Genomic DNA, 68,938 nt, shown 5'->3' on the forward strand with positions numbered 1-68,938 from the left:
ACCCTTGCCCCTCATGGCACCAAGCATCTGCCCACCGCCGGGAGGTTTAGCCTGGTGTGGGAGGAATGGGAGGCCCCTCTTCACCCAGCAGGACAGGCTGCCTACAGGGGAGATGTTTGGGGTCACAGTCACAGGTGCTGGGTGGGAGGGGGACCCAGGCCTTGCTGCAGAGCCAGACAGACGTCTCCCCCATCCCTGGGTGGGGCACTGGGTGGGGCCCTCTGAGCTCCCTTGACCACCCCAGCTGGAGCTGGGAAGCTGTGGACCACTGGGAGGCAAGGGCCGCAGCCCGTCTGCCGGCCACATCTGTGCTGTGGGCACCTGCATCTGGCCTCCAGCACCCTCCCCGCCCCCGCATGCTGCAGGAGTTTTTTTGGGGGGGGCTGCAGCAACCTCCAAAGGATGGCGGGGTCAAGGGTCAAGAGGTGGTGAGCCAGCTGTTCCCAAATGTGGGCCTTTCCGGTTTCTGGAGGAATGACAGGCCTCCCGCAGAGGAGGAGCGGGTGGTGGTGACCGGAGGAGCGGAAAGGGAGGGGTTCTCCACGGGTTCTGCTGATTTGTTTAATCCCACGCTATTCGGAGGCTTTCACGGATGGCGGACAGGAGGGAGGCGGAGGGGTGGGGGTCTCCGACAGAGTTCCCTCCCCTCCTCCTCCCGCTCCCGCCCCCGCCGGAGCCACCTGACCCGTAGCGAAGTTGCCGGCCTTTGTGCGCACCGCGGCGGCGGCCGGGAACCGGGAGCCCGAGCTGGCTCGGCAGCGCCGCCGCCCCCACCCTCGCGCCCCTTTCCCCTCCCCCACTGTCCCCGGAGCTGGCGAATAAACAAATCCACTAACAAATTCTCCGTGTGCTCGGGAGAGGCGGCGGCGTGGGCGGTGGCGGAGAGGAGGCGCGGGCAAGGCGAGGCTGGGGCCCCGCGGAGCGGGGTGGAGTACAGACCCCAGCCCAGGCCCAGCAACAGTAAGTTGACTATGAAACCTACGAAGCTTGCGGGGCCACCGAAAAGGTCCCCACGGAGCGGACGCAGCGGGGCGGGTGGGGCAGAGGCTGCAGGTGGCCTCCCCTTCCTGCGAGGCTCCTACCGGCCGGCTCCACCCCCAAGCCCGGGACGGTCCTTCCCCCAGCCTCTGGGCTCGGGCCGCTGCACACCGGGGGTGGAAGTAGGGAGCCAGGGACCCCGATGGCTACTCAGGACTCCTAGAGGGGCCGGGTTCTCCTAGGGATGTACAAAAATCTGGGCTGACCCAAGCGAAGGGGGCGACCCCCAGCCTCCCTCCTTCCCCACCCTGGCATGCCAGAGAGACCTCCGCCAAAGGTGAGGTGCGCAGAAGGAAGGCGCTCCCCAGGTAAGGGGGCACGGCTGCGAAGGGCGCGACCCTCCCTGCCGCACTGTCCTGCAAGGAAAAAGAGACCCAGAGAAAGATTTGGGGTCCCTGGAGCCAAGGCACAGATGGGGGGTGCTAAGGAGTCTCCCCTTAGAATGGGAACAAGCTCCAGGGAGCTGGAATCCGGAGACGTCCTGGACCGGTCCAGGAAGCTAAGGGTGGGGGACGGGAGGGGAGGATGCTGAAGCCGGCCCTGCTGGCCCCACCCCTTGGTGAGAAGAGGGCTGGGGGTAAAGTCCGAAAGCGAGTTGGATGTTTCAGGGTTCCGTTTCAACACCATGGACAGCGGATGCCTCAGCCTGGGAGCCTAGGACCGCCCTGAAGACTGCCCCAGTCCCATCAGGGTGAGGGTCCGATCCCGACCACCGGAGGCCAGGGGTCTCCAATGAACTGGGACGGCTGCAGCCTCCGCAGCCCTCCAGCCCCTCCAGCGTCCAGCCTGCACCTGCTGCGGCTGCCGGCACCCGCGGGCTTGGGGCAGCTTCCAGAGCTTTGCGCTTGGTACAGAAGGCTCCCTTGGGTTGTGGAGGAGTAGAGGGCTTGTGCGCGACCTGAGAGAGAGAAAGGCTGTCCCGACACCTGCAAAGGGCGAGGAATTGCGGCTGGGAAGGGTCAGGTTGAAGCCGCACCAAAAGGGGAGGGGCGTCCTGACAGTCGAGGACGGCGGAGGCGGTGGGCACAGAACCAGCCCGAGTTCCTGCCCCTTCCTAACCCACTGTCCGTGGGCCGGGCAGTGCTGGACAGGGTGGAAAAGGAAGAAGCGGGGCCCGCGCCCAGGGAGGCCCAGGCTCTGCTCTGAGGGCAGAGGGCGCAGGGGCTGGGTCGGCCCTGGAAGGAAGGAGAGGGGCAGAGGCCTGCCGGCCGCGCGGGGCCTACACTCCTAGCAGTCTAAACAAAGGCCCGCGGGGGAGGCTCTGCGCAGGGAGGCTTGGGGAAGCCGCCGATCCCTTGCCCTAGAGCGCCAGATGGGGGGCGCCCCAAGGACCCTATGGAGCGGGCCCTGACTGCAGTCGGACGTGGAGTGTCGCCTGTGCTTCTGTGGTCCCTACGGGCAAGAGCTCCCGTCCCAGTCAGACAGTGGGAACCGCAGGCTCCGATGGGGGCGGGGAAGGACGACCTCTAGCCCCCTCCTCCAGTGCGGAGCCCAGCAGGGCCATCTGCAGGAGGTCGGCGGGACCCTGGCCTTTCTCAGGAGTCAGAAGCCTGGAGGGCCGCTGTATGAGCTGCGCGGCGGAGTGCGTTCTGCGCGTGCGAGACAGGAGACGCGAACTCGCGGCCCGGGCCGAGTGCGGGTGCATGTCTGCCGGTGCCGCTGGGCTGCGTGCCGGCGGGGCGTGCGCGTGGCGGGGTGTGGCTAGGGTGTCGGTGTGCGGCTGGAGGGGCTCGCGCGTGGGCGCGGGAGGGCCAGGTGAGGGGCACAAGTGAGACAGGCGTTTCCTTGGGCCTCCGTGTGGCCGCGGGGCGCAGGGCACGGTCGAGGGCGCTCGAGGGCTGCGTCCGTGAGAGCCGCCGAGGAGCGCGCGGGGCGGGACGCTGCGTGAATGCGCGGGAGGCTCGAGGCGCGCGGTGCGTGTGTGCGCGGCGCGCGTGCCCCGCAGTTCTCAAGGACACCTCGGGGAGGCGGCGGCGGGGCCGGTGTCCGGGTGACGTCACCGCGCGCCCCAGTGATAATCGCCCGGTGCCGGAGCGGAGCGCGGATACGCGCGGAGGCAGCGGCGGCGGCGGCGGCGGCGGCGGCGGGCGCGGGGACGGTCGCCTTGGGGGCCAGGCCGGATGAACAGGACCCCGCGGACACTCGGCTCCCAGCCGGCCCGCGGCGCTCGGGGACTTGCCTGGCTACCTTTTGGGGGTTCCTGCGCCCCTCTCCGCCCAGGGCAGCAGCGTGCGGGGGCCCCCGGGAGCCGAAGAGCGGGGAGCCAAGGCGGCGGCGGCCCGGGAGCGGCAGGCGGCGGCGGCAGCTCCCGCCTGGACTGGTAATTGCGCTCGGGGCCGGGCTGGGGCGAGCCGGGCAATCGGCCTGTCTGGGTCCCCCCGTCTTTCTCCACGAACAGCTCGAGCGCCTTCTCGCTGGCCCGCTGCACGCGGAGAGGGCGAGCTCGCTGGGTTGTAAAAAGAGACGAGTTTACATCTTTGAGCATCGAGATTCTTTCTTTTAATCGCATTCGGTGCGCGCTCCTGGGTCGGCACGGGCCGCGGCACGGCCCGTAAAGGCAGCCGCGAAGGAGCTCGCGCCGCCCAGTCGGAGCGGTCTCTGCGCCCCTCGCAGCCCCGCGGGGGGCGGCCTGGTGCGCACGCGCTCACCGCCCCCACCCCCGGAATCCGTCTCCGCGATCCCCGGGCGCCCTGGCTCCAGGAACGCCCGGAGGGACGCACCCGGGGCCCCACTCTCTGCCGCGGAGAAGGGAGAAGCGTGGGCTCCTCCGAGTCGGGGGCGGACCGGGACCCCACAGTCGGCCGAGCGCAGCGCCCCCGCCCTGCCCACCACGCGGCGAAGACGCCTGAGCGTTCGCGCCCCTCGGGCGAGGACCCCGCGAAAGCCCGAGCCCGTCCCGACCCCGGCCCAGACGCCCGCCGCCCGCACAGCCCTGAGGGCCCCTCTGCGTGTTCACAGCGGACCTTGATTTAATGTCTATACAATTAAGGCACGCGGTGAATGCCAAGAGAGGCGCCTCCGCCGCTCCTTTCTCATGGAAATGGCCCGCGAGCCGGTCCGGCCCGGCGCCCCTCCCGCGGGAGGAAGGCGAGCCCGGCCCCCGGCGGCCATTCGCGCCGCGGACAAATCCGGCGAACAATGCGCCCGCCCAGAGGGCGGCCCAGCTGCCGGGCCGGGGATCTGGCCGCGGGACACAAAGGGGCCCGTGCGTCTCCGGCGTCGCGGGGCGGGCGGGGGTGGCCGAGGGGGGAGCCTGCGGCCCGGGCCAGGCTGCGGCCAGCCGGCCCCCGGCCACGTGTGTCCGCAGCGCGGAGCGCCCAGGCGCCCGCTGAGGGCGGCGGGGGCCGGGAGACAAAGGGAGGGTCCGCGGGGAGCGGCGGGCGGGTGCGCCGGGTGGCGGGCTGGGGTCCGGGGGGCGGGGGTGCTGCGGTCCGGCCCCCGCCGGCGGTCGCGGCGCTGTCCACGGTGCTGGCGGCGGGGCGGCCCCCGCGGGACCGGAGTGCGGCCAAGTGCGGCCCTCGCCCCCACCGCGGGCGCCCTGGACAGTTACCACGGCAACGTGGGAGGAGGTGAGGCAGGGTCTGAGGTCACCGCGGAGTCTGCCCTTCCTCAGGCCGCTGCGCCGCGGGGCGGGACGGGGGCGGCGCTCCGGGGTCCCCGGAGCAGCTCCCGCAGCCCCCGCAGCCCAGGACCAGGCTCGCGGGGGCGGGGGTCAGCGTCCGCGTCCAGGGTCCAAACCAGGGCGATGGACACGCGGGACCACATCCCGCCCACAAAGCCCTCTCTGAGCTGTGCAGGACCAGGCACGTGAGACTCCGCAGCCCAGGGAGAAAATGACAAATCCCTCCCCCGCCGCCATCTGCAGCCGCAGTGACACCCACTCGGGTTTGCTGCAGGGTTTTTTTTCTGTCCCCGGAAGCCAGCGCCACCTGCTGACGCCCGGCACCGCCTCTGCGCCGCTCCCCGGTGCCCATCCCAGGCCCTGCTGCCAGGCCCCATGACGGTGAGAGGACGAACCCCCTCCCCAAGCGCCCCCTTCCCCTGTAGGGAGTGCCAGACCTGGCTTTGCCGCTTCACCCGCTTCCTCTTAACCAGGTAGAGGCTGAGCCTCTCCAGTCTGAGTCTCCTGAGGTTCTCCCAGCCCCAGGCCCAGGGCAGGGAGCAGAAAATCGGGATAAAAGGAACCATGTGAGTTTCAGGCAGTGGCATCTCCACCCGGACCTCTGCCACTGCAGGGCCACAGAGGAAACCGGCCCCGGCAGCTCTACTCAGCTCAGACCTCCAGCCCCTCCACCAAGTCACCTGCTGCAGACACAGGCAGGAACCACTGGTGCCTCCATCGTCCTAGCCCCACCCCAGCCAGAGTCGGGGCAGGCTTCCCCTGGAGGGTGCAGAAGTGGCCCAGGCAGCCCCAGCAAGCCCCGGCCTGACCACAGCACCCACCCAGGGCTTCTTCCTTCGTCCTGCTGTGAGGGCTCAGGCAGCACCCCCTAAGGGTCACCTCTGGTCCCAGAGAAGGGGTAGGGGCCCCAGGGTCATTCCAGGACAGTACTGAAGGGACTGGTGGGAGTGGAGTGTTCCTTCGGGGTGCAGGATATGGCCCCAGCCTATCCGGAGCTTTGTCTTGGATCTCTGACCTCCCCTAGCTGCCCCCTCCTCTGGGGCCAGGGATGGCGGCTGGGCTTTGGTCTTGCACTTTCCTTCCTGGCCAGGATGGACCCCCCATGTCAGTATCCTGGGGAGGGGATGCTTGAGAGCCGGTGGGAGCGCATGGGCAAACTGTCCTTGGCACTGTCCCCGGGCGGTCCGCCTCTGTGGGGTCTTTTAGGAAGAGCTTCCCGGACTCTGCCACGGTCAGGGAGCTGCCTCTCCCGACGCCCACCCCAGCTGCAGGGCAGCACTGTGCTTTCTGGGCTCCAGCTCATGGGGACAGGGCTGGCTTCCAGGGCTGCCCAGGAGCTGCAGGGTGCACAGTAGAACCTCACTATGCAGGACCTGCAGGGTTGCGTGTGCGCCTCCTTGGGCCAGGTCTTGCTATGCTGTAGCACCGTCTGCCGCAGTGCGGCGGTGGCGGGAGGGGGGCATGTGCCACAGCCTCCACTTGGACCTGCAGCGGCTGAGCTGCTGGCCTCAGTGAGAGGCCCTTGGGGCAGGGGCCATCACCACGTGCTCTGCAGCCCACACGGACTACCCTGTGTGTCCAGCTCAGCCTCTCCCCCTCCTGCTCATACCGGCAGCCACAGTCACAGACGTGCTCACACAGCCACACCTCCCACGAACACACAGACGTTGCCCGCCTCCACTCAGGAAGAGCTGGGCACATGCCCTGAACTGACTGCTAAGCACCCAGCCTGTTCAGCACCCAGCCCGCATTGGGTTAGCTGCGGGCAGTGGTCCTGGAGGACAGCACACTGGAGCTGGGGGCCTGGGACACCCTCTGACCAGACCGTGGCACCCAGAAAGGCCAGCTCAGGCTGTCTAGCAGGGCCCTTCCCAGTGTGAGACCAGAGGAAGGTACCCCTTCCCTGGCTGAAAGATTTTTGTTCTGAATAAAACCTAATAAAGCTGCTGAGCCTGAAGCCACAGGCCCATAGTCCCCTCGGAAATTCCTCCAAATCCGCGCTGTCCGCAGCCTGTGGGCTCCACCCTGATCTCACCTCCAGCCAGGGCTCCCTGTGCGGCCATTGGCCAGGAGTCCCCACCCTCCTTCCCTTCGAGTCCAAGCCCCCAGGCAGGTCTCTGGCCAGGGCAGAGATTGGGAGCTGGCTCTCAGCCTCCCCTCCCCTGACCGCCTCCTGGCCGTGCCCATAAGCCACTGGCAGCGATGACCCCAGAGCTCAGACCCTCACACAAGCAAGCCCTTGCCCCTGGTGCCTGCTGTTTCTGGGCTGTGGATACCAGGAGCACTTGGCAGTTAGGTGGGGTGGGGCGCAGGGGATAATGTTTGGGAATGAATTTAAAACCCAAAAATGGAAATGATACAGGATGACTCCCTCCAACTTGTCGAAGGGATGGAAAGACCTTGCCTGATGGCGAGGGCCCAGGGCAGAGGAGGAGTCTGCCTCTGCTTGGTGACCCTGTCACGGAGGTGCCAAGAAGGTGCAGGGTCTTCTCAAGTCACCCTTAGCCAGGGACATGGGCCACAGGCAGCCCCGGAGTCCAGCAGGCCTGGCATTGGTGCTGGAGCACCCAGGACAGCCGCGAGCACACACGTACGCCCTGGAGCCTCCTATCCTGCAGCCCCCAGAGCTGTCACAGAGCCAGAAATCAGGACCCTCCCTCACATGTGTGGCAGTAGCCACACTCCTTCACCCTGGACTCTGGCCTGGCCTGTCAGAGGCTGCTGGTCACTCATCAGAGGGAGGCCCAGCGTCCCCGCCCAGCATCAACTTCCCTGTGGGTGGCTTTTCTCCTCGGTCAAGGGGAAGAATAGGGCCGCTGTGTCTCCCAGGGCTGCCTGGGGGTAACCATGGGTGAGATCGAGAAGAGGCTTTCCAGGGCACACCAAGGTCAGGTGGGCCCCAGCCCAGGGCTGGGGATGTGTTTCAGGGGGAGCACGGCCGAGCACCTCCCTGCTCACCATCCTCATCCCTGCAGGGCTGAGACACACAGGCCCATCCAGCTCCGTTTCTGGAACTCAGTGAGCATCAGCCAACCCGTGACCATCGCCAGAGATGGCCACACCCCTCCCCTTCTCAGCAAAGTAGTTCCCACCCTGGCCAGCTAGGCCTGATCCCAGAGGGCAGCCCTCACCACCCAGAAAGCTTACAGCAGGAATACAGGGGCAGACACAGGCCATGGTGCTGGGGAACAGGGAGCCAGGCGTGGTTCAGGGGAGACACTCCCACCACAGGCCATATCCACAGATGCTCTGATGGGGCGATGAGGTTGGGGGCAGCTGAACCCCCTCCTCAGGGCCACGGGTGGTAAAACTGAGCAGGATGGAGACTCACAGCCCCTGCGACAGAGGGTCCCCAGCCTACCTCACCAGACCCTGTCGGGTGGCCCCTGAGACACTGTGGCCCCTGCAGCTCCTTTGTTCCCTGGCTCCCCGCCTGAGTCACCACCAGCTGGAAACATGGGCCACAGGCAGCCCCAGAATCCAGTGGGCTGGGCATTCCAGCCTGGCCCGGGGGCCGCTCTGCCACACGCGTTTATGCCACCAGCTCTGAACCAAAAGGCACGTGGGCTGAGCTGGGGCACGGCCACTCTGGACCCTCCTGCTGAGAGCCCCAGCCGGACACAGACCCTTGGCCAACCCTAGGGGAGTGCCGCCCTGTGAGCAGGGTCTGAGCCCCACGTGAACGAACGAGACCAAGCTTGGGACCAGCCTCCCAGCCCCAGGCGGTGCCCCGTGCACGCAGCACATAGGGTCAGTGCTCCAGCTGGGCACGTCTCTGTGGGGACCGGATGGAGGTGTCCATGCGGCAGACAGACCAAGCTGAGGGGAGGTCTCCAGGCACACCCCTTGGCTGCCTCGGGGGTGTGGCCAGGCCCTCCTGCAGCTGCCCATGCCTACCACGTGAGGGCACCCTGGAGCTGCCACAGGATCCTCGACAGGGACACGGGGAGGGACACGAAGGTCATCTGCACGAGCCACGGGCGGAGGCGGCCCCTCCCCACCGGGAGACGGCCCTTGGCCCCACGCCCAGGCCGGGGGAGGAGGGACACCAGCAGCCCTTGCACACCCGGACGCTCTTCGTTGATTCGTTCATTCAGAAAACATTTCCGAGCCCCTCGTGGGAATGAAGCCACAAGGCCCACCAAAGTCGGAGTGAGGCTTCAGGGGACAGGGCTTCCGTGGGTAGAGAGGGTGATCTGGGCGCTGCCTGGAGCCCACCCGGAACAGAGGAACAGGGCAGGAGCATCCTGGTCATGGTGGCCAGGACGGAGGGTCCCCTCAGCCATGGGTACAGGGACCTGGGCCTGTCTCCGACGCCCGGAGTCACCGCTGCCCCACTCCGTGCTCCGGTTTCCTCATCTGCAGCTGGAGGGTGAGCTCAGACACGTTCGTTCAGTAACTGTGAGCAGTCATCATCGCCACGATCACCGCCACCATCTTTGCCATCACACCGTCAACACTGTCGTCAGCAGTAACAGCGGCAGCAGGAGCACGGTCACCCTGGACCTTGCAGCGTGGGGCCACTGAAACTCCCTCTGGCTGCTCCTGTTTTCAGTTCTTTGAAGCAGTGGGGATGAGGGAGAGACGCAGACCCACCAGAACTGTGACCACCCAGAGGTCACTCAGTAGATCCGTGTACTTCTAGGAGGGTGGCTGCATGCTGAGGACACAGGAGGGCCTCCGTGACAGATCGGCCTGGTGACACTCAGGTCCCCAACTCCACGAGGACAGCTCTCCCCTTGCCACGGAGGCCGTGGTCTCACTACCCAGCTACCCTGGACAGTCTGTAATATCCTTACCCCACAAGTCTTCCCAAATGTCCAGAGAAGGCCCCTGTTTTGGCCCCAAAAGGCATTTCCCAATGACTTCACACCCCAAGAAGTGCAGAATCTGCTGGGGGCAGGCAGTCCTGCTTAGCAGACACGGTGGCTAACCTGGGCAGGGTGGCACCCCTTTACAGAGCCCACCTACTGAAAGGCTGGAGACATCCCAAGCAGTGCACAGAAAGGCTCGTAGGCATGCAGTGAGACATGCGATCACACGCCTTCTCATGGGCACACACACGTATGAGCGCCACACAGCCCACACAAAGGCCCATTTCCAGTTAAATCCCACCTTTCCTCATGTCCAGACCCCCAAGAACTATAGACCTGAAGAGGTGCTGTGGGTTGTACCCAGACAGAGCAAAAGGCGGATTCTTCCCAGGGAGCTCCTTTTATCTGGAGCCAATATCATCTTTACATCAGTTTTTACAAGGCCCACGTGTGTGCACCTGTGTATTCCTATATACTTGTGTGTCCATGCATTTGTTCATTCAACAAACATTTCTGAGCCCCTCGCAGGAATGAAGCCAAAGTGCCACCAAAGTCTGAGTTTTGGTGTGTGGATGCATGCCTGGGCTGCCTGTGGACACAGGATCACGCATGTCAGCACGTGTCCACGTTAGGACATAGCACACGTGTCTCGGTGCGTGCCCACGTTAAGACACATGATCACATGTGTCTCAGTGAGTGCCCACGTTAGGACACATGATCACATGTGTCTCGGTGAGTGCCCACGTTAGGACACACGATCACACGTGTCTTGGTGTGTGCCCACGTTAGGACACATGATCACATGTGTCTCGGTGTGTGCCCACGTTGGGACATAACAAACGTGTCTCAGTGTGTGCCCATGTTAGGACATATGATCACATGGGTCTCCGTGTGTGCCCACGTTAGGACATATGATCACATGTGTCTCAGTGCATGCCCATGTTAGGACACGTGATGACACGTCAGTGTGTGCCCATGGTAGCCATGTGTGTTGTGTGCATGTTTGTGTTGTGTTCTCTGTACGTGTGTTGTGTGTTCTCTGTACATGTGTACATGCATGCGCCTGTGTGCGCCCAGATGCTCACGCATCTATGTGAGCTTGTGCATGCACCTGTGCATTTCTGGGAGGCGTTGCTGAGGTAGGGAGGGCAGCTCCAGGGTAGGAAACAACCACCCATTCCCTGGGCCCTCCGGACTCCCAGAATGCCCAGGCCCTCCTGCCTGGCAGCCTTCGCCCATGCTGACGTTCCGGCCGGAAGCTTCTTCTCACATTCTCGCTCCCACACCCCTTTCCCAACTCATCCTTCAGGTCCCAACTAGGTCTGTCTCCGAGAGGGTTCCCTGGTCACACCATGTACAGACGCCGAAGTTCCGGCATTCCGGGGACATGGGTTCCCCCCTCTGAAGTCCCTCGCCGGCCCCCGGGGGTGACTGGTGAGGAGAGGCCGGATCGGGATTGGTCGCCAGGTGCTGCCGGCCCACCTCCTTCTCCGACCAGGCTCCACCCTCCCAGGCCCGGTGGGGCCTCCTCCACCCCATTCTGACATCTGCTTGGTGGCATCCCGCCCCAGATAGCAGCCCGAGAACCTGTGGAGGACACAGGAGCAGAGCAGGCTCTACACTGCCTCATGCAGGGACCCCAAGCTGAGTGCAGCCCAGAGTGGTCAGCCTCCAACACCAACTGCTCCCCACACAGCCCTGAGGCCGAGACACTCTCAGGGGTGTCTTCCATTCCAGGAGGGCCAGGTGGGACGATCTCCCTTCCTGCAACGCTCACATTCCCGCCTCCCAGAGCCCCATGTACTCGGCCTCCACCATGTAGCACAAGCACGTGTCGCCGGAACCCTGTGGCCAGGCCCCTGAGTGTCAGGAAGTCCCCCAGAAGACTGGGCTACCTGCCCCTGGCTCACAGACATGTGGGGTGCAGATGGGGGTCTGCTTGGAGCAGGGCTATGGCAGAGGGAAGGACCAGCCCCAAGGGGCTGCTGGGGCTTGGCAGGGATGGCACGTCCACTCCAGGTCTCTCGGGGGCTGACGGGAGATGGCCCCACCCCAGCCCCTGGCCTCCTCAATGCGACACGTAACCAAGACCCCTCAGATCACAACCCATGCCCTTGCCTGCTCCTGACCCTCAGACACAGGTGCCAGTGCTGTCCCTGCCTCTGCACCCCAAAGTCCCCTCACCTCCGGCCCTGCCCTGGTGTGGGCTCACATCCCAGCGTCTGCACTCTGGGCCTGCCATCACCCAGCCACCTGCCTCCCCACCTGTTGGACGAGCAACTGTGCTTGTTGGGGAAAGAGCAGACTTCAGGCCCCACCCCAGGGCTCAGCAGCCCCCCGGCCTGGCCCTCAGGCACCCCCACCTCCTTGAGGAGGCGCCGGGACACACACGGACCACACCAGCCGCCTCCTTCTCTGAGCGCCTGTTGCAGCCAACCCTCCTTGGCCTCGGATTACGTTCTGACAGTCCCAGTCCCCTGGCCCCACTCCCTTGAAGGCAGCCACTGACCATATCCCGTGACCAGACCCCCAGAAGGTTCAGCTGCAGGTTCCAAGTGAATGCGGGGATGGGAGACTGCGGGAAGGCCCTGCTGGAGCGCTAAAGGCACTTTCAGTGAGCGGGGGGCCTCCATGCTGGGCACAGACCTCCCTGCCCTTTATGCAGCCCGGGGTCCCACATTCTTCACCCTGTCCTAGGGGAGAAAAGAAACCCAGACCTCACTGCTGGGGAGGTGGAAGGACCCCAAAAGGGGCTGAGCCCCAGGCGCTAGCCACTCACTGACCCACCGGGAACAGGGCTGGAGCTAAGCTCCGGCAGAGGCCCCGCCCTAAGCGGCCCCTCCCTCTGCAGCAGGTGCCGGGCGTGGAGAAGCCAGTCTCCCGGGGGTGGAGTGGGGGTGCAGACGGCTGCCGCTCAGAAGGGCCTCCCACTCGGGATGGTGAGTCTCACAGACCACCCTAGGCTCACACACACCCCAGGGGGCAGGGCCCCTTGGTGCCTCTTAGGAAGGCAGAAGGGGCGGTGGTCCTGGCCCGTCCCGGGACTCCTGCCTCCGCCTGCGGGCCCTCCCTGTTCTCTGTGCTCTCGAAGAGAAGGAAGAAACCCACCACCAGCTCCACAGACTCGACTGCTCAGGGCTTCCCCAGCCACAAAGGGGAGCTCGTGCCTGGACCAGCAACCACCCCCTGGATAGAAAAGCCCCCTCGCGGGTCTCCTCCAGGACCCACTGTCCTCTGTGGGACTGTTCCTCAGGTGCTACTCTACCAGGGTGCAAATCCTAGCACCCGTGGCCACACCCACACCCCAAGGCTCTCGGCCTGTCTTCAGGCCTGCGCTCCATTGCACCCCACTCCCACAGCACCCCACTCCCACAGCACCCCATTCCCATAGCACCCCAATCCCACGGCACCCCACTCCCACAGCACCCCACTCCCACAGCACCCCGCTCCCACAGCACCCCGTTCCCAAGGCACCCCACTCCCACAGCACCCCACTCCCACAGCACCCCATTCCCATAGCACCCCAATCCCACGGCACCCCACTCCCACAGCACCCCACTCCCACAGCACCCCGCTCCCACAGCACCCCGTTCCCAAGGCACCCCACTCCCACAGCACCCCACTCCCACAGCACCCCATTCCTGCAGCACCCCACTCCCACGGCACCCCACTCCCACAGCACCCCGCTCCCACAGCACCCCGTTCCCAAGGCACCCCGCTCCCACAGCACCCCACTCCCACAGCACCCCGTTCCCAAGGCACCCTGCTTCCACAGCACCCTGCTCCCACAGCACCCCGTTCCCAAGGCACCCCGCTCCCACAGCACCCCGCTCCCACAGCACCCTGTTCCCACAGCACCCCGCTCCCACAGCACCCTGTTCCCAAGGCACCCCGCTCCCACAGCACCCCGTTCCCAAGGCACCCCGCTCCCACAGCACCCCGCTCCCACAGCACCCTGTTCCCAAGGCACCCCGCTCCCACAGCACCCCGCTCCCACAGCACCCTGTTCCCAAGGCACCCCGCTCCCATAGCACCCCACTCCCACAGCACCCCGTTCCCAAGGCACCCCGCTCCCACAGCACCCCGCTCCCACAGCATCCTGTTCCCAAGGCACCCCGCTCCCACAGCACCCCGTTCCCAAGGCACCCCGCTCCCACAGCACCCCGCTCCCACAGCACCCTGTTCCCAAGGCACCCCGCTCCCACAGCACCCTGCTCCCACAGAACCCTGTTCCCAAGGCACCCCGCTCCCACAGCACCCCGCTCCCACAGCACCCTGTTCCCAAGGCACCCCACTCCCACAGCACCCCGTTCCCAAGGCACCCCGCTCCCACAGCACCCTGCTCCCACAGCACCCTGTTCCCAAGGCACCCCGCTCCCACAGCACCCCGCTCCCACAGCACCCTGTTCCCACGGCACCCCGCTCCCACAGCACCCCGCTCCCACAGTGGGGTCCACTTCCCTGCTCCCCCAGGCTGCTCCACACAGCCCCAGCACTCCTGCCCACGCCCCTCAATGTGTGCAGGTGGAAGCCCCCCAGCCTTCACCCAAGCACACTCCCTGCCCAGTCCGCCTGCAAAACCAAACCCTGCGGGACCCGTCACTTCCCTGACCAGCCTTTCCTCTCCATGAACGACCCCCCCAAGTTGGGGACTGCTCTCCTCGGTGATGACAAGGGTCTCACATTGGTGTGGCCCCTCCAGACCTTGCCATGACCTCAGTGACCCCCACCTCCATTGTCTCCTCATCCTGCAAGTTGGGATGTCAAGGCTTTTTAGTTGTCAAACTAGGACAACTTGAGCTGGGGACCTCGGCAGGGGGGCCAGGTGACAGGAGGACGGATGGGCAGAGGGCCCAGAGCTCAGAGGACGTGGCTGAGGGACCAGCGCCAGGGACCCAGCAGGAAGGGGCCAGGTCACTTCTGAGGCTCCCACTGAACCCAGACCCCACCAGGCTGAGGGGCTCGCACCTGCGGAGGAGGTAGGGGAGAGGGGTGGAGAGCAGAGGCTTTGCATCCTCCTGTTCTTGGCCAGGGCTCCCAAACCAAATGCCACCCCTGCACACACACCACACAGGCACACACGTGCATATCACAGACACACCACACGGGCACACACACATACAAACACAATCACATACATTCTCAGGCACACAGGCATATATACTTCATGCGCCTATCTACCCAGATACACACATGCACAGAGGCATCATGCTACACACACACACAATACACATGCACACACATGCACAGAGGCATCACGCTACACACACGAACACACAATACACATGCACACATGCACAGAGGCATCACGCTACATACACAAACACACAATACACATGCACACACATGCACAGAGGCATCACGCTACATACACGAACACACAATACACATGCACACACATGCACAGAGGCATCACGCTACATACACAAACACAATACACATGCACACACATGCACAGAGGCATCACACTACATACACGAACACACAATACACATGCACACATGCACAGAGGCATCACGCTACATACACGAACACACAATACACATGCACACACATGCACAGAGGCATCACGCTACATACACGAACACACAATACACATGCACACACATGCACAGAGGCATCACGCTATATACACGAACACACAATACACATGCACACATGCACAGAGGCATCACGCTACATACACGAACACACAATACACATGCACACACATGCACAGAGGCATCACGCTACATACACAAACACAATACACATGCACACACATGCACAGAGGCATCACGCTACATACACAAACACAATACACATGCACACACATGCACAGAGGCATCATGCTACATAAACATTACACATGGACACACATGCACAGAGGCATCACTACATACACAAACACAATACACATGCACACACATGCACAGAGGCATCATGCTACATACACAAACACACATTACACATGCACACACATGCACAGAGGCATTACACTACATACACAAACACATAATACACATGAACACAGATGCAGAGGCATCACACTACATACACAAACATTACACATGCACACAGATGCAGAGGCATCACGCTACATACACAAACATGCAATACACATGCACACACATGCACAGAGGCATCACACAACATACACAAACACAATACACATGCACACACATGCAGAGGCATCACACGACATACACAAACACACATTACACATGCACACACATGCACAGAGGCATCACACTACATAAACATTACACATGCACACACATGCACAGAGGCATCACACTACATAATACACATGCACACACATGCACAGAGGCATCACACTACATAATACACATGCACACACATGCACAGAGGCATCACACGACACACACACACATTACACATGCACACACATGCACAGAGGCATCACACTACATACACACTCAATACACATGCACACACATGCAGAGGCATCACACGACATACATGAACATGCAATACACATGCACACACATACACAGCAACCAAATGATCAAGGAAAGGGATCAAATGTTAACAATAAGTGAACCTGGAAAGAGTGTTCTCTGTCCTATGCTTACTCTTGCAACTTTTTTGTATATTTATTTCCAAAGTAAGTTTTTAAAAAAGGAATGCCCTCGCCTTGCCAGCCACCACCCTGTACCACCCCCTCAAATACACCTCGAGCAGATGTTGGGACCAGGGTCCCTCTCTTGGCGCTCCTCTGCAGGGCTGTGGTGCACCCGGCTAGTGAAGACAGACACCTGTGCCCCAGCCCGCCCCAACCTTCTGCTTGTCCCTGCACCCCAGGTGTGTATGCCCAGCTCGAGGGTGTAGCAAGCTTCCCAAAATATAAGGGGAGGGGGAAGGGAGGCCATTCCATCCCTGAGGCCTGGCAGAGCAGGTTAACCTAGGGACCTGGTGTTCTGGGGCCCCATCAAGACCACCCTCCTGCGCACCTGTACCCACACTGAGGAATGACCTCACCTGCCACACCCGCCACCATCTCTGGGGATGGCTGTGACATTAGCTGAGCTCAGCCCAGCCCAAGCATTAAACTGCACCTCAGGGTCTCCTCGTATGGTGAGAAGGTCACAGCAGAAGCCGGCACTGGGGAGGCAGGGCATCACGATGCCAGTCTGGACATCCCCTCCTGTCTGGGCTGGACACCCGCCCCAGGCACCTCTCACCCTGAAGCACACCATTGCCCACCCCGGTGCCCTGGACCCTCCACAGGGCCACGTGGGGGATGCTGTGCCAGAGAAGCAGCTGCCACCCACCCACAGAAAGTCTCCTCTTCCAGCCTGACGGTTCCACAGGACTGAGGTGACAAGTCTGGCAGGACTGGCCTCACAAGTGGTGGCCGAAGCCCAAAGCCCCCGAGGGCCTCATCACCTGTGCACCCCCTCCTCTCCTCTCCTAGTCCCTCGGAAGTTGCCCGGGGGCTGCGCAGCCTGCAGGGGCCCAGCCCTGTCCACGGGAGCACGTCAAGGCTGCCCTCGGGCCCGAAGGAGACCATTCCTGCCCCACAGCTGCTCCCGGCACCAAGCGGTCATGCTGTGGTGTCCTGGCTCCCCCGTCCGTCTGCAGGAGCCCTGCCATCTCCCAGCCTCACCCCCCGCAGGACACCAGGGAGCATCAGCCTGCTGTTGTGGCACATGCAGGGCTGTGGCTTCTCACGGCTGAGGCCCCGACCTTGGGCAGCTTGCCCTGTCCTCGGGAGGCCGCAGAGTTTGGATGAGTGCCGAAGACACGTCTGTCCAGAGTACACTGGATGCCCCTGCACCCCAGCTCTGCCCAGATGCTAGCAGTTGCTGGTCCTCCTTTGACTCTGGGTGGCCAGGACACGTGGGGGACGGAGGGTCCTGGCCCCAAACAACCCCACCGGTCACGTGGACTTCCCAAAAGCAAAGGGGCCTCGTGGCAGATCTGTCCTGAGATCTGACCCTCAGCCCTGGGCCATAGCAGGAAGCACAGCAGGTCCAGTGGGCACCCCTGGAACTCACTGGAGTCGTTCCAGCACCTGGAGCCTGATCAGCTCTGGCATGAGCCAAGCGACCCAGCAGGACGAGGCCTCGCCCGTGCCCAACGCCGACGCTTCCACCTGGTCCAGCTGTGAGACACCTAGGCCTGCGCCCGGCCGCCAGGACAGGAGGGAACCGACTGCCATCCAGTCTGAATACACCACCTGCAAGCAGCCCACTCCCTCTCACTCCACCAGGGTCCCCTCCTTGGTAATCCTCAGTAACGAGGGGCTCTGAGAAGCCTTCCAGGGAGGGGCCTGGAGGCTGGAGGAGCCTCTGAATGGGGCTGCTTTTTTCTTATTGCCATGCAAGCCCTATGAAGGCGCAAGCGGGGCTTCTTTTAAATCCAGATGTGTGCACCCAACACTTAGCCATCCTCCCGATGCTGAGGGAGCCAGGAGTCATGGCTGTGCCTGAAGCCACACAGCAACAGGACTGCTCCAAGCTGGGAGCCCAGGTGCAGATTCATTTCTCATGGATGTGGGCTCACCGCCGGCATCTGGCCAGAGAGGGCATTTCCGTCCTAACAAAGACTTCAATTCTGGACAGTGAGGAGCCTGGGAGGGCCAGGATTCAGCCCAAAGCACCACAGGCCCTGGCTGTTTAACGCCCAATGCAGGAGAGCCACCTGCAAAGCCATCCTGTAACCCACCAGAAGCCCAGGACACTGGCTTCCAACTGAGCTACACCCATACCCTCCAAGGAACCTTCCAGAGCCAGAGGCACCTCAAAACAGTACATCCAGCTGAAGGCTGTTCCAGTAGCTTAGACACTTAAGAATTCTAGCAGGGGCTGGGCATAGTGGCTCATGCCTGTAATCCCAGCACTTTGGGAGGCCAAGGTGGGAGGATCACTTGAGGTCAGGAGTTTGAGAACAGCCTGGCCAACACGGCGAAACCCCTTCTCTACTAAAAATACAAAAATCAGCCACGGTGGGGCGGGGGCGGGGGGGTGGTGGTGAGTGCCTGTAATCCCAGCTACTCCGGAGGCTAAGGCAGGAGCATCGCTTGAACCCGGGAGGCGGAGGTTGCACTGAGCCGAGATTGTGCCACTGCACTCCAGCAAGAGCAAAACACTGTTCTAGCATGGCGTGCTTTGGGGAGGAGCAGAAGGAACAGGGAACAGGGCTCACGGGGCTGGCTGTGAGGGAGGGCGGGGTGGGAAATACTAACAGCTTATGGCTTTTCATAAAGCAAAATGAGATGAAGTCCATCCCCCTCCACCAGCCTATGCCTTCCAATTCTCCCTTCCCCTGGTGGGCCTGGCTCCTGGCCTGGCACCACACTGGGCACCAGGAATGCAGGCAGGAGGCCCCTGACACCAGACGCAGCATCAGTTCTACAAGTTGACAGAGGGAGAAGCCACTGACTCCTTCTGTCTTTGGAGCCCCTGGGGTAGGTGTTGCCTAGACCTTGCTGGCCGGTATCCACTCACAAGCCAGTCAGCAGCCACCGCTCACCACCACCTCCCACTCTGTGGGGACAAGAGCACCCTCTTCTTCCACAGCCACCAAACCAACCAAAGAGCAGGCACGGCACCCTGCGGCCACGCCCGCCACCTCTCAGCACCTAAACGCCAGGAGCTCACCTTCCTCTAAAGGAGCCCAGGACTTGAATACATGCCAGAAAATGGCATAAAATAGGAACTAGCCACTCGAGGCTGAAATGCAGCTGCAGGTGGGAGCGCACAGCCTGCCTCTCAAGGGCCGCCTCAACTGACGTTTCCCTAAAGCAACTACTAACTTCCGGCAGAGGCGGTGACAGCTGGGAAAGGGACACACGGCTTTCTGGGCTGATGTGAAAACCATAACTTTACCACATACTTGTCGACTTCTGCAGATGTATACCATGTGCATTTCGCTGCTTGTAAATTTTACCTCAAAAGGCAAACAAACTAAACAACTATCAAATTCTCACCGCTCAAAAAAGTAAGAGGCACTGGTGGATGAACGGGGGGAGGAGACGGCGAGGAGCCCCATCGGAGGAGGGAGCGGCGCCCAGGTACTGCGCGCGTCGCTGTGTCTGCGCATGTGTGCTGGGGCACAGGTCAGGGTGCCATGCAGTCTGTCTTAAAGAAATTAACAGCTCCCTCCTCCAAAGCTAGAGGACAAGAACCCCACAGCCTGAGCAACACGGGGCTTTGCAGTGACTCCCCAAATGGCTCTGCAGCTTAAAAAACTCCGAAACATAAACTCATCAAGTAGGGTGAAGAATGAGATGACGCCCGGCTTGCTAAATAGTGCTGTTTATTAAGGCTTGTCTTCTCCCAGAGCAGAGTCGTGTCGTCCGGGACTCCACTCAGAGAGAGAAGTGACACGCTCTAAATACAAGTCTAATGACACAGCTGAACGTTAACTCAGAGGGTCTTTTGGAGCAAGGAGTTCTCGCAAAGCGTCTGCTCTCTAGACAGTAAGGGTCCTCTACAAACAAGGGCACGTGCAGATTCGGGCGCTGGAGCGTCAGGCATGAGCACCATTTTCATGCTTAAACTCGAACTCCAGCTGGTGGCGAGTTCAACGGTCCCTCATTCCACAAAACATGACAGCAAATTCATTTTCTAAAAAAGTTTTGTTTTTATCCATTCAACAGGAAAAAAAATTAGACGCACATGGTGAAATTTACAGCCAGCAGCATCATCCATCACACTGTCCGTACCATCAGGTCCCACACTTAAAGCTCAGCAGTACTGGTATAAAGACTTAAGAGCGTCCGGATTCTTACGGAAAGGGTACAAGTTAAAAAGATCTGCAGACAACCAACGAACGCCTGAACCTGAACCAGACCTCCACACACCACGCCCTGGCCCGACCGGGCAGCAGGGCAGTGGCGGGGAACAGGCGGCTGCTCAGTGGGCCGCAGATCTGGAAGGAAAGACTTTCCAAAAAAAGAAAACATGTCTGCCACATGTGAAAAATTAAAAGTTATCTTTCTGTCTAGTAGAAAAATCAAGTGGGTAAATTAGCACTTTAGACTGATAAAAGATAATAAAATGATGAATCAGAATGAACAAGATAATCATTGACCTTTTCAGTATTTTCAGGAGATTTTATCAGAAGACTCTCAGTGACAAAGTGACTCACGGTTTTTATGTTTGCTATGAAGCAGTAATGGGATGAGAAATATGAGGTCTCATAGAGCAGTATCAAATGGCTGTGAATTTAAGAACATAATTTCTGCCAAAATAGATGCTTCATGTGTTTTTAAGAATACTTGTATTTCACATTAGATTGCTCTCATTGATAAGCTGACAAAAAAAATACTCCTTTATTAGTGGCTTCTACAAGATTAGAATACATAGAAAAGTACAAATAAATGCCAGTTCATTTGGGCAAAAATAAACGACAGGAAAGGCAAAGATGCAACACTCAACCCCGCACGGACGACACGCTGGAGCTGACCAAGCACACACATTTTAAACGGTTTTCCGAGTCACATGTTAGAACACGTAGGAAACTGGTTCTCCTTATTGTTTGCTTCGATTCTGCCGTTCCTGCAAAAAGACAAGACCAGAGTTGAACACACTGAGTAACCAAGCCACACGGCTGAATCCCTCCCAAAAGTGAGGTCCGAGGCTGCCCGGCGGCTGCTCCTGCACATCTGGAGGCGGGACCCTGCTTGGCGCCCGAGCCGCACCGGCACGCAACTCTGAGCTGCGCTGGGGCCGGGTCCCACAGACGGGGGCTGTGTGGTGGCCACCCACACTAGGTATGGCAAGCTCCCCCCCCCTCTACTAGGAGAAGAGCACCAACCACCAGTCACATGGGCCACCGTCTGCTGGGAGACCTCACTTCCCACAGCTGTCTTTCCCTCATGTGCCACTCATTCCACATGGAGAGACACTTAGCAATGTGAAATCCTCTGCACTCGGGGCGAGGGGCAGGCATGCACCAGGCTCTCAAGCAGGCCAGTGAGACGGAAGCTGCTGCTTCTGTATTTTATCTCATTTAAACTTCGCAGTGGCTCAAAGGACACCAATATCCTTCCAACTGACTATCAAGGTGCTGTGTCACATGGCAGGAGCCGCCATGTGGGCCTGTCGAGTTCAGGCCCTTCCCACTCCCCAGCACACTCCCCACAGCAAGGAGAAGACCATCTGCCCCCAACCCCACGACTAGGCTGGCTCAAGGCCGAGCTCCCCTGGCCAGGTTTGCTGCCCACTCCCAGAAGAGAACCATCTTTTCCAGAGCATGCGTGACGCACAAGCTCGAGACTTACACCCAAATCTTTCGCAGCCTTTGCCTTCCTGATGGGAAGGGTCTAAAAGCCCCCTCCCTCAGTCTCCTTACAAGGCAGCATCTGAAGATGAGAATGTGTAATCCAAGGAGCACATGCTGTACCAACTGGCTAGAGAGGCGTCCCGGGCCCAGTGTGGTGGTGTGCACCTGTAACCCCAGCTACTTGGGAGGCTGAGGCGAAAGGATCACTTGAGCCCATGTTTTGGCTAGAGTAAGCTATTATCTGCCCTGCACTCCAGCCTGGGTGACAGAGAGAGAGAGAGAGAGACCCTATCTCAAAATAAAAATAAAAAGATAGATCCGAGGCACATTCAACTTTATCTGGCCCCCTTATCTATCAAAATGCAAACCAATAAAGAAAACCAGTGGACAGGGGACCCATTTAATCCTCTTTTGCTAAAAATGGACTGAATGTGTCTTCAGGTTAATAACAAACTTTGCTGGGCACTGGAATGAACATCAGCCTCCTCCACTGTGGCTGCTCTCAAAAGCGGCTCTGGTGCTCTCTGTCCCGAGAAGGCGCCGAAGCACTTGGATTCAGCAGCTGGGCGGGCACCGGTCCTGAGAATCAGCACCTCCTTCCTCCTCTCAAACGTAAAACTGGAGAAAATTAAGAACTCTGTATTTTGCATTCTTTAAAAAATTCTGTTAAAAAAAATAAATCTCTTCACAAGCTGGGCATGGTGGCTCACACTTGTAATCCTAGCACTCTGGGAGGCCAACGCGGGGGGATTGCCTGAGCTCAGGAGTTCGAGACCAACCTGGGCAACACGGTAAAACCCCACCTCCACTAAGAATACAAAAAAATTAGCCAGGCATGGCGGTGGGCACCTGCAACCCCAGCCACTCTGAAGGCTGAGGCAAAAGAATTGCTTGAACCTGGGAGGCAGAGGTTGCAGTGCGCTGAGATTGTGCCACTTCACTCCAGCCTGGGGGACAGAGCAAACCCGTCTCCAAAAAATATACTTAACAAGAGGTATGTATTGCTGTTCCCAAAAAACAAAATGCCTATCTCTTGAATTCAAATAGTGATGTTAAAGCCATTTACAGGGAAACTCCCCAGTTCCCTGCCTCCCTTCAGCCCTTACAGACAAGTTCACTGTGTGCTCTTTAAAATACTATTCCTCATGAAATTTCTCAAAGAAAGAAAAACTGACAAGTCCAGCTTGTTCTTTCGAGGAATGCTCAACAAGCATCCAGGAAATGCTCATTCCCAAGATTCTCTCTGCTCTCCACGTAGTTTCCAAAGTCACGGAGCTCCTCTACTGAGCCAGCCAGAGCTCATGCAGCGACGACCCGAGGTCGACGTGGGGTCGGGTCACAGGCACCTGCAGCCAGGTCCAGGACAGTCAGTCTGAGGAACTAGGCGATGCTCACAGTGTGGGACACTCATCACTCTCACTGTTTGAAGCCAGGAAGTGGCCGTTTATACATTTTTTTTTTTTAAACCAAAAACCGTATCAACCCAGGACTCGGTCTGACACGGCTGCCACAGAAACCGACCTGAGAAATCAGCGTGTGTCCAAATTTACAGCTGGACAGCGATCCTGCAAAACGCCAACTATACACTTTCTCAACACTCTGTTTATGTGTGAGCTTTAACGCAATGGGGCCAAACTCTAAATGATAAACAAAAGGTGGGTCTGTTCTCAGAAGTCCTGAGAGAACCCTGCGGAAACTACCCTGGGTCCACCAGCACTCGTAGTTTGATGACTGAGACTCTTCAGTACCCTCTGCTCTTCACACTGCACCACTCTTCATGGGAAACCCACGGGGGAGAAAGCATTAGACACCCAGAGTCTCAGCCCCAGGACACCGAAGACTCCAATCCTGGATGAGCCACTAGCCCAGCCCGTTAAGCATGGCATCTAGAGCACCCTGGAAGGCAGGGAGAGCCAGCACCCACGTCCAGTCTGGGGAGCTCCTCAAGAACCACGTCCGTTTCCCTACACTGCCCAATAAGCTTAAAAACCATCTGATGCCGGGCACAGTGGCTCATGCCTATAATCCCAGCACTTTGGGAAGCTGAGGTGAGAGGATCGCTTGAGCCCAGGAGTTCAAGACCAGCCTGGGCAACACAGCAAGACACTGACTCTACAAAAAAAGATACAAAAACTAGCCAGGCATGGTGGTGCACGCCTGGAGCTACTCGAGGCTGAGGCAGGAAGACTGCTTGAGCCCAGGAGGTCAAGGCTACAATAAGCTGTGACGCAGCCACTGTACTGCAGACTGGTAAACAAAAAACAAGTTATTTGAGGCTGGGCACAGTGGCTCACACCTGTAATCCCAGCACTTTGGGAGGTTGAGGTGGGTGGATCACTTGAGGTCAGGAGATTGAGACCAGCCTGGCCAACATGGTGAAATCCCATCTCCACTAAAAATACAAAAATTAGCTGGGCGTGGTGGCGGGCGCCTATAATTCCAGCTACTTGGGAGGCTGAGGCAGGAGAATCGCTTGAACCCAGGAGATGGAGGTTGCAGTGAGACAAGATTTCACCACAACACTCCCCACTGGCTAACAGAGTGAGACGCTACCTCAAAAAAAAAAAAAAAAAAAAACCTATTTGAAATTCCACCAAACATTAACAAATCAGGTTCTCATTTGTCACTCTCGATTATATGAATTAATGTTAACAGTGACCCACAAGGGCCCCAAGCTCTCCAGCTTGGCTAACAGTTTGGGGGAGGGCTACCAAGGTCCCTGCAGCGATGCTCTACCAGAAGCCCGCTGGGGCTCGACCTGCAGCAATCGAGACAGTTATCTAAGGATCAGGTTTTTACAACGCAAGTTGCAAGACACTAATTTAAGTTGCAGGACACAGTATTTAAGAAGAGAAACTGCACACACACACACCCAGCCAGCTTCCAGTTTAGCCAGCTAAGGACCTAAAGCTTCATTAGCAATTATCCCTGCAAATTGAGCAATTATTTATTTTACACCTAAAAGAACTATGTCTGTAATCGCAGCTACCTGGAAGGCTAAGAACGGCTCGAACCCTGGAGGCGGAGGTTGCAGTGAGCCGAGCATGTGCCGCTGCATTCCAGCCTGGGTGACAGGACGAGGCTCCATCTCAAAAACAAAATCAAAGCGCTAAAGCACAGAATGTCAGTGACTGGAAATAAACGACATCTTCTTCTCTTCTCACAAAAGACAGGAACCAATACTTCTCCAAAGTTCCGTAAGCCCCGGGTTGTTCAGGACTTGTGTCACGGAGACTGCTCCCTTCTACACATCCCTGACATGCCACGTGCATGCCTTTCTGCCCAAAATACATTAGGACACTCGGCGCTCACAGGTGAATAATTCCTTTCTGACCATAGACCTGAAAAAATACTGAAAACTCATCTATTATCAACTGACATTTCATGAAGGGTGTTTTTTTAAAGCAGGAGAGAATCTCAGGATAAACTCTCTCGAATAAAGGCAGCTTTATCCAGACACTGTTACCATCATTTTCCCACTGCTGGTGCCAGCGTATGGGCATCTGAGCCCTGATGAAGAGCAAACACTCCGCCCCGCCCTGCTTCATGACAGCAGATTCAAGAGTCTGGCTACAAGTCTCACAGGAAATCAGGACTGTCTCAAAAATATCCAATCAATGGATTTTTGATACAGGATCCATCCTTTGTTAGTTAAAATGTCTGGATTCCAAACCTACCCCCCACCACCACCTTCTTTCCTACCCAGACGGAGTCGGTCTGTTTCCACAGGGCTGCCTGGACCTGGGCCCACCCACCTGCGGCCAACCGGGCGCGCTCGGGAGCTGCCCATCACGGGACCCAGCTCAGACGCAGCTCGGCGGACCCGCCGCATCCGCTCGCCGCCAGGCCACCCGGTCTGAGCGCGGCACCAAGGACGCGCCCGCACGGCGGGTGCCCGCCACGGCCCGACTCACCTTGCGCACCACCTCCTCCTCCTCCTGGCGCTTCTCGTAGTGGGCAAAGTCGTCGAAGATGGAGGTCGTGTGCTTGTAGGAGCTGATGATTTTCAGCACCTGCTTGGCTTTTTCTAAGGGCACCTCCTGGGTGTCCCGGGAGTTTGTGACGGGTTTGTTGTCGTTGTTCTCCAGTCTGATGTGCCGCAGCTGGTTATTGGGCACGTCCTTGACAAAAATCCACTTGACATCAAACTTCCCCTTCCACTTGTCCTGAGACCAGACCCCAGCACTGGTGCCGTAGTCCACGGGGGACTTCATCTCGGCCACCCCACAAAAATGCCCGCTCCCGTTGACGCTGAAGAGCAGGTAGACAGGCCCCTTGCTGCTCATGCAGCGGAAGGCGCTGTCCAGGCGCTTGTTGCCGTGCTCCGTGCTGCACCAGATGGAGTACTTGATGGAGCGGTGGACGTCGTCCTCAGAGTAGCTCTTGATGATGAACGCACGCCCGCTTTTCAGATTCCAGTCAAACTCTTTAGGGTTATAGCTGTGAGCAGCCTTCAGTTTTTCAAGGACGGGGTGGGATTCGACGCCGGGGGCAGCATTAGGCTGGACACTTCCAGGAGCGTTGCTATCACTGCCGGCCCCTCCGCTCTGCCCAAATGCTGTGTTTCTGTTGCGTGGGGCGACCCAGCGGGTCTGGGGTGGCTGCTGAGGGCTCTGATACTGCGGTTGAGCCAAAGGTGGGGGCTGTGTTGGGAGAGGCGGAGCCACCTGCTGGGGCTGTGGGGCGGCCTGCGGGGAGGGCGCCTGCTGGGGGACTGGGGCCTTCGGCACAGGCCCCTTGTTGTCCCAAGTGCCAATGTCCATGTTATGCTTTATAGGTGGGGGGGGCAGCGCACCCCCCATGACGGGCCCACTCTTTGTTTTCATTTTAGGCTGTGGTTTTGCAGGCTTGCTGGCAATGGCAGCCCATGAGGTCGGCTTTGAAACCGACATGTTCACATTTGCCCCTCCATTGCCAGAAAGGACACCAGTCAGTGCCACGCTGCTGACGACAGAGCCCACCGTCTTGACAGCAGAGGAGCTGACGTCCCCAATCTTCAGGCCGACCATGCCCTGCTCCAGGCTGTTCATCCCGGGGGCCTTGCTGAGGGTGTCACTATGAAAGCCCGGCTGCCCATCCACCACCGTGCCACCCAGGGAGCTCGGGGGGTAGGTGTAGCCGCTCCCGTAGGCAGAGCTCTGGGTCTGCTGACCTTGAGACCCACTCGCCCCCCACGCCGAGAAGGCGGGGTTTTCGGGGAAGAAGTTGAACCTGTGCTGATACATGTTGCTCCCCAGGCCCCCAGGCTGCCCGAAAACAGCATCGTGCACAAAGGGATGGTCTCCGTTACTGAGCTGTCCGTAGGTGGTGAGGTATGGCATCGGAGGGTCCCCTGCAGTGGACCACGGAGCCTCATTGAGGGAGTAAGGGAATCCAATGGACGGCGGGTAATAGCTGGACAGGTAGGGGTCGCTCATTGAGGGGTAACTGTTACTCTGCAAAACAAACAGTGGCAAGTTACTTCTAAACAGGAGGAGATGCAGAAAATGCCAGCCAGCACTTCCTGCTGAAGCACAGGTAGAGGAAAAGCAAGGCGGGCAGAGCACCGGGCTACTCCTTCCTTGTCAGTGTGAGAACCGCATCCAGACAGAGAGAAGTTAATCATGAAACAAACCAGGCTGTTGTCTCGAAATATGAAACAGCATTTGCAAGGCTCTGAATTCAGGCTAAATGACTGACCTAAGCCTCTCCAGAATTAGCCAGGTAGCGGCCCCTCCCTCTACTCTTACCTAAAAAGGAATCCAGAGTTTGATGACAATGCTTAGGACAGACACGGACAGTGTCATGGGAACTGAAATGGCTTTGCGAGGCAGAGGTATTTCCATTGGCAAACCAGGATGTACAGGGCCGAGAGGCCGTCATCTCCAGAGAACAGACCCCAAGCTCAGTGATTCCTCAGCAGGCCCCCGGGCGCCACCTCTGGGCCTTGGCCCCCTCCTGGGACACTCTCCCCTCGAGACATCCTCTGAGGGTGCTTCAAAGGCCCCTTCCACACACGCCTCCTAGCAGACTCCCACGCCTCTAAGTCCAAGGGGGTTCACATTCTCATGGCTTCCTGGGCACAGAGCTGGGATCCTGGAGGAGGCCCCTGCACAGAGGGCCCTGGCTGGCTCCAGGTCCGTAGCTGACAGAAAGCATCCCAAGTGTAGGAACTCTGCCCTCCAGGTGGAGACAGCCCTCGCTTTGGGTGCCAACTCAGCTGGGCTTCCTTACTGAAAACATGTCTGTGTGGTGACTGGAACCTCGAGTGTTTTTAGTGACGGAAGCATGAGGCAAAAAGGTCTGCTAGAGAAGGTGAGTGCTTGGCCACATCACAGGGGTCTCTGAAGAGCTGCCCAGGGCACAGATTTAGGCTTTGGGTCAGCAGTTCTGGGACAGCATCTCCTTGGAGACTCAACCAAGGGTCTAGACAGAACTGGGTCCCTCCAACACTGCCTTAATATGGCTTTCGTGTGAGGGTGGGGTGTGTGTGTGTGCACGGGGGTGGGTGAGAAGGGGCCCAGCGTGAAGCAAGAAGGCTCCCGCCTGGGTGCGTCATCTGAGAGTGCCAAAAATGCTGTTCTGAAATGAAAACGGAGCAGGAAGTAAACACAGAGCTCTCCAGTCTGTGACACCCGTTTTCAGATTTTGAAATAGTTTTCCTGCTCCCTTCCCCCAAGTCTCCCAAGTAACCAGAAAGTTCCACATAAAGAGCATAGTCTGCAAAGCTCATCTCCCAACCTAGCCCATCACGTTTACCTTTCACGTTGGCATCAAAGGCCACACGCTGAAGGATAACAGCGCCTAGCCGGGGACAGCAGGTGGGAAGATATCTGAGGCAACCAGGGAGACTGTGGGATCCCAGACGACGAGAAGGGCCTGCTTCACTGGAGGGGTGACCACCGTAAGCAGCTCTCCCTGGGGGCAGCGGCCCAACACCAGCCAACATTAATGAACCAGTGACCTAGCCACCACTTCCTGCCTCCTGCTCCCATCTAGAACACCTAGGGCTTCAAGAATCGAATTTCTTTTCTCATTTTCTTCCTGTTGACTGCCCCATTTGTGAGCAGACAATTCCAGAATCTTTTTTTTTGAGTCGGAGTCTCGCTCTGTTGCCCAGGCTGGAGTGCAGTGGCGCGACCTCAGCTCACTGCAACCTCCGCCTCCCAGGTTCAAGCGATTCTCAAGCCTCCGCCTCCCGAGTAGCTGGGATTACAGAGGCACACCACCATGCCCAGCTAATTTTCGTATTTTTAGCAGAGACAGGATTTCATCATGTTGTCCAGGCTGGTCTCAAACTCCCAACCTCAGGTGATCGGCCCACCTCAGCCTCCCAAAGTGCTGGAATTACAGGCGTGAGCCACAGCACCCAGCCTCCGAATCATCTTTTAAAATGCACTAACTACTGCTTCCCTGTAACAAAAATTTGAGATTCTGGGGGTATAAGAAGACAAGTGGGACACTATCAGTGTTCCATAAACATGAGAGTAATCTGAGCTGATTACCCCTCGAGAGGATTTCCGTGATGCTGGCTCCGTTGCTGCAGCCCTCCCTGGGTGCTGCCCTGTCCAGCAGGCCCGGACAGGAGGGTGAGCGAATCAGGGGCGGTCTGTGCTGAGGACCTGCTCCTTGAGTCACTGGCTGCAGGTGCCTTTAAGGATGGCAGGGTGAAGGAGACGGTACCCCTACAGGGTAGCCAGCCCTCCTCCTTCCCATCATCTGGACACACGCTCCTCGGCAGCGCTGCCATCACAACACATCCTCCTTCCCACGCAAAAAGAGTGGACGGAAAAAACAAATCTCGATGGTCGAGCGGCATTCTAATCCACTTGGCCACAAAACCAACCAGAGGAGCCAGGCCACAGAAACAGATGCCCAGGGACACTTCTGACTTACACTTAATGCCTTAACTAAGACAGGACACCACTTAAGAACTGAGGAAACGCACATTATATCAAGCATTTAACATCCCTGAAAATCTAAGTACGAAATGGATGCACCTGGCACACAGGCCACACAGACACAAGAGCCCACAGTGAGCCATCCAGCTTCCCTCTACCCGACGTGCAGGCCCTGCATCCTAGCCTGTCCGCTCCAAACCCTTCAGGCCCAGATCACCACCATTCCCGTCCTGAACCACGGAAGAAGGCGACTCAGAATCAGCGCTGCCAGCAGCCCTAAGCCCTCCCAACGCTTTCTGTCCTCACCGGGTTACACGGCCCACACAGGCAGGCTGTCTATAGTGACCTCGGGTACTAGGGGCTCAATTTCCATTTTCACCTCAGTCTTACTGACAGCCCGTTTTCTATGACATCTGCCATCTTTCCTTCAAAATTCGGAGGGTAAAGCAGCAAGTGAATTTGTAAAGCTATGTGAAGGAAGTCACTCTGTAATGAGAAAACCTGGAAGTGCTGTCCTCTGCCTTTACGATCCACGTCAGGCTGCTGCCCCTTCAGTCCTTCCCTGCCACGTCAGTCCTTCCCTGGTAAGGGAAGCTGTCCTAGTCATGGTCCCAGTCACAGTGGTGGGAGACACCTATTCTGGTCTAAACTTACAGCAACTGACTTCAAATGTGTACTGGAAATGCACAGTGCGGGCTGCCTGTAAATCGCACGAAGCCTCCCTTCAGAGCCCCTGGCCTCCCTTTGTCTCAGGCACAGCCAGGCACGGCACGCCCCTGCTCACTCACTACCAAGTGCTGGACGCGCTGTGCTGGCCCCTAACCATCGCTTAGCGCCATGGCTCCGTCCACGTCGAGTTATGAGTATGAAAGTTTACTTCTCAGGGATATAGTTGCATTAACTGAAGTTATAAGAACAAATTCGAAGCTTGCTCTTAACACATTACTACCTCTGAGCAAACGTTATTTTGGTCCTGGTAAATGAGCAGCATAAAAGACCTTTAAAGGACAATACAGGCAAAACCATTTCATTATCCTGCTACTCGGCAGCCGCCCGGAAGACTGTTGTACACGTCCACATCCTGGGTAACTCGCTGCAGCCCCTGCGGTGAACTTAAGACCTCATGGAAGAAAGGCTAACATATTTTAGGCCAGGCAGTGGCTCAGGCCTGTAATCCCAGCACTTTGGGAGGCCGAGGTGGGTGGATCACCTGAGGTCAGGAGTTCAAGACCAGCATGGCCAACACAATGAAACCCGTCTCTACTAAAAATAAAAAAAATTACTGGGCATGGTGGCACATACCTGTAATGCCAGCCATTTGGGAGGCTGAGGCAGGAGAATCACTTGAACCTGGGAGGCGGAGGCTCTGCCACTGCACTCCAGCCGGGGCAACAACAGTGAAACGCCACCTCAAAAAAAAAAAAGAAGACTAACAAATTTTAAAGGCAAAATTGGAGTCCCCTGACAAAGAAAAATACAACTTTAGATTCTTAAGCCTCCTCCTGTGACTGACTGGAAAAAAAAGGGTAAACAAAATAGACACTTCAAATAATGAAAGAAACTTTAAATAATCAGGGAATATTATCTCCGGGTCATTCGAAAATCTAAACAGTAAAACACAAGGAAGCCCTAATTCTACAACTAAGAGCAGCTTTATATACTTACTCAGATTTAACCACATTTAAAAAAAAGACTCCCATCAGAATGACCAGAACCATTTAAGTTGAAGTTAAAATGTTTCCTTCCTGTATCAACTTTTCCGAAATGGGAAATCTGAAATTATTCAAATACTTTCAGTATTACAAACAAAAAGGTAACTTGGAATTGAAATGACCAAGAGGAGGGACGCGAGGGAGAGGCAGAAGGATTCCTTCAGAAGCCCAAGACCGACAGAGAGAAGCATTTGCTTAATTAAAAGACAAAAAACAAAACCGTAAGTTATGTGAAGGGAAAAGTATCCAGGGTTCTGCTGAGGGGTGAGGGAGTGACGCGGCTCCTGGAACCACCGGTGACCCAGGACTGGGAACGGGCCTCCCGTGACCTGTGCTTTCTCAGCAGAAGCCTCAGGAGACAGAGGAAATCTGAGGAAAATAACTGAAAAGCCCTCATTTACTTACTCGGCTGCTCATTTTTCAGATCTGTTTTCAGGGCTCAATCCTTTTGAGACGGCAATTTCAGCCCCTCAGCTGGTAGCAACAATATGCAGAGATAGCAGTTTCTGACAGAACGTCTGCATTTGTTCCAGCAACTCGCCAATAAGAAGCATGTTAAGAGCCCACTGTGCCCTTCCAGCTGTGTTTCTGGGAAGCCGCTGTGATGGCAAATGCCTGCTTAGCAGGCACTGCCACTGGGGGTTTTAAGGAAGCCCTTATTTTTAGATACTCCCCTGCTGGCCCTCGGGTCACCCTGGGCCCACCAGAGCTGCCCATACACAGCAGGAAGCCCTGTGCCAAGCATCTCCAGGCTGTTCTCAAGGAACTCGTGAATGCTCTGATAAGGAACTGCGTTCAGTGAAAAAAAACACTCCAAACCTGATGAGCAATGTCATCACTGTGTGACCCGTGTACCCACACAAACGGAGACGTGAGTGAGGACACAGTGTCCCGGTCGTCTCTGTGTGACCCGTGTACCCACACAAACGGAGACGTGAGTGAGGACACAGTGTCCCTGTCGTCTCTGTGTGACCCGTGTACCCACACAAACGGAGACGTGAGTGTGGGCACAGTGTCCCTGTCGTCTCTCTGTGTGACCCGTGTACCCACACAAACGGAGACGTGAGTGTGGGCAGTGTCCCTGTCGTCTCTCTGTGTGACCCGTGTACCCACACAAACGGAGACGTGAGTGAGGACACAGTGTCCCTGTCATCTGTGTGTGACCCGTGTACCCACACAAACGGAGACGTGAGTGTGGGCACAGTGTCCCTGCTAAACACTGAGGCTGTCACCGGCACTGCGTGCAAATGTACTGAGTATTAAGTAACTGTGACATTGGTAAGTATCTGTGTGTCTAAACGTAGAAAAGGTACGAGAAAAATCAGGTGTGGGAGCTGGAGAATGGGACGCCTGTGGAGGGCGATCCTGGCGAACGGAGCAGGCAGGACCGACGGTGCTCCTGATGAGTCAGTCAGTGTGAAGGCTGGGGCCTGACACCACGGCTGATTTCATCAACACTGTACACTCAGGCTACACTACATTTTTAAATTGTCCTTTCTTCAATAATAAACCTTAGCTTACTACAGCTTGTTTTACTTTACATAAAAACTACTTTTTTAAAAGCTTTCAGTTTTTGACTCTTTTGTAATAACAGCTTAAAACACAAATACATCATATAGCTGTACAAAAATATTTTTCGTTTTATCCTTATGCCAGAAGCTTTTTCTATTAATTTTTAACTTTTTAAACTCTTTTGTTAAAAACAAAGACACGGCCTGGCACGGTGGCTCATGCCCACAATTCCAGCACTCTGGGAGGCTGAGGCAGGACTGCTTCAGCCCAGGTAACATAGTGAGATCTCATCTCTACAAAAAAATAAAAAATGAGGCAGGAAGATCACTTGGGCTCAGGAGGTCAAGGCTGCAATGAGTCACCACTGTACTTCTGCCTGGATGCGGGAAAGACCCTGCCTTAAAAAAAAAACCACCCAGACACACACACACACAGCAGCCTAGGCCTAGAGAGGGTCAGGGTCACCCTTCCCCGTCTTCCACCTCCACATCTTGTCCCACTGGAAGGTCTTCGGGAGAGGAACACGCATGGAGCTGCCATCTCCCGTGACACCAGTGGCATCTTCTGGATTCCTCCTGAAGAACCCGCCCGAGGCTGCTTTACAGTTAATTTTGTTTTCTAGTAAGTAGGCAGAATACGCTCTTAAAAGTACAGTAAATATGTAAAGCAGTCACACTCGCCGTCCACTTCAAGTACTGCACACTGAGTGTCACTGTGCGTGTCCCGCTCTGCTGTGACCGGGGCTGCAGGCTCGGTCACAACCACTGCATCACCATAAGCACGAGTAACATGCTGCCCTACAACATTACGGTGGCTCCGACACCACCAGGCGACGGGAAGCTTTCAGCACCATCATAACCTTAGGGGACCACTATCATATACGTGGTCTGTCGTTGACTAAATCGTCATCGGCAGCACAAGTACAGGTGGCCTTGGTCATTTCTGTCAGTGAGGTCACAGCAAACACACTCAGTCCGTCCATCAGCGAGTGCGCGGGAGGTCTGAGGGGCCAGGGCATCTATTCCCAACTCAGGCATCACACAGAGACAGTGTCTTCTAAACTCTGAGCAGGAACTGCTCTGGGTCATTCACAGTCTTTCCTTTCAGAAAACAAGAGTACTGGGAAACTAGAAGTCCCTGGGCAAGCAAAGCCTCTAAAGAGAAAATCACAACAATCAGGCCCAACCCAGAGACCTTCACTCCCGGCTCCTCTGCTCTAACTCCCATTCGGGTCACGGACCGGAAGAGAGAGGCCGAGCAGTTACTGCTGCATGCGCTGCAGGGCAGCTCGGAGCGAAACTGCAGCACCAGAAGCGCGGCAAGGAGGGTGAGGCCTCCTACGGGAGGGACCGCAGCCCTGCACGGCCCGCACAAGTCAAACCAATCCAACCGGCAGGCGTCTCCTAAGACGTTCGAAACCATTCTAAGTATTACATTTTCACACAAAATTCAAGAACCACAGGGAGCCTCCAATGGGCTACTACAAACCATATCTGGATTCTTTTTTAAGCACCCAGGGTCAGGCTGGGCACCGTGGCTCATGCCTATAATCCTAGCACTTTCGGAGGCTGATGTGTGCGGACTGTTTGAGCCCAGGAGTTTGAGACCAACCTGGGCAACAGAGCAAGACTTCGTGTCTACTAAAAATTTAAAAATTAGCTGGGTGTAGTGGCACAAACCTATAGTCCCAGCTACTCGGGAGGCTGAGGTAGGAGAATCGCCTGAGCCCGCCAAGTCAAGGCTGCAGTGAGCCGTGATCGCGCCATGCACTCCAGCCTGGGCAACGGAGTGAGACGTGTCTCCAAAAAAGAAAAAAACCCAGAGCTAATGGCTATGTTCACGATCTTAACTGTGCTTATGGCTCCAGAGGTATGCCTGGGTAAATCAACAGCTATAAAACTCTACTGTATACTCTAAATATGGAGCTAAAACTCCCATTAACATAAAAATAATCTAATCCATTTTTAAAGAAATTTTCCCAAACAGCAAAAAAGCTCTGCCTTTATAAAAATATTTTTGGCTGGGCATGGTGGCTCATACCTGTAATCCTAACACTTTGGGAGACCAAAGCAGGAAGATCACTTGAGCCCAGAAGTTCTAGACCAGCCTGGGCAATATAGAGAGACCCACCCTGTGTCTACAATCAATCAGTCAATCAATCACCAGGTATGGTGGTACATGCCTGTAGTCCCAGTATTCGGGAGGCTGAGGCAAAAGGATCGCTTAAGCCCAGGAATTTGAGGCTACAGTGAGCTATGATCATGCCTGAACTCTAGCTTGGGTAACAGAGCAGGGCCCTGTTTCCAAGACACACACACACATATTTTCATGTGTACTGAAGCAACACCCTTCCCCCTTTATTGGCTAAAATTCAGTACATGATAGTATTCAAGTATTAAAATCATAAGAACAGTAGAAAACACAATATTTTAAAAAAAACAAAAACAAAAAACAGTTCATTTAACTTCACTGCCTCTATCCAAAAGCCGATCACTGAGGCCAAGTCAGTTCTGCTCAGAGGGACAGATTCTCCGAAGGCAGCAACCAAGAGACAAGAAACAAAAGCAGGGTGGGGTCGGGGCGGGGCTGCCAAGGCTCCACCCTAAAAAGGTTTCTTGGTGTCTAAGCTGCTTGATTAGCCAAGTGCAGTAGGACCGAGGAGGATGAAGGAACATTCTAAGAAGTTCTAAGACGCCTTAGAAAAGAGCAGACTAGTTTTATTCCTGCACAGAGATGAGGTAAGGCCTGGTTTTACTTTAATGGAAACATGCCCGGTGGCTAAGGTTTACTTTGAGCTCAGGAGACGGCGGTCTGGAGCACCTGCTGTGTGCTGCCCCACGAGGCCGAAGTGAGGGGCTCACAGAGGGGCAGCCCCTTGTCCAAGCTACCGGCCTGGAGGTAGGAAAGCGAGGCAGAGCCGTCTGGTTCCCGAGCGGACTCTCAACCAGACACAGCTTCTCTCAGGAGTTTTGCTGCAACAGGAGCACAGAGGAGAGAACGCAGGCCCCAGAGATTTTAACCAGGGCAATTTTAACCCCCAGAAAACATCTGCCAAGACAGTTCTGCTTGCCACAACTGGGGAAGGAGAGGGCGTTGCTAATGGCATCTAGTGGGTGGGAAGCCAGGGGGGCTGCTAAACGTCCCACAATCAACAGGACAGCCCCGAAAAGAGAATGTTCCCGTGCAAAATGTCCACCGTGCCAAGGCAGAGAGAGCCGGAATCACCGAACAGGGTAGCCATGACTCAGTGGCCCTGCTGTATCAGCTGCTGTATCAGGTACTGTCTCAGTGTGTTCTGTGCACCATCTGATGCCATCCTCCCAACAATTCCACAAATAGCTACTACTCTCTCTGTTCTGCAGAAAAGGAAATTGAGGCAAGAGAAAGCAAGCCACCCGACACAGGCCAGTCAGTGGTGGAGTTAAAACTGAAACCAACTGAAACCTGTGACCCCAGCACTTTGGAAGGCCAAGGCCAAGGTCAAGATCAGCCTGGCCAACATGGTAAAAACCGCATTTCCACTAAAAATACAAAAAACAGCCAGGTGTGATGGCAGACGCCTGTAGTCCCAGCTACTCAGGAGGCTGAGGCAGAACTGCTTGAACCTGGGAGGCAGAGGTCGAAGTGAGCCAAGACTGTTCACTGCACTCCAGCCTGGGTGACAAGAGCAAGACTCCGACTAAAATAAAAGACTGAAACCCAGGCAGCGTCTGGCTCCACAGTCCAGCCCTTAGCTGCTTTCCCAGACCACAATTCAAATCATCCAGAGCTAAAAAATAACCAGGAAGCTTCAGAAACCCACCTCCACTGTGTCAAAGGCAGGACATCACTGACCCACAAACACTGGAATCAAGCAGAAGTGTCTGCATTCCAACCCCAGCAGGATGCTACCTCCTCCACAGGGAAAATCATTTTCACCCACTCATGCCCCCAGGTCAATGGCAGGTGCATCTTTATGGGCATTTTAGCATTTCGAATACTTTAGTCTGCTTCTTCATTGTTTAGGATAATTAGAAATGAGAGTAAAGGTGTGTTACAAAACAATTAAAACCAACTTAAAAACAAATACATGCTAACAAAATAAACTCACCTGATTTGACTGTCCAGTAAGATAGGGCTCAAAGTCAGCGTCATGCACCGTATCCTTCTGATGTAAGGAACCATTTTGTACTAGAACAAAAAGTTGCAAGACATTACCCTCAAATATTAAAAGATTACTTTTAAGCATGGAAATCAAAGTTAATAAGTCCATTTCCATCTATTTCTAGTAGAAATTACGCTTTTATTTTAAAAGAGTACAGCCAGTATAGAACTGACGTTTACACAATTAGAAGGGTGATGCGAAACTTTCAATGATTCAGGCTAAATTTTAAATAAAGGCTTAACCATAATTTAGTGAGATTGACCAAATTAAGTGCGAACACACAATGCAAAGAACGCATAACGAGGGTGAAACACATGGTCTAAGAAGACCTACGTGTAGCAAACGGAAGTGGAGCCTCCCAAAGCCCAAATGCAGAATGTACGGAGAACTGAGGTTCTCAGGAGGGAAGGAGCTGCCACCGAATGACTGTTGGGAGCTGTTATCTGACTCTCCACAGTGAATCCCAAATATCTGAAGCAGGTCTCAGTCAATTTTGAAAGTTTATCTTGCCAAAGGTGAAGACACTCCCATGCCACAGCCTCAGGAGGTCCCAACGACACGTGCCCCCAAGTGGTCGGGACACAGCTTAGTGCCACCCGTTAGAGAGACAGGAGAACAGTCCATGTATTCGTAAGTGGTGTGGTCTGCAGAGGCGGGACAACCTGAAGCAGGGAGAAGGCTGCCCGGTCACAGGCAGGTAAGAGACAAGAGGCTGCATTCTTTCGAGTTCCTAGTTAGCCTTCTCAAAGGAAGCAATCAGATATGCATTTCTCCCAGTGAGCGGAGCGAGGACCGTGACTTCTGTCCTTTGTGACCAGGAACCTCCCTGGGGCCAAACCGTGAGGGAGGCACGTCACTTTTGGGGGGAGGCAGGTCTGCCCGAAGCAGTTCCCCCTTTGGCTCAGTGATCTGCGGGGCCCAAGATTTACGCTCCTTGCACTCCACTTACCTTCCCAGGGCTATTACGCTCAGCCAGAAAATGAAAGCAAAGGTGAATAAAGCGCCGGGCCTTTGCCAACCTTAAAACACGATGAGCCGCGTTTGGTTACCCCTGAGCTCGCACGCGCAACGGCTAAAAACGCGTTCCGAGCAAACGAGCGCGCCCCGGGGCCGCATTCCCGGCCAGGCCGTCGCGGGAGCCGCGAGCAGACTCGGCACGCGCCCGGCCGGAGCCGCGGACCGCCCCGGGGGGAGCAGGCGGCCCGTCCCCGCGGCCGCGTCCCCGGCCCGGCCTCCGCTCCCCCGAGGCAGACCCCCGAGCCCGCGGCGGGGGGCGCGGCCCGGATGCTCAGAGCACGGTGAGTCCGCCTCCCCGAGCCCCGTCCTCCACCTGGCGAGTCTCCCCGAACCGTCGCACAGCCTCAAGCGTTATCTCCCCGAAGCTGGCGGAAGAGAGAACGTTTCCGGTTCCAGACGCAGCTTCCGGGACCGTGCCTTCCCCGGCCTCCTCCACTCCAGCCCGCGCCGGCCGTCCCGCGGCTCCGCTCACCTTTATTCTCTTGTCCTTTCGGTCTCTGCGCCGCCGCAGGCCGGGACGTGGGGGCGCACAGCCCGGGGGGGAGGAAACGCAACGTTATTCACCGGAGACCCGGCCCCGCCGGCGGCGCGGCCACGCGCGACCCCGGCCCCGAGACCCGGCCCCGCGCCTCCACCCCGGCCCCTTAACCCGGCCGCGCTACCTGGGCGTCCACGCTGGTGGCCGACATGCTGCATGAACGGCTCGGCGCGGGGCCGGGGCGCCCGCCGGCTCGGGCCTCCCCGACAGGCCGGGCCCGTCACCCTCGCTCGCGCCGCCCCGGGCCCCGCCGCCAACTTCCCGGGCGCCGGCCGGGCGGCGGCGGCTACTGGGTGCGCGGGCCCCTGGCGAGGCGGCGGCGGTGAGCCCGGGACGCGGACGCGCCGAGGAGGCGTCGACTCCAATGGCGGCCGCACCGGCGGCGGCGGCGGCGGCGGCGGCGGATGAGCCTACGCGGCGTCAGCGCGCGCGCGCGCGCGGGGCAGGCCGGGAGCGCGGCCGGCCGCCACGCTTCGCGCCTGCGCGCTGCGGTCTCGCGGGACGGATTTTGCTCCTAGGTCGCAGTCTCGCGCGGCGGGGCGGGGAAGCCGAGAGTCGGGGAAGTCACGTGGGGCGCGTCCGGCGGCGCCGCGGGGCCTGCCGGGAAGGGGCTACCGGGTTGCTGCCCCGTGTGCGCGCCCCCGACCCGTTTCGGGCACTGGGGCCTTTGTGGTTTCCCCCAGAGTCCGAAAACTAAACGCTGTTCCGGTCGGACAGCCGGGCTACGGGTCGGTCCGAGGCCAGTCCGCCCCGCCCACCCCCCGCACGCGAACACCCGCCGGCCCGCAGCCCCTGCGTGTTCCGGGGCGCGCACCCCGGCCCTTGCCCCGGGACCTGCGGGCTCTGTTCGCTTTGCGGCCCGGCCTTCGGCCGCCGCGGAGCCCCGGGCCTGGGGGACGCAGCCCTGGGCCTGCAAGAGGCTGGCGGGCTCATCACCGAGTTTGCACATTAGATTCGCGACCCCGATTTCATCACCAGGAAGAAAGGCCCGTGCGGCGCTGCTCTGGGCCGGGCCGCGGGACCTCCGGCGTCCGTTCGGGGATGCGCAGCCCCTTCTTGGCTGCCGCCGTGCGAAGAGCGCCCAGTTCCCTTTTCCTGACCCCGCAGCGTCCCCAGCCTGGACGCCCCTCTGGTCAGGTGTTGAATTTCGCTTCCGGGAGCCAACTCCCCGCAGAGCCTTCCAGGTCCATCCTTTCCTTTCCAGCTCTGGCGGGCGTAGCATCTTCACGGGGCCTGGATCTGGGTCCCGCGCCAGGAGAAAGCCTGGACTGGGGTGTCAGGCAGGCAGACGACAAAGGGGCGTTCACAGAGTGGGCCCGGGCAGAGGCCCTAAGCAGGGGGCGCGGTGACAGCAGGGACGGCAGTGGAGTCCCAAGACGGCTCCGCGCCTGGACATCCACATCGGTGGCGCAGCAGACAGCCCCTCGCCGCCGCAGGAGGAGGTGGAAACGCCCGCCGCAGAGAGCGCTGCGGCTCGGCACGTCCAGCGCCGCTCAGCTGGCCCCTCACCAGGCCTCCCTGGGCCCTGCCTCGCCTAAAGCTGGGGAAGGCAGGCTGGGCGTGTTTCTCTGGAACAGAGCTGGGGAGGTCTGGCGCCCTGGGGCTGAATCTGGATGCACTGGGACTTCATATGCTTGGGCCGTGCGCAGCTCAGGCCAACGTGAAATCCGTGCATTTGGGGTAGATGTGAAAAAGACATGGAGATGTGTGGGGATTGTAGGTCCAGCGGGGCTCCTGGAGGCACCCTGCCACCTGCCTCTGTCTGATGAGGTCTGTGCACCCTGGGCAGGGCCTGAGTTCGTGCTTCCCGGGACACTGAACTGCTTGGCGGCCGTGACGGCAGCCAGGGGGTGTCTGGGTGGTCAGACTCTCACAGCCTCTGTCCGTCTTCTCCCACGGATCACATCCCTCAGGCAGGACAGTGCAGTGGTCACCACTGGAGCTGAGAGCCACACAGCCAGTTACAGGGCCTTCAGCCTCAGGCCTCCTGTTCTCCGTGGCGGGTGACACTCCCCTCTCACAGGATGAGTCCGTGGAAGAAACTGGGCCTGCAGCCCTTGGTGTCAGGCCACGGCTCCATCAACGCTGGTTGTGACCTGCTGTCTTTGCCTGCAAGTGCCCAGGCAGTCACCGGAGGCAACACTGGCCATGCAGGAAGTGACCACTCAGAGCCTGGGGGCCTTCTCCCGTGGCCCGGTGCCGCCGATGCAGGACCCTGGGGAGCCTTCGTAACAAAGTACCAGGAACGGGGGGGTCTTAAGTAACTGAAATGTATTCTCTGGGCTGAGTTGGAGGTGAGGGCCCTCGGGGAGGCTCCCCCGACTCCTTCAGCCTCCGGTGGAGGCCGGCAGTCCTTCCTCATCTTCCTCCTCAACTCAGTCACCTCCTGGCCTCTTCCTCTGTCGGTGTCTGTTCTCATAAGGACACCCATCATTGGATTTAGGGCGCACCCTAATCCAGGGTAACCTCATCATAACGTAATCATATCTGCAAAGAACCTGTTGCTAAATAAAATCACACAGGTGCCGGGTGGACATGAGTTTTCGGGTACACTCCAGCTCACTGCAGAGATCACTGGGGAGGTCTTACAGTGATGCCTGTGGAGAGATTTTGGAGGGGGACTCCTGGGGCTGAGTGGATTCTGCTCACAAATGTGATGGAAGGAGTGGCTCCCCCACTGAGGCTTGAGGACGCGCCACCATGCCAGCCTAGCCCCACTGGCAGGGAAGAGGCTGGCAAGACCCCACAGCCACTGCCCAGACCCACTCAGCCTTTTGCCCTGAACTCCAGAAGGCTCCATGCTGGTCCTGACACGGAAGGAGACTGAGGCTGCGCAGGGCAGCACAGGTCTAGCTAGCCGGGAACAGGGCACCCCAGAGTGACTCGAATGCAAGGACGGTAGCACCAGTGGGGGAGGCTGAGGACCCCAGACCAGCTCTGGGGGGAAAGCCATGCGCTTGGCCAGGCCTGAGGACCTGGGAGGGTGTCACAGGAAGCCAGGAGTCGAGCTGCCTGTAAGCTTGGAGGGCCCATCTGCTTCCCGGCCTGCCCAGGCTCACCCCCCAGCCTAGCTCGACCAGGCGAAGGGAGGTGACCCAGCACTGTCAGAGGCCAACTGTTTCTCCCTCACAGGGAGCAGGCAGCTCCTCATGAAACAGATCAGAGGGTTTGCTGACTTCTCTGGGAAGCCCATCAGTCTTGAGACCACACCTGCCATTTCCAAGCCTGCGCCCTCAATGACATCAAGACAAGTCCATCCCTTGTGGGATGCCTCCTTCAGACGGGAACCCTCTTGCTCAGGGAACCTGTTGCTCATCCAAGAGCCTCCTCCCAGCAGCCGGCAGCACCCGTTCCCCCCGACCCCCCTGCAGCACTCCCTCCCGGCAGCACCCCCTCCCCCTGGCAGCAACCCCTCCCCAGACAGCAACCTCTCCGGGCAGCACCCCTCCCAGCAGCACCCCCAGGTGGTAAGGGATCATCTAATCCTTTCTAGCATTAAAAAGCTTTGGGTTTTTATTTATTTCGAAGTCATATAGGCGCATGGTTAAAAATCCTCTCTGCACTCAAAGGATATACGGTGGGAAGCAGAAACCACCCCCCAAACCCCTCAGAGAGGGGCCCTCCAGATGCCTGCCTGTGTGTCCAGGGTGTCTCTGTCTCTGCCACCTGCCCGTGCACCTCACTTGCCGGGGACCCACAGTGCTGCTGAGTATCAGCACCCACCATCCACCGGCCTTGGCCCACTCCAGGGAGGGTGTGGGCTCCAGCCTCATGCACTGAGTGTCCTGGCCCCAACACACACCCACACATGTGCAAAGACACCTGGCAGGAGGCCTCTTGCCCATGGAATCCCTGGGCGCTTACATTGGACATTTTGCTGATGTGGTCAGAGGGCCCCCAAACCTCCAGCCAAGAGGAGGTTTCTGAGCTGGGTGCAGGGTCCAGATGCTGTGGGCGCTGAATTCAGATGATCCTCAGCTGAACCAAACCCCTCCTGAGTGCTGGGCAGAGCCCACCCTGCCGCTGGCCTCCGGGGGCTCTCGACCAAGACACCCCTCTGCCCCGATGGGCGTCAGCCACTCACGCAGCCACCATCTCCACACACGCGGTCTCGGGCCCTCATGCCCTCATCTCTTTCCGCAGCTCAGCCCCGGGGCTCATCCGCAGTCGGCAGGCCTCCTTCCAGAGGCGTCCCCCGATGTGCTGCTCTCTTTGGTGGGGCTGCTTTGTCCTGATGAGACCGGCTGGTGCTGTCTTGGCTGCTCCTGCCTCCCTGGCCCCAGGAGTGCGCCAACAGGCCTCCCGTGACGCACGGCACTCGGCGGCTTCAAACCTCCCCGTAAGTTCCTCACTGGACCAGTCACCCCGCAAGTGTGAACTGAGCACACGCCTACTACGTGTGTGGGGTGCGGGGGCACCAGGCGGGCCCTGCCCACCAGAGCTCCTGGCGCTGGGATCTTCCGTAGCCCTGCAAAGGTCCATCCAGCTCCACCGAGCACCTGCTGTTCTCCACGCCCGGGGAGGAGCGGGCTGGGCGCTGCTGCTCCTGCACCCAGATGGGAGAGGGAGGGAGGCGAGTCACTGTGGATCCGAGCTGTGACGGGGGCAGGACAGAGCGGAGCCCGGAGGCTCAGGACAGGCAGGCACTCGGCAACCGAGGACGCAGGGAGGCGGGCAGGGTGCCCGGGTGGGCGGGCAGCAGGAGGCGGGACGTGGCAGCACCTGCCTGCCTAGCAGAGGGTCGGCTCCCTGAACGGGGCCCCGTGTCCACCGCCGAGTGCAGGTGCTGGGGAGACGGCACGCGACGGAAGCTCGGCGTCGCATCTGGAGAACCGACGGGTGTGGAAGCGGCTCTTGGTTCCTGGAGCAGCTAAGCCTCGGAGACGTTGATGGGAGTGCCCAGGCCACATAGCTCCTCCGGCAGCGCCCCGAACTTTAACCTGCTCCTGAGCCCTGGCACCTGCCCGGTCCTCGGCCCTGCACCGTCGGTGTGGCGTGCAGTGCCCGGCAGCCCAGCCTGAACGGGAAAGCCGCCAGCCCGGCCCTGCTGTCCCCAGGCCTCCGCTCCCTCCCTGCTTTTCCAGGAGTTGAAACGGTGCTGTCCGAACTCCACCAAGAGCCTTTTCTCCCACCTCAGAGAACTGTCATCTGCCTGTGAGGACCAGTGCCCGGCGGCCTGGGGCCAGTGTCTTCAGAGTGTTGGCGCCGAGGCGGAGGCTCAGGGAGCAGATGGGAGCACGTCGCAGAGGCCACGACGGCAGGGACTGCAGGGCCGGGCCGCGCTGTTCCTGTGGCACCTCCTGCCTTGGGGCCGCGCTCAGCAGTGAGATGATGCAGGCTCTGCTCTGGTGAGGGGGGGCCTCACCTGGGGCCAGGCGGGGTCCCAGCAGGGCGGGACGAAAACTGGGGCCCTGGTTCAAACAGCTGGAGAAGGCTCCTTCCTTCCTCCCAGCGTCCCTCTCTGCACCTGCGATGTTTTTATTTGCTTTTTAACGTCATGTGCTCTTGGGCAGGAGGAGGGGAGACTCTCGCAGGCAGCTGAGCTCGTCCCTGTGGCTCTGTGCATGGACCATGCCCCTGTCCCCTCTGTGCCCACACCCAGGTCCCTGCTGAGATGAGGGTTGGCAGGAGTCACTGGGTGGCCAAGGGCCATTCCTGGGAGGGGGGAAGGAGGGCTGTGCCAAGCCAGGCTCCCAGACCCCAAGTGCAGGCGCATGCCACCATCTCATCAGATGGCGCTCACAAAACACAAATTCAAAGACAAAATGTTCATATCAAGATGGCGACTTCAGCAGCCTCTGGGTGTGGGGCCCTTGCTGTGGGATGGCTGGGGTCATATCCTGTGAGGCCAGCCCTGGGTCTGCAAAACACCAGAGCAGTCACAGATGCCACCAGGACTCTGGGGCTCTACCAGAGAGGTCTTCAAAGAGGGGGCCATGGGGATGACTCTGGCTAGAAAGCAGGGAGGGGAGTGTGCCAGGAGGAGGACCAGAGAGGAGCCAACATGAGCAGGCGACACAGATATGCACCTGCAGGCTCACACTTCACAGCCAGAGCTACAGGTGGCCCAGAAAGGAACGGCCCACAATGGCTGGATGTGCCTGGGCCAGGTGCCTGGGCAGGGCAGGAAGGAGAGGGGGCAGGGCTAGCTCCCGAGAGCAGGCCTGGGGTGGGGCGGTGCCGCAGGGAAGTGCGCCAGGTGCTGAGTTCTGCGCTAGTGAAAGATGCTGCTGTTTTCATCTGCTCTTGCAAACGGCAACCTCTCCCCAGGGGAGCGCCTGTCCCAGCACGGGGAGGGCCACGGGGACACCCCTACCCTTCCACGTGGCTCAACAGGTGTCTCGGGTGACCCACCCTGCTGGCTGCGTGGCAGGCAGTCCCTTCAGCCAAGTGACCACACTCCGGATATTTTCAGAGCGTCCCTCCTCAGTCCCTGTGGCTCGGGGGTGGGTGCCTCACCCGGGCCTGACTGGAGCCTGGGAGCACCTGTCCAGGAGAGGGGCTGGAATTCTGGGCATGGGTTGCTTTCACCCTGGTAGTGCTGAGCTGTGAGCACAGTAGCTGCTAGCGGCCGCCCTTGCCTGGAAATGATGCTGGCCCGGAGAGGGAGAAGCAAGAGAATGAAGACACATCAATACCTGGATCCAGCCGAGCCTGAAGCAGTCCACTTCTGTGCTTTTGGTTGGGTAAACCAAAAATCAAATCAATACATTTCATTTTTAGCTCTTTCTGTCACCTGCAGCAGAGGGTCCCGACCACAGTGACAAGCATAGCATGTGCACCTTGGGCCTGGCCCACAGTCCCACAGGGGAGGAGGGTGTCTGGACAGCCCCTGCCTGAAACCCAGCCCTGCTCAGATCACTCCCTCGTTCCCAGCACCTCCCGTACCTGCAGTTCCCACGGCACCAGCCACACACACGTCCCCGAGGCCCACGCTGTTCCCTCTGCCTCACGCCTCCTGCTTCACCTCCTCTCTGAAGCCTCCTGTGGCTCCTCGAAATCTCGTGCCCACCCTGGGGACACCTGGGACCACTGGTCCTCCCTCGTCTGCAGGGACAGCTCCGGCGCCCCCAGTGTCACCGCTGTGCTGTCACTTCCTTTGTGTCCAGCAGGGGGAGCTCTGAACCCGGAGTCAGACCCTCCGCGCTTCCCCCCACCCCCCACCCCAGGGACCTGCCTTGCTTTCCCCAGCTGGGAGGCAGCACCAGAAAGGGGAAAGTGAGCGCCGGCGGCTCACCCACCCGCGGGCGTTCTGTGGCTTGTGCGCGGCTGTGTCCTGTAGGCGCCGCTGTTGAGGCCCCGACATCGAGGAACCACACTTTCCGTTTTATTTCATTAGATTCAAATGGACACACACAGCAGATCCCAGGCAGTGATGCTCAGGCTGGTCCTCCGCACTCCCAGAAAGCTCCGATTAACACACACGTCCACCCCGCCGCCCGCACCCCGCCCCAGCAGAGAAACGGAAGTACCCTGGGGTGGAGTTGGTGACCTCCTGCTCCCTCTGCCGCGTGGGGCTGGGCAGTGCAGTGTCCAGTTTGCCTCTTGCAGCCTCTTGCTTCCACTTCTCTCTCCAGAGTCCTCCTGGTAGCCCCAGGGCGCCCTGATCTAGCCTTTCCTGAAGCGGACTCAGCCACCTCCTGGATTCCCAGGCTGGAATCTGGGGCTAAAGTCGGGGCATCTCATGTTTCCAAACAATGCCAGAAGCTCACAGACAGCAGGGCTGGCCGGTGGACATTTGGGAACAGAGGCCACTGCTCCCGTCCTCCCACCCTCCCCATCGGAACAGGCCTTCCGTCCATCCCTGGCTTTACATAGCCTCTCAGCTCAGCTTCGCAGGCCATGGGGGCTTGGGGAGGTGCAGGAAGGAGCCAGGTCAGCTGTACTGCGTCAGCTTCTCCCACCCCTGCCCCCCACCGGGCTGGGCCAGGCAGGCCTGGAAAATAAGTCAGACGAATGCACCCGAGTCGGGCTGCAGCCACGGGAGGTGTGGTCCAGACAGCTGCAGCTGCACTGAGAAACACTGACCATCCAGACCCGCTGTGGGGGCCACACCTTCCATCACATCTGTGAGCAGAACCCAGTCAGGCCCAGGAGTTCCCCCCTCCCGCCCCAGAATCTCTCCCAGGCATCACTGTGCGGCCTCCCCAGTGAACTCTGCAGTGAGCTGAAGACTGTACCCTCAAAATTCATGTCCACCCGGCACCTGTGAGTGTGATTTTACTTAGAAAGTCACACTCTGTCTGGAGCGTGGCTGGATGGCGAAGTCAACATCCAGCCCAGCCCAGTCCAGCAGGCGGGGAGGAGCCCCACGGAAGACTCAGGGCGGGGCGGTAAGCCACGAAGCCCGAGAGGCAGGGCTCGATCGACCGAGAAGGAGGTTTCGCCGAGACTAAGGACATGCCTGGAAGAGAAACGTGGAGTCACACAAATGGTCTGCGGCCCGTGCTTTCTCCAAAGAGGCTTGTGAGGGCTGCACCACTCAAAGCGAGGGAAGCGGGAGGGAGGGCGAGAGGGTGTTAGGACTTCGGATCGGTCACCCAGGGCGACCTCATCAGCATGTAATCATATCTGCAAAGAACCTGTTCCTGAAAAAAGTCACACAGGTGCCGGGTGGACGTGAGTTTTCGGGTACACCCTTCAGCTCACTGCAGAGACCACTGGGGAGGTCTCACAGTGATGCCTGTGGAGAGATTTTGGAGGGGGCTCCTACCTCAGGCTTCTGAGTAGCTGGGATTACAGGTGCGCACAACCCTGCCCAGCTAATTTTTGTATTTTCTTAGTAGAGACCGGGTGTTGCCATGTTGGCGGGCTAGTCTTGAACTCCCAGCCTCAAGTGACCCACCTACCTCAGCCTTCCGAAGTGCTGGGCTAACAGGTGTGAGTTGCCCCGCCCAGCCCCTCCAGGCAGTCTGAAAACAGGAAACTAGCCAGCCTGCCCGTCTCACCTGCAGCTGCTTCGTGCCCTGGCCTCTCCTGGGGGCCTCTGATGCACTTCTCTGGAGCCCTGTGTTCACCTGGAGTCCTTGCTCTGTGGCCACAGGGAGGGTTGCTCCAGTGCCAGCAGGCTCTGGTCCCCCAAGCTTGGGAGGAGGGACGGGCTCAGCGGCTTTTGGCGAGGGCACTCAGGGTTCTCTCAGCGGGAGTGGGCTGGGCGTGGAAGGGTGGCCGGTACAGGGGTTGCCCGCCACCTCGCCCAATGGACACCCGCTGAGCTTCCTGGAAACCCAGGCCTGAGCCCCGGTCAGGGATTGCAGCTTCTCCTCCCTCCCACCTCTCTCCTCCTCCTCCTCAGCTCCTGGGGGCTCTGGGTCCAGCGGCCTGGAGGCAGGCAGGACCTGGCTCATGTGACTGAAACCACAAGACCAACCTTCCATTGCAGCCGCTGACCCAGAATCCCAGGACTGCCAGGACTGGAGGCCCAGAGGCAGTGGTGTGGGGCCCAAGGAGGGGGCAGGCCGGACCCACCCCCCAAGCAGATCTCTAAGCAGGACGTGGGCAAGGAAGGGTGTGGAAGGGAAGCTGGGGTCCCTGCAGTGCCACGCCAGGCCCCAGGGCCCCTCTGTCCCAGGCCCTCGTCGGGCAGATCTGGGTAGCATGGACCGTCACAGCAGGCCAGGATGGTGAAGGAACAAATTTCACCCTGAAATATGTATGACCAAAAAAGCCAAGCTCTAAAATGTTTAAAGAGGTTTATTCTGAGCCTAAAGCAGGGACCACGGCCCGAGGCACAGTCTCACTGTGTCCCGAGCACATGTGTCCCTGGCGGCTGGGTGACAGCTTGGTTTTATGGAGACATAGACCTCAATTAGTGCACGTGAGCTGTGCATTGCTCAGGTTCAGGAAGGGGGTGGAGGCTGACAGGTCCTGGGTGGGGTGCCTGTGGGTCCTGGGTGGGGGGCTGTAGGGTCCTAGGTAGGAGAGCTTACGAGTCCTAGGTGGGGGGCTTATGAGTCCTGGGTGAGGGCCTTACAGGTCCTGGTTGGGGTCCTAGGTGGATTGTGGATTCAAAGATCTTCTGATTGGCAGTTGGTTGAAAGAGTTAGGCTGTTATCTAAAGATGAGTGGGAAGGGGCATCTGGTTAAGCTAAGGGGTTGTGGGGACCAGGTCCTACTGTGGAGATGAAGTCCATGGGCAGCTGCCATAGACAGTACGTGGCCAGGTTTCCTGTGTAGACCTTTGAGAGGTCTGGACTCTCAGCTAACTCTTCAGGATTGGGAGGGCCCGGGAGGGGAAAGGGCTAGTTATGTTATAGCAAAGATTCCTCACAGACAGAAGCTTTCCCCACAAAGGACGGCGTTGCAGGGTCTTTTCAGAATACGGCAAACAAATGTATTCGGGGGTAGAATAATTTTCTTCCTTATTTGCCACGTGATGTTATTATGCCAGAGTCAGGCTGGCATGCGGGATCTTACAGTCTGGTTTTGGTTTTGGGTTTTGTTTTTGAGACAGGGTCTCCCTCTCCATCCCAGCTGGAGTTCAGCAGCTGGAATCACAGCTCAGTGCAGCCTGGGCCTGCTGGGTGCATGCCACCACGCCTGGCTAATTTTTTTTTTTTTTTTTTTTGAGAGATAAACTCTCATTATGTTGCCCAGGCTGGTCTTGAACTCCTGAGCTCAGGAGATCCTCTGGCCTCAGCCTCCCAAAGTGCTGGGTTCTAGGCGTGAGCCACTGTGCCTGGCCCATTTTGTCAGGCTTAAGAGCCCGATTTTAATGCCAATCCTGGTCATTTGTGCCTGAACTCCAAAGGAGGAGTGTCTTACGAGGCCTGCCTGGCCCCCACCTTCCTGTCATGGCCTGGACTAGTCTTTCAGGTTTCTTTGAGGACCCTTGGCCAAGAGGAAGGTCCATTCCATCACTTGGGGGCTTGGAGTTTTATTTTTGGCTTGCATATGGTGCCCTGGCACATGCTCTCTGCTTTCAATCAGCAGCCACTGAAGGGGAGCAGATGCTGGAAGGGGCTCTGCTATGATTTTAGGGCCAGTCCCAACAAGGAGACGCAGAGTCGCCTTCCACCGCTTCCCTGAAATCTCAGGAAAGGCGCCGGCAGCAACACAGCCTCACCTGGACAGACCCATCCCCGAGACGATGTCTCCTCTAGAGACAGTCCTGGATGGATCTGCCCCCGTCCCCGAGACGACGTCTCCTCTAGAGATGGTCCTGGACAGACCCGTCCCCATCCTGGAGACGATGTCTCCTCTAAAGCTCCTCTCAACAGACCCAAACCAGAAACAACATCCACCTCCAGAGTTGGTTCACGTTGCCAAGGGAATCATTTACAAGTCAATTCCTATCTCTGGAGTCCCTCTGTTCTCCCTGATGATCATTCATGCCCCATCACAAGAGCCGCTCTGGCTCCCCCTCCCCGTCCCTGATGAAGAAGGCACAGAAGCCCCGCCTCCCGTCAGGTTCTGTGGCCCCGGCCCCACCCCGTGGCGGGGGAAGTGAACCCTCTCCCGCAGTGGCCGCCGCTGCTCCCTGGACGGGCTTCCTGGGCCTGCGTCTCGCTCTTGGCCAACTCATCATGCCCCTACCTGAGCCTCTGACATAAGCTCTGTGCCCATCTCAAAGGCTGACTGAGGGGACCCAGTGAGGGAATGTGGCCATGGCTTTAGCACAGGAGTAGGCACACTGTCCCGGTGGGGCCCTCCCATGGAATCCCAAAGCCAGCCGGCATGTCTGCAGGGAACCTCTCTTCCCTCCCAGCCCCACGCGTCTCTGGTAACCGTGATTGGTTTGCTGCTGACGCTCCCTCACGGCAAGTCCATCTGCTGAGACGCTGGGTTGCAGCAGAGAAAGGGTTAATCACAGGGTCCCTGAAGGAGCCCAGCGAACCTCAAACCATTCTCCAGAGGAATGTGGGGCGAGGGTTTGTTACTGTTGTTTGGTGTTTGCTTGTTTTGAGGCAGGGTTCCAGGCTGGAGTTCAAGGGCACCATAGTAGGGAAACGGGAACAATTCTCCTGTCCTCCTTGCAGGGCATGCGGCGGGGGACTGGCCGGCTTCTTCGGTGCCCCCCAGCCATGCTTCCAGGAGGATGGTTTCCACCGTGGCTAACCCTCTCCTGCCCGCCTGCGCTCCCGTGGACTGTTTCCACCGTGGCTAACCCTCTCCTGCCCGCCTGCGCTCCCGTGGACTGTTTTCACTGTGGCTAACCCTCTCCTGCCCGCCTGCGCTCCCGTGGACTGTTTCCACTGTGGCTAACCCTCTCCTGCCCGCCTGCGCTCCTGTGGACTGTTTCTGTCGTGGCTAACCCTCTCCTGCCCGCCTGCGCTCCCGTGGATGGTTTCCACCGTGGCTAACCCTCTCCTGCCCGCCTGTGCTCCCGTGGACGGTTTCCACGTGGCTAACCCTCTCCTGCCCGCCTGCGCTCCCGTGGATGGTTTCCACGTGGCTAACCCTCTCCTGCCCGCCTGCGCTCCCGTGGATGGTTTCCATCATGGCTAACCCTCTCCTGCCCGCCTGCAGTCCCTGCAGTAACCAGCGGCCCCACAGTTTGTGACTCCTCTTGATTCCTCACACTCTGTGACCTTGCACGCCCCCATCCTGGAGGGAGCAGCAGCGGAGAGTGGCTGAAGGATGACAGGGGGCTTTTAGGGCCAGCTGGGTGGATGAGCTGGGTCTGTCGGGCTTGAGGGTTCAGTAGGGCTGAGTAGGGGGTTGGGGGTGGCGAGGCCTGGGCCCATCCAGCTGTCCTCTCTGTCCCGCCCGGGTGTCCCTGGGGTTCCTGTTCCGCCCCTGGGCTTCTCTGGGGTCAAGTCCCCCTCCCTGCTCCCTCACTGGGAGTTGGGCAGCATGGCACAGCTGTGGAGCTTGGACTGGCAGTCGGAGTCACAGCCAACGTCCAATCCCAGTGCCCACACTGACGCACCTCTCTTGGGGACATCAGAGCCTCTCTCCTGGCTACTTGGGGAAGCTGGTACAGAGGGAACTGGAGAGAGATGGGAGAAGTGGAGGGAGATGGCGGGAAGAAGGGGGAGGTGGGGAAGTGGAGAGAGATGGGGGAAGTGGAGGGAGATGGCGGGAAGAAGGGGGAGGTGGGGAACTGGAGAGAGATGGGAGAAGTGGAGGGAGATGGCGGGAAGAAGGGGGAGGTGGGGAAGTGGAGAGAGATGGGGGAAGTGGGGGGAGGTGGGGGAGGGAGGGGAAGGGGCAGGGGAGGGGAGAACAACTCGGGCCCTTTTGTCTCTAATCTTCATGGCCTGAGGAAAAGAGCTGCTCCCAGACCTGTGGAGGCCCCGTGGGACAGAGGGATGTTTCAGAGAACACCCAGGTAACCTGCCTCCCGCCCCAGCCCCGAATGACACAGCACTAGGCCCTGTGCATCCAGAGTCACGCTGCAGGGTGGGGGCTCACAGCCCTGCCTGGGCGGCACAGTCCCCCCGAAGGTGGGGGCTCACGGCCCTGCCTGGGCGGCACAGTCCCCCCGAAGGTGGGGACTCACGGCCCTGCCTGGGTGGCACAGTCTCCCCGTTCTTACTTGAACCTTCTCTGCTTCCAGACGCTGCCCTGGGCGCCTGACCCCAGAGCCATCATCTTGGCTCCCCAGCCCCTCCCCCACAGTCCCGGGACAGGCACCAGCCTGGGGAGGGGTCTCCATGCTCAGTTCCCTCCCCTCTGGCTCAGAGAGACACTGCCTGCCCACGTGTGGTGAGCGGGATCTGAGACCCTGCCAGGGGCCCCATGACACGCCCCGATGCACAGAGCATGTGACCCCAGAGGCCACCCTGGGCTTTTCCAGAAAGCGGCCAGCCCCAGGATATTCCCCGCCCAGGGTGTCTGGTGGCAAGACTGTGCCTATCCCTGCTGTCCCTGGGTGGGCGCGGGGGTCAGGAGCTGCAGAAGGGCAGCCCCGCATACTCTGGGACTGGCGGTTGGCCCCATTACTGCTGCAGACCTGGCCAGGGCCGCCACCCCCTCCATGGGGCCTGAAGACAGTGCCAGGTGCCTGCACCGTGGGCTGGAGCCCAGCCCCGAGGAGCACCGTGAGCCCCGCACTCTGTGCTGCGCTGTCCTGGGCCTGGACACCTGCGGAGCCTGGGACCACGTGGACGGGCAGATCCTGGGCCAGCTGCGGCCCCTGACAGAGGGGGAGGAGGAGGAGGGCGCTGGGGCCACCTCGCCCAGGGGGCCTGCCTTCCCCGGCATGGGCTCTGAGGAGCTGCGTCTGGCCTCCTTCTACGGCTGGCCGCCGACCGCTGGGGTGCCGCCCGAGCTGCTGGCCGCCGCCGGCTTCTTCCACACAGGTCAGTCCTGGGGTACGGGGCCTTCCTGCCGAGGGCCTGGACAAGATTCTGGACCCTTCCAGCCCAGGGCTCTGCCTCCTCCATAGCACCCACACCCCAATGGGAAGGGTCCGGCCTGATGACCGAACGGTCTTGTAAACCCCTTCAGGGGCCACGTCCTGGTGCCTGACACTTTCCCCTGGAGTCTCTGCTGGCCGAGCTGTCAGACTGTGGGACAGGAGGAGAGGCTGCCTCTGGCCGCAGTCTGGGGGTCTCAGCTGTGGAGGCCGCTACCTGGGCGTGCAAGTCCCCCTTTGTGATAGAAGTGGGTGCGGCTGACACTGCCTGGGGCCCTCACCTTCCCCCCCACTGCTGGTCTGCACGGGGTGAGATGTTGAAGGAACAGATCGGGGTGACCGAGGCAGGCAGTGGTCAGCTTCGCGGTCCCGGCCGTTCAGTCTGTGGGGAACTTCCCCAGGCCCCCGCCCACAGCCACTGTCCCCGACTGAGCCAAGCCCCGGACGCCCTATCTTAGCCTTGGCCTGGGCCTGCTCCTCGGCCCTGCAGCTGGGATCACGTGGTCAGACCTGAGTTCAGATCCCAGCTCTGCCCCTTCCTGGCCGAGGGACAGGGCAGCAGGGCTTTAAAGTCCTGGCACAGCATTGGTCATCGCCAGCAGCGGGCTCTGGGGGGCACCGTCCTGGGAAGGCCAGACCAATGTGAGACAGCTGGGGTGGGGACCTTGTCTGGGACAGTCAGGAGCCTGAGCGTGAAGGGGCTGGCCCAGCTCACTCACCCCCCTGGAGGTCCGGGGCTCAGCAGGCGAAGGCTGGGCCTCTTCGGGGCTCCTAGAGGCCCAGTGCTTGCTGCAGCCCAGATCTGTGATGGCAGTGCCAGGTGACGTACCCCACGTCTGCCATGAGGGGATGGAGCCACCAGAAGGTAGAGCAGTGAGGGGTCCTCTGCCCCCAAAGGAAGGCATGAGTTCCTAAAACCAAGCCTGGTGCCAGACTGGCCTTCTAGGGTAGCCGCCCCTCTTCTGCTCACTGGGGATCCATTCTGGGAAGCAGAGACCTGGGGAGGGGCCCTTCTGACTCCTGGAGCCCCAGGGCAGATATGCCAGGCTGGGGGGCCCCCACCGCTCACTCTGTGGACGATGCAAATGCCAGTTCAGTCCTTTCCTGAACCTTCTCACCCGTCCTGCCCGGCACCCAGACACCCTTGTCTCCTTCACCTTTGATGCAAATGACATGCATGTGACATCACCTGCCCAGCCCCCTGCCCACCCCCTCCTCCCTGTTACCACCTGGGAACTCCCCACCCCTCCAGCCCAAGCTCTCCCAGCCTTGGAAGGATGCAGCGGGGGCCCTGGGGCTGGGTGGGGCCGGGCTGGTGCCAGCATCTCTGCCACACCCCAGGCCAGCAGGACCAGGTGAGATGCTTCTTCTGCTACGGGGGCCTGCAGAGCTGGAAGCGCGGGGACGACCCCTGGACAGAGCATGCCAGATGGTTCCCCAGGTACCGGCTGCCCCTGGCGCCCTAGATCTGATCACGGGTCAGGGTGGGCCCCGAAGCGCTCTGTCAACCCAACCCCAGGCCTGCTTTGCCTCCCCGGCCCCACAGGGCACTGGGAAGGCCCCTCTGTGGATGGTGCTTCTGCCCGGCAGGTACCCACTTTTCCTGTGAGGGCCCCTTCTGGGAAGGGCTGCTGGGGCAGAAATTCCTTTCCCACGGAAATACCCTGAAGGCCCATGAGGCGCCTCCAGAGCAGCCTCCCAGCCCACGCCCACACCACGCCCACAGCCACCGCAGGGCATGCCCCAGGGGCTCCAAGGGCTGAAGGCCACAGCGAAGGCTCGGAGCCCCAACCTGCATCTGGGGGCATCTGCAGGTGTCAGTTCCTGCTCCGGTCTAAAGGGAGAGACTTTGTCCACAGTGTGCAGGAGGCTCACTCCCAGCTGCTGGGCTCCTGGGTAAGTGCCACCTGTCCTCGGGGCTCCGGGTGGCAATGGGGTCCGGCCCCTCCTGTTTCCCCAAGGCACCAACATTCTCTGGCTCCTTCCAGAACCCGTGGGAAGAACCAGAAAACTCAGGCCCCGTGACCCCCTCAGGTGAGAGCCGACACCACCCTGGCTGCCTCCTCGGGCGCCCGTAGCCTGTGCTCAGCCAAGGCTACTGGGCGTCCCCACCCTGCCGGGCAGCAAGGACAATGATGGGCATGTGACCGGGTGTGAGGTGCTGTCATGGGGGCTGTGCCCTGAGGACGGTGATGGGGCAGCAGGGGCCTCCTGACAATGCCAGGCCCGAACTCTGCTTCCCCCCAGCTCACCCCTTGGCACAGCCCACTGCCTCCTGCCACGCCACCCCCCGCCACACCATGCCACCCTTGCCATGCCACCCCCGCCATGCTACCCCCAACAGTGCCCAGCACACAGTGGCCGCAGCCACTGCCAGAGGGGCTGGATGTGCAGAGAGCCTTGGACAAAGGGCAGTTTCTCTGGCGGCCCCTCCAGGAAGCCTCTGGATTCTGCTCTGCTGTGGGAGGGGTGGGAAGTGGTGTGGGAGCAGGGGTGCTCTGAAGCCCCTCTGCTCCCGGCCAGAACTGGACCCCACAGGCTGTGGGTCTGTCTCTGAGCCAGCCCGGCTTTCCCCTTGGGAGCAAGGCCTCAAATCCATGCTAACTGTATACAGCCCCTGCCCCCGGAGACCCAGAGCTGCCCATGCCCGGAAGAGAAGTCCAGTCTGAAGGCGCCCAGGAGCCAGGTACAGGCCCAGGAGCCCCCAGGGTGGGGCTGGGCCTGGGGAGGGTCGATGGCGCCTGGGGTGCTGGCTGACGCCCACCTTCCACGGCCCAGAGAGGGTGGGGCTGTGGCAAGGGGACATTCGAAGGTCTTTCTCCCAGGAGGAGCCAGTCCAGCCCCGGCCCGGCGGGCGTGGTGGGTCCTAGAGCCCCCGGGGACCGGGGACATGGAGGAGCAGCTGCGGCGGCTGCAGGAGGAGAGGACGTGCAAGGTGTGCCTGGACCACGCTGTGGCCATCGTCTTCGTGCCCTGCGGCCACCTGGTCTGTGCCGAGTGCGCCCCCAGCCTGCAGCTGTGCCCCATCTGCCGGGCGCCCGTCCGAAGCCGCGTCCGCACCTTCCTGTCCTAGGCCGGGTGAGCACCTGGTGCCCACGCAGCCAGCCCTCCTGTGGAGCGGCCCCGCCCGCCCGGACCCGTGCGGACCCTTCCCGGGCGGCGGGACAGCTGGTCCTTCCCCCGCCCTGCCACACTGTCAGCGCCCATCACCCTTACCACCTCCCTTGACGCTGAGCTTCCGGCAGGTCCTTCTCAGCACCTTGTCCTGCCAGCCACGCGGAGCTGCCGGCCTGTATTCACTGACGCCTGGTGGCTCCCCTCGGCCTTGATTTCCCTCAGCGGTTAAGGGAAGCCAGCTTTGGAGGCATTTGGGGAACAGGGTGGGCCGGGTTGGGCTTCAACTCGGGGCCCAAGCCTGGAGGAAGCGCCTGCATGGGAAGGGGACGTGTGAACCCCAGTTCCTAGAGAAGTGGATGGGATGCCCCATGCCGCCTGTGACAGCCTCAGGGCTCTCCAAGGCCTCTGTAGTTAGCCCGGGATGTGTCTGAAGATCTTCTGGCGGGGGACAGGGGTTGGGCGGGGGACTCTGGGACCGGAGGCCCCGTCGGGAACCATGACTCGCCTGCCCCTCCTCTCGCTCTAGGTGCCACAGTGGTCACCCAGGTGGGCTGCAGGGTGGGCCTCTGACCCCTTCTGCCTGTCCTGCACTGTCTGGGCCTGCTGAGGACGGCAGAGCTGGGGCCCGTCCAGCACCAACCCACCCCGATTCCGTGACGGCAGCCCCGGGTGGAGAAAGGAGCCCTGCTGGGCATGGGGGCGGCTTTCCTGCCCCTGTTTGGATGCTTCTGAATATAAATAAAGTGGGTTTTCCCTGGACACACTCAGCAGCCTGTCCCACCACTAGCTGCCTCCCCGCACCCCCCACCCCTGACACAGATCACGGCCTCAGGCGGCTCCCCAAACTCCCTTCACTCCCTTGGACACCCCTTCTGGGCTCCTCACCTCCTGCCCCTGGCACTTACCCTCCATATGTTAATGACTGTTGGAATAAGCAGGCCTCAGGCCCCACCTGAGACTGTACCCCTAACTATTCCTCAAGCTCAGCATCTTCCAGAGGGCGGTCTGCCTTTTCTTTTGTAAGTTTTCTTTTATTTTAGAGAAAAGAAATTTCAAACTCTCCTGAAGCTGCAGCCAGCCCTGGTGCTGCCCTGCTGCCCTGGCTGGTTGAACCCAGGGCAGGCGTTGCCAGCCACCTCAGAAGTGCTGGGTGGGGCATGTCCTAAGGCCTGGGGGCTCCTTTCACTGTCGTAGGTGGGTCGCTGAGGCTGGAGGCTGCAGGAGCAAGATCAGCTGTTTTGTGACTTATGCAGGCCTGTGGGGACAAGGTCAGAGCACCTGGGGACACAGGGCTGGGGTGACCACTGGGGGCTGCTATCCCCTCCCCTTGAGAACCTGAAATGGAAAAGTCCAAGCAGTGGGTGGCTTTAGGCCTTTGGCAGAAAGGAGGTGGGTGGGGCTGAGGCTCCCCACCCATGCCTCTCCCTGTGGGGGGCATGCTGGCGTCTTGCGCTGACATCTCAGTGGGGTCTGGGCTGTGAGGCTGGGAGTGGGGTGGGGGCTCTCACAGGCTCCTCAGCCCAGGGAAATCCCTGAGGTCCACCTGGTGTGTTGTATCCTGCCCAGCCCAGGCGTGTGCCCGAGTCCCCCGCTCAGGACCTGCCTGTGACCCCAGCCCTGCCAGGCCTTTATTCCCCAGTGAGCTGGGCTCCTGCTCACTCACACAGCCCCTGCCATGACAGCCCTCAGTTTTAGGACAGAAGGGCCGAGGGCTACCCAGGGGCATGGCATCAGGTGTCTCTGGGGGCCCGGGTAGCCCAGGGGAGGTGCAACCGCCTATTCTGAGCCCCAAACTGGGATTGTGTACAGGGCGGGCTGTCTGGCAAAAGGTACTTCAGAGGAGGCAGCTGGGAGGCCTGGCACCCCACCCCAAGGTCTGGGGTTTGCAGAGCTGTGGATGCTGCCTTTTAAGAAAGAAGTCTGTTTCTGCCAGATAGGAAATCAGTGTCCCCAGCCGCCCACCACGGAGAGACTGCTGCAGCACCCCCATGCTGCCTGCTCTTCAGACCCGCTTTGCGCTCCACGTTCAGAGCCAACTCCTGGACCCAGCCCCCTCCCACAATCTCCATCTCTGCTGTGCTCTGAGCTTCTGGGCTGGGACTGGGCCCTAGGCCTCTGTACCCCCAGTACCACCCCAGAGCCTGGCATGAAGCAGAACTTAGAGGAGTGGGGGTGGATGGACGGAGGGAGGGAGGGATGGATGGATGGATGGATGGACGGAGGGAGGGAGGGATGGATGGAGGGATGGAGGGATGGATAGATGGATGGGTGGATGGATGGAGGGAGGGATGGATGGATGGACAGATGGATGGAGGGATGGAGGGAGAGATGGAGGGATGGATTGATGGATGAATGGACGGAGGGATCGATGGATGGATGGACAAATGGATGGATGGTCAGATGGATGGAGGGATGGATGGATGGATGGAGGGAGGGAGGGATGGATGGTTGGATGGGTGGATGGACAGAGGGATGGATGGAGGGATGGTTGGATGGATGGAGGGAGGGAGGGAGGGATGGATGGATGGTTGGATGGACGGAGGGAGGGATGGATGGTTGGATGGATGGAGGGAGGGATGGATGGATGGTTGGATGGGTGGATGGACAGAGGGATGGATGAATGGATGGATGGATGGATGGAAGGATGGATGGATGGATGGATGGAGGGAGGGATGGATGGATGGTTGGATGGATGGATGGATGGATGGAAGGATGGATGGATGGATGGATGGATGGAGGGAGGGAGGGATGGATGGATGGTTGGATGGGTGGATGGACAGAGGGATGGGTGGATGGATGGATGGATGGATGGAAGGATGGATGGATGGATGGATGGATGGATGGATGGATGGATGGATGCATGGATGGATGGATGGCAGCACAGACAGGCAGGTCCCTAGTGAGGCCCCCAAAGAAGGCAGCCTCTCGCTGTGAGCACCAGATTGGCCAGGCTGGCCACAGAGCAAATTCTGCCGGCCACACTTACAAGTACGCCTGCTTGGACAAGAGGCTGGATGGCTTTTCACTGACATGGTAGAGAGGAAATGGATCAAATTCACCAATGAAACCAACTGAAAGAAATCAAGACCCAAATAAAACAAACCCCACACAATGGAAAAGATGGCAGAGTGGAGCACGAGCCCAATCAGACAGTGAGGCCATGGGGTCCCTGGGGGCACAGATGGCGCCCGAAGCCCCGACGAAATCGCAGAGGGGACACGGCCTGGGGACGGGGGGTAGGATGGCCGGGGTCCTCCGGCCTGTGCGGGCCTGCACCATGTTCCGCCCGCCCTCCCCACCACCCTCTGTCACGTTCAGACACTGTCACTTCCTTGATGCTGTGTCTACACAGCCAGCATGTGGCAGGGGCTCGCTGGGCTATTGAACCCCGGGTTCACATGGGGTTCCCATCTTAAAATGTTTTAATGGAATCAGTGTGCAGAAGCCATCTGCTTCCTCCCAGGAAGCTGGCTGAGCTCTGAGTGATGGTTTAGGATCCGCAGCTCAGCGGCTGAGGGATGCTGGGCGATGGGGCCGTGGCTCTGAGGGCGTCCTCAGCCTCTGGAATCAGGCCTGGCCTGAGGGTAGGGGGCCCTCTGACACGTGGACTGCTGACCCCATGGCCTTAGAGTCCTGGGGACAGATGGCTCTGAACTGGATTCTGACCCCAGGGGCCGTTCACTCCACAGGAACCATGGGCCCCTGGGCACACCCAGACCCTCCTTGGCATCTGCCCTTCCCCACCCGGCTCAATCCTCCTCCACAGGGTCTTCCGGCGAGATGCATCAGGATGGGGGAGCAGCAAGGGCGCCTGAGTGGGGCCCATTTCGTGCTGCAGATCAAAGGCAAGTTGACAGGGGCTTGCGAGCAGAAGGCAAGTGGAAATCTTGCCTGGGGTGGGGGGTGGGGGTCCAGGCTGCAGCCGAGGGCCTGCTGTGAATGTCCCAGCCCGCGGGGCTGGGTTCTGAGCTGCCTGGGGCTGCGGCGGCCGGACCTCGGTGGTCTGAGCTCAGGCCCCCCACCTGTGGCTGCTGAGGGATGGTGAGGGCAGGCCCGGCCCGAAGCCCAGGAGCCACCTTGGACTTAGAGGCAGCCGCCCAGGGCCTCTGCTCATCTCTTCCCTGGGGTGCAGCAGGTCCCCTCCCACTCAGGCCTGCAGCCATCAGCAAGGCTCTGCCGGACGTGGGGTTTCACCCCCGGGGAGGTCTCTCTCCCTGCCCCAGACAGGACAGACCCAGAGCTGCCCCCGCTGCCGCTGAGCCCACGCCCGCCCCGCTGCCTACAGACGTCCCTACTCACAGCTGTCCTCTTCCTCCGAGAACATATGACAGGCAGCGGCGCAGACACCGTCCTGGCCGAAGGCCCACCCTGAAGCTCTCCGCCCTCCCTGCTGCATGGAAGCCCCACCCCCAGAGCGCTCTTGCCACCATTTCCCTCCCCAGCACAGCTGGGCAGGGGCCAAGCAAGCCGCCAGGCTCCCCCAGGCCCTCCGAAGCAAGCAGGGGCTGGGCTCCTCGGGAGGACTAGCTGGCTGGAATTTAGAAACCACATCCTATTAAAGAAATTCGCACCCCTGGGAGTCAGGATGAAAGCCAGCAGGAGGCCCCGTCTCCCCAGACATGCAGACCGCTCACTCCTCCAGCCTCCGCCCCCACGGAGCACGCCAGGTCTCTCTGAGGGAACCTTCACTTACCTCTGGTTTCCTTTCTGTTCCTTCTCACAAACTCTATCTCAGAAGCTTTGATGTGCATCCTTGGGAAATGGGCTCTTTCCCCTTCAGAGGCAGGCGCCGGGGTTCCACACACTTTGGGGGCAAGGCAGCCCCCTCTGTGCCTAACTGAGTGGCTCTGGTGGGAGACACAGGCCCGGACTCTAGCTGGCAGGGCACATCTGTGCCCTTGCTATGGGGCAGCACCTCCCTGGCCTGATTTCCTGTGGGACCCAGAGCAAAGCCTAGGAAGGAGCTCTGGGAGCTCACGGGGTCACCCGCACCGTCCAGCGTCCACATGGGGCCACCAGCATCGCTGTGTGTTCTCATGCCATGGGCTCCTTGGATTTGCAATTGGGCTTCCACTGCCAGCTGCTGGAGCTCTGCTCCTAGAAGCCCCATGTCCACCTGGGTGTGCACAGGGAAAGCCGGGGAGCCTCGAGATGGGCCGGAGGTTCCTCCAGCGATGGCACCCGCCACGCTGCAGTCACCTCGGCCCTGCCCCAGGAGCTCCTGAGGCCAAAGGCAGACCAAGCACCTTCTACACACCCGCCCCAGCTTTTGCTTCCTCCTTCTGAACTCCTCGAGGAAGGCACCGTCTGCATTTTACAGAGCAGGCGCTGAGGCACAGGGAGGTTGCTAGGCTCACTGCGGCGGCACAGCGGGGACGTGGCTGTGTGGCCAGACCAGGAGCAGCCTCGTGGCCACTGTTCTCCACCGAGCCAAGCAGGGCCAGGGAGGATGGCAGAGCCCTGTTCTCTCACGGGCACCAGCCGCTCCTCAGCTCCAGCTGGGGCGGGAGAATCCCTGCCAGATTGGACGTGAGTCGTGTGGCGCCAGCCTTGCCGAGGGCACACGCCAGGGCAAGGGCAAGTTTGGGGGGCTTCTTGCCAGCTCAGCCTCAGGCTCCGTCTACTTTCCGTGACCGGCATGGGCGTGGGGCAGCCGGGGGAACAGGCAGGACACGCATGGATGGCTTTGTCAGGAAGATGTGTGCCCCTGCTCCTCGGGGCCGTCAAAGCCCACCGCAGGGTCCCTGCCTGATCTGAGCCCTTCCCACCCCCCACGGCAAACACCTCGCTCAAGCTGAGGAAGGGCCTGGGCCGGCCCCGCTTGGGGGGAGGTGGTCTGCAGAGGGAGGCACTGAGGTGCCAGCGGTGCAAGCCCACGTGGGAGCCCCCCCGTGACGCCTTAACCTCTCCCACAAGGGTGGAGGGTGAGGAAGGGGATCCTCCCCTGGCAGAGACAGGCCTGAGGCCTGGTCAGCTGGCCCCAGCCCAGGGAGATGAGCCCGGCTCCGTGTCCCCTCCCCCGTCAGCCCATCCCTACCCCGGGCCCCTCCCCGACGCTCACCTGGGTCACGGTCTTCCACGTCGCTGGGCTCCAGGCACCGTCAGCACCCGACACCGGGGCCTGGCCATGAGGGGCCCCGAGGCCAGCCGCCAGCCGCTCCTCGTGCGGACAGCCCAGCCAGTGCTCACGCCACCAGGAGCGATGCTGGGAGAGGCTGAAGGTCAGTAGCTCGCTGTCCTGGGGTGAGGAGCAGGGCCGGTTGGCACCTGGAGGTGGCCGGCCTCACCCACTGCAGCCTGTGGGGATGCCACCACAGAGGCCAGTGGGCCTGTCCGCCTTCCCACACTCTGCCCCCCGGGCTCCAGCCTTGGAGGGGAAGGAATACCAAGGCCCTCCCAGCCGCTCCTGTGACTGTTCTCGACCTGCACGCCTCCTCCTCCAGGAAGGCCTCCTTGCCCAGACCCCAGGACTGCTCTCAGGTCGGCCCCTTCCTCATGTCTCTGGCTAAAGCTGCCATTTGACCTGTGTCTGACTCAGGACAGTCTCCTGGGTTGCAGCCCCAGGTGTGGGTCTAGGAAGCGGGGGCCCATCTGCCCAGTGCCCTGTGCCACACCAGCCAGAGCAGACAGCCCCCAGGGGAGACCAAACTCCACCCCTCCCCAGCTTTAGGAGCATCCTCTGAGCTGCAAGGCAAGTGCCTGAAACAGCCCCAGTCAGGGTCAGGGTGGGCTCAGCGATGACCCCCCCAACCCCCGTTTCCTCAGTTCCCTGGAGTGCAGGAGGCACCAGGTTTTACCAGCCTGGAGGGTTGCTCCAGCCAGCCAGGACCAAGCACCCCACGTGGCCTCAGAAGGGTGGTGTCTGTTCGCCCACACATCTCTGCCAGGGCTAGTCTCTGCTCTGAGGCCTCTCTCCCCCAGCTGGAGCCCCCTCACCCGCCAATACCCACAGACACCCTCGTTCACCAATCAAACCACTGGTTTCTCCCAGACCTTTACTGAGTCAGCAAGTACCCAGCAGGGCTGCTCTGGGTACTGAGGACAGAGCCACGCACAGACTGAGCCCCTGGCTCCCACAACAGACACAGGGGGTGTTAGGTGGAGCCCGGCCAGGACCCCAGGAAGGACCCTGCGCCGCCTTCCTGCCTGCACTCACCTGTGAGAGGCCCCCGACTTCCAGGTAGAAGCAGATGAGGAAGATGTTCCAGGTGACCCAGACGGCTGCCACACTGTGTGCTGGGGAGAGGGGAGGGTGGGGCTGCCACACTGGGTGCCCGGAGAGGGGGAAGGTCTGTGATTGCACAGGAAGGGTGCCCTCTGCTCTACAGATGCACAGCCTGGAGAAAGGGGTTGCCCGAGCCCACCCAGGCCAGGTCTCACAGCTTTCCCACGTGGGCGCCCCAGGAATGAGGCTGGGGGACAGCCAGCTGGAGGGAGCTCCAGCACAGGTCGGCGTAGGGACACAGCCTCCCGGCTGAGCTGCTCAGCCTGTCCTCGCCTCACCGGGCAGACCCTGCACACGAACAGGGCAGACTTCTGCTGCAGAGCACCCCAAAAACCATCCCAGGAGAGTGCCCCAAAGAGCCGACAGCGGCTTTTGTAAATAAAGTTTTGCAGACACGTCGGCACGCATTTGTGTGCACGTGGCCGGTGGCCGCTCTTGCTCTGGGACTGAGGGCCACGGCGCCTGCGGTGTTCACCACCTGCTCTCTGCGGGAAAATGTGGCTGCAAACCCCTGGCCACACCGGTGAGCTGGTTCTGCACAGAAGGAAGACACCGACTGGGCAGAGACACTTTTCTGAACATTCTTTCAGCTTCTCCAGAGGCCACAGCAAGGACAGCATGGGCAAGGTCTGCCGGGCTGAGCTGCCCTGGGTCTGCCACCCTGGGCTCTGGGCGGTGACTCTGTGCTGTTTTCCCGTCTGTCAAGCGGGGATCATGGCAGCACCCACATCCCTGGCTACCGAGGAGATGAATTAGTGAAGCCGTTCAGGGCCTGGGGCTCCCCCGTATGTGCAGCTGCTCCTCGGAGCCTCAGAGAAGCCCCTCTGTCCGAACCAGAATCCTAGATGTCCAGGCAGCAAAGAGGTCTGAACCCAGGGGTCAGGGTTGGCGTTTGTGGGGTGTTCAGTGGCTTCCAGGAAAACAGCGCAGGATGGTGCAAGGTGCCATGGGAGCCGCCATCCTGGTCACCCCGACCCACCTGCTCATAGAGGGGCTGGGCCCACGACCCACCGCCGCATAGCGCGGCCGGTACCGGACAGTGCCTAAGAGTCCCCGGAGGAGGACGGTGGCGAGGTTGGCCAGGACGGGCGCCCACCGGTACCAGGAAGTCCGACACCTGCCTCTCCAGGGCAGGGACCCAGGAGCAGGGCGGCACCGTGAAGGGCGGACCTGAGGGAGGCCCCGGCCTGCCAGCCAGGTGCCCAGCTGGCACTTCCTCCCCATGCCCACCCACCACACGTTTGTTTGACGAGGAACTCCAGGCCCTAAGCCCTGCTCCACCACCACCGGGTAGGCGCTGAGCACGACTGTGCCATTGGCTCTTCCAGAAAAATCTCCGACGACCCTGACAGGTTCCTCCCTGGAGCAGGTGCCATCCCCTCTGTCCCGGGTTTCTTCATCTGGAGAATGGGAACTCGAGGTCTGTTCTAAATCATGAATTGTAGGACCAGGAGACAGACACGCAGAAGGCCCAAAAAACACCGCTCGGGGTCAGATGGTGGGAGGGAAGGACGCAGGTTCACAAGGGGGCCGGACGCCGAAGCCCCAGCAGGTGTGACAGGTGCACAGAAAACGTGTCCCTATGGGGCAAGCAGACGATGCTTTTAGGCCCCACTCAGCTCTCGTGCCTCCTGCTCAGGCGACAAGACTCAGGATCTTCCTGATTTCACAACAGTCCCAGGGCCAAGCCAAGGCTCCCAGCCAGCCAGGGTCTCCGGGCCGCCCCAGCCCGGCGGAAACCACTCTCCTGCGCTGCCATGGCTCCCTGCACCTGGGAAGTGAGCTTGGGCCATCTGTCCAGCATCCTGCCAGCCCCCGGAGAGGCTGGGCCCTGGCCTGGACTGGGCAGGCCTTCCCATCACGCTGAGGGTCTCTACCCGCCTCCCCAGGCGACAGCTGATCCCCAACCAAAGGGGCATTTGCTGTCAGGGCTGGTCAGGGACTCCCTGCGGCCAAAGACCTGTCACAGGCCAGCGGTGGGGTCCCTGCCTGATCCCACTCTCCCAGTGCTAGACGTCAGCGAGGAGGCAGGGTGCGGGGGACTCACCTGTCCTCCCCATCCTGACTGAGTCCCAGGCAGGGACCAAACTCCATTGTTTTTGGCCGCTGGGTGGGGAGAGAATCACTGACTCAGCCTTCAGGGGGTGAGAGGGGCCACAGACCAGGCCAGAGCTGGCCCCGAGGCAGGACACCGCTGTCCAGGAGGCAGCCGAGGCAGCTCAGGCGCCCGGAACCCACACTGCACGGACGCCGGGCTCCCAGTCTGTGAGCCGCCGGCGCCTCCACAGCTGCATACAGTACAGCCTCATACCTGTGCCCGGCAGAACCAAGTGCCAGCCGCCGCCAGCCGCCCCGGCCGTAGCAGCACACGTGTGCAGAGCCCCAGGTGCGGACCTCCTCGGGGCTGGCTTCACCCACACCCACAGGTGCCTGTCCACACACCCTCTGCGCTCTGAGTCCTGGGAACCTGCCCTGCGTCCTCCACGGGAAGGGGAGGCTGCCACAGACGCGCCCAGGGCAGTGTGATCTGCCAGGGCAGGGAAGACGGGAAGTGTCCAGTTCTGACAGGCCAGGTGCCGTCAGGTGAGGACAGTGACTCCAGGTGACCAGAGGGCCTGCCTGGACATGGATGGCTCGGGCGACCCATGTGTCCCATGTCTGCACACAAAGACACAGCGTGGCATGTGCACACGTGGGGGTGTGCATGGGGGTGTGGACAGGGAGGGAGGCGGGGGCAGGGACAGGCGGCGGGGGGCAGAGACCGCATCCCACATGGTGCCTGGTGCCATGAGGGAGACCTCACTGCTCCGACCCCGGGGAGGGGTGGCCCCTTGGGGAGTGACAGCTCCAGCAGCCCTGTTTGAGGGTGGACCCAACACCAGGCCTCAGATGGCCTCAGATGGCCTGACCACCACCAGCTTGGAGAGACACTCTCCCCGACCCTGTTCTCCTGCCCGGGACTCCAGGGTACTGCGGGTGTCAGGGTCGGGACCAAGCCCACAGTACTGCGCCCTGAGCTTCCACGCAAGGCCAGTCGAGAGGGACAGAGAAGCTGCCCAGGGCACCCACGGTGGCAGGAGGCTCAGGGTCCTTCCCCTGCGTGGCGTCCCCATACCTCCATGAAGGGGCGTCACAGATAGCTCCACACACGAGTCACAGCGGAGAGACCCGCAGGTCTCAACAGTCGCGTATCACTGAAGGCCGTAAACAGAGTGTGCCAGGCAAACTGAACAGGCCTGAAACGACACTGAGACTCGTGTCTCGGAGGCCTCGTTGAACGGGTGAACTGCCGCAGGCACCCCTGCCGCCCGGCCGACCCCCACAGAGGACGGAGACCGCAGCAGAGGCCTAGAGGGCGATGAGCCCCTCCAGTCCAACCTGTTCCCCTGCAGAATGGGGTGCCAGCAGCCCCCTCACCCGTCTCTCCCGACATCCCCTTGAGACGCAGGCCAAGCCCCTCAGGTCGTGCAGCTCCGTCCTTCTGACCTCTCACCCCCGACCCCTGCTGCCCTGCGCCACCCACGTCACAGGCGGAGTCTTCTCAACTCTTGGGACAGCTAAGCTCCCACCTCACTCAGACTCAGGGTCCACGCCTGTGCCATGCCCACCTGTGGCTGGCAGCTCATCCCCAGTCCCACTCCTTGTAGCACTGCCCCTGCTCACCCCTACCTGCACCTGCCCGCCCCTGCCTGGCGCAGTCACATGGTGACCTGCATGCTGCTTTGCTCACATCAGCCATTGAGGGGCTGACGGAGGGTGGAATCTCTGCAGATGCCACCAGCCTGGGCACTGCCTGGCATGGAGGGCATGCTTTTCCCGAGGGCAGAGCGCAGCTGTCCATGTCCTGGTGGGACCCCACAGCCAGGGGAGGCCCGCTCACAGGAGACTCTCAGTTGTGTACATGTTGGGAAAAGATCCTGGCACCGGAGGGCAGAGGCCACAGAGAGCCCAACCCTGGGCAGTGTCCTTGGTGTGGGGGCTCAGCCTGAGCTCTCACAGTCTCTACAGAGAGGCCACGTGTGGAGCCTCAGCCGTGGAGGGCTCAGAGACTGGACGGTCCCACATTTGAGGGCAGAGGCTGCTCTGGCCAGGTCCAGGGTGCAATTTCAACAGGCTCCAGGGACACGGGTGTCACAGCAGGAAGGGGTGCCAGGTGAAGTGACAGGCTGCAGCAAAGATCTGGAGGCGGGTGGCAGCGGGCTGGAGGAAGGCGGGGAAGCCCAAACTGAAGGGCCTGCACTGTGACAGGCTGGCTGACGGCATCTGCTCTAGACACTGAAGATTCAAATCTTAGCACCAGGCCTCCCCATCCTGCCCAGAGGATGCTAACCCCCTACCAGTAGGGATGTCTGCCCTGCTGGAGCCCTGGGAGGAAGGTAAGCAAGCCCCTCAAGGGGGGCAGTTCTTGCCCTGGCCCCCGGCACAGTCATGTGTGTTCAGCGCTGGCGGCTGGGGCAAGCCGCACGTCTCGGCTAAGGGGTCTCAGCCTGAGGAGCAGCCTCAGGTCTGGCTCTGGAATGGACACCCTGCAGCACAGCGGGCGGGGGCATCTTTTTCATCTCAAAGCCAAGGCACCCAGAGGCCCAGTGCTCCGTGATGTGTGGCCACATGCGTGAGCAGTGAGTCTCACGCCACCACAGAAGCGGGTGACCCTGGTGGTCCTGCCAGGACCCAGCCCCAAACCCCTTCCTGGGCCTCTGGTGCCCAGGTTGCCTCCGTGCAGGGGGGCAGAGCCTGGGAACTGGGTGCCGCACAGCCCTGCTCGGTGTTCTGTGGGGAGAAAGGCTCCTACGAGCGATGCCTGGGCGCTTTGTCCTGTAGCTCAGGAACACACAATTCTCACACTCATCAAAAAACAAACAGACAAAGGCTACCCAACCCCACTTCCTCCCGGGTCCCAGCCCACGGTGGTGCAGTGACTACAGCGGCGGGGGAGTCACGGCGGAGGAGGCATGGTGGGCGGCCAGACTGCCAACCCAGCCAGGCCGAAAGGCCTTTGGCAGCTCGGTGCCGGGGTTCAGCCGGGACCCTGGGGGCTGGCCCTGAGGGGACACGGCTCTGCCCAGTCCCTGGAGTGTCCCCAGGTCTGCTAAGGAAGCCCTGTGGCCGAAAGCCGGGATGACTTTTCCTCTTGGATGCAACCAAATTTCCAAGGGCCTGCGTGGGTGCCCGTCTGTCTACTGTCCCCCACAGAGCAGAGGCAGGAACATGACCCCCACTCACCCCTCTGCACCCCAAGGTCACATCCCTCCAGCATGGTCACAGGTCTCACCCTGCACCTGAGACTGCGACACCCATTTCTCCTGCCCGAACCCCAGCACATCCTCACAGCAATCACCAGTGCCCCGAAAGCAGCTCACTTCCTGGCACCCACGCACCACCAGCTGCCAGTGGCCAGGCTCCAAACCCGGGTATCGGCCAAGCTTGTGCCTGCCCTTCATGAGGCCGTCCGACAGGCATTCCAGTTGCCCACCCTTGCCCTCCCTCTTCCTGCCTCCAGCCCGTCTGCCCCAGTCTCCTGAGAGACCCCTGCCACTGAGGAGCCGTTCACCGAAAGACACCAACTGCTGCACGGCCTGGGATGGTCCCTGGGCCCCCCAGCCTGTGACGGAGCCTCGAGTTCTCTCCCCAGCCCCAGCCAGGCTCCCAGGAAGCCCCAGCAGCTCCTTCCTTCCTGGAGGAAGGTCACGGTGCCTCGGCCGCCCCCAGCTCGCCCGTGCCCCGAAGCCGAGGACAGGACACCCACGCTGCCCAGCCACGGGCTCTGAGGGTTTCGCTCCTCC

At 59.9% G+C, this 68,938-nt stretch overlaps 2 protein-coding genes and 1 long non-coding RNA gene across 11 annotated transcripts; 2 read left to right on the forward strand and 1 right to left on the reverse strand.

Annotated features, from left to right (window-relative positions):
- Window positions 1-1,136: 1,136 nt before the first annotated feature.
- LOC141585726 (uncharacterized) lies at window positions 1,137-3,519 on the forward strand. The gene is made up of 2 exons (XR_012519390.1): window positions 1,137-1,346; window positions 1,647-3,519. It is a non-coding gene; the product is annotated as an uncharacterized LOC141585726 (long non-coding RNA).
- Window positions 3,520-19,720: 16,201 nt separating this feature from the next.
- Window positions 19,721-38,950, reverse strand: YTHDF1 (YTH N6-methyladenosine RNA binding protein F1). Of its 8 annotated transcripts, none has more exons than XM_039479489.2 (5): window positions 38,636-38,950; window positions 38,446-38,470; window positions 36,903-36,982; window positions 25,623-27,143; window positions 19,721-20,981 (listed from the first exon to the last, which is right to left on the reverse strand). In XM_039479489.2, the coding sequence occupies exons 1-5, from the start codon at window positions 38,660-38,662 to the stop codon at window positions 20,955-20,957; spliced, it is 1,680 nt and encodes a 559-aa protein (XP_039335423.1). In that variant the 5' UTR covers window positions 38,663-38,950; the 3' UTR covers window positions 19,721-20,954. The 8 variants fall into 8 exon arrangements, with proteins under 8 accessions (XP_039335423.1, XP_074262862.1, XP_074262863.1 ...); XM_074406761.1 differs by lacking the exons at window positions 38,446-38,470; window positions 38,636-38,950 and adding exons at window positions 37,290-37,782; window positions 38,287-38,439; XM_074406762.1 differs by lacking the exons at window positions 38,446-38,470; window positions 38,636-38,950 and adding exons at window positions 37,290-37,782; window positions 37,906-38,280.
- A 13,482-nt stretch (window positions 38,951-52,432) lies between these two features.
- Window positions 52,433-56,027, forward strand: BIRC7 (baculoviral IAP repeat containing 7). 2 transcript variants are annotated; one of them, XM_074405386.1, is made up of 6 exons: window positions 52,433-52,757; window positions 54,155-54,254; window positions 54,628-54,709; window positions 54,802-54,847; window positions 55,428-55,499; window positions 55,639-56,027. In XM_074405386.1, exons 1-6 carry the CDS (start codon window positions 52,433-52,435, stop codon window positions 55,884-55,886), a joined length of 873 nt encoding a protein of 290 aa, XP_074261487.1. In that variant the 3' UTR covers window positions 55,887-56,027. The 2 variants fall into 2 exon arrangements, with proteins under 2 accessions (XP_074261487.1, XP_074261488.1); XM_074405387.1 differs by having other exon boundaries at window positions 55,684-56,027.
- The last annotated feature ends 12,911 nt before the right edge of the window (window positions 56,028-68,938 follow it).

The sequence above is a fragment of the Saimiri boliviensis genome, chromosome 9 (genome assembly GCF_048565385.1).
Source record: "Saimiri boliviensis isolate mSaiBol1 chromosome 9, mSaiBol1.pri, whole genome shotgun sequence".
Taxonomy (NCBI): domain Eukaryota; kingdom Metazoa; phylum Chordata; class Mammalia; order Primates; family Cebidae; genus Saimiri; species Saimiri boliviensis.

Excerpts from the sequence above, each read along its gene's own strand:
- YTHDF1 (XM_039479489.2), bottom strand. The coding sequence starts at position 38,662 with ATGTCGGCCACCAGCGTGGACGCCCAG. Across the intron at positions 36,983-38,445 it reads GAAAGGACAAGAGAATAAAG|TACAAAATGGTTCCTTACAT; the intron begins GTGAGCGGAGCC and ends TTTTTGTTCTAG. Across the intron at positions 20,982-25,622 it reads AGGAGGAGGTGGTGCGCAAG|GAACGGCAGAATCGAAGCAA; the intron begins GTGAGTCGGGCC and ends GTCTTTTTGCAG.
- BIRC7 (XM_074405386.1), top strand. The coding sequence starts at position 52,433 with ATGGGGCCTGAAGACAGTGCCAGGTGCCTGCACCGTGGGCTGGAGCCC. Across the intron at positions 54,710-54,801 it reads CCCAGCTGCTGGGCTCCTGG|AACCCGTGGGAAGAACCAGA; the intron begins GTAAGTGCCACC and ends GGCTCCTTCCAG. Across the intron at positions 55,500-55,638 it reads TGAAGGCGCCCAGGAGCCAG|GAGGAGCCAGTCCAGCCCCG; the intron begins GTACAGGCCCAG and ends TCTTTCTCCCAG.